Genomic DNA, 72,089 nt, shown 5'->3' on the forward strand with positions numbered 1-72,089 from the left:
ATTTTTATTCTGCAGTCTCAACTTTTGGGGATACTTTACACACGTGTACCTAGTAGATTACCAACCTGCAAATGCAGGTAAACAATAGTCGCGTGCCCTCACGTGACTTTTTTTAGTTAATAAAACCCAAAAAATTTCGCCCCAACACAATCTCCCTCTACCTGCCTAATTATGCGAAAACCCCCCAATATTTCGACTTTCTAATTGAACTCCAATGGCATCGCAACACTCATCTAGGTCCAGCAATTTAAGGGGGAGTGGAAGAGATGTCCAAGTGAAATGCTACCATAACATACTTGCAAAACAGGGAACCTGCAAGCATGGAGTGAATATGGGGAAGAAATTTTTTGGTTGTTCGAAGTGATATGTAAGTGTCTAATATTTGTCCTTGATTGAATTACGAAAATTTTCAATTTTTTGCTTTTGTTTAATGTTAAATTAAGTAAACTTAGGGTTTTTTAATTTGTTCTTCGCAAATTGAAATTCAGGCACATCTAATTGTGGGTTCTTCAAATGGGAGGAGGACAATGAAGGCCCATGCCCTAGATGTGAGTTTTTGCAGATGAAGTTAATGGAGCAATACACAATAATTGGTGAATATGAATTGCAGTTCAAAGGTGTGGAGTAAAAGTTGTAAAAGCTGAAATTGAAGAAAGAGAAGATGAAGGAAGCAATGCACAGTATGAGCAATGAAATGTTGAGATGCGTGGGGAAATTATGTTGTGATTGCTTTAGGCTTGTCGTGTGTTCTGTTTGCAATCCTTGCAATTTGGTTGTACTAAATTAGGCTAAATTAGGCTTAGTAATGAATTAAGGTTAGAAGTATGTATTGGTTGGTTGTTGTGGTGATGGAATTAATCCTAGTATGAACTTCATGTAACCTGAATCATGATCAATGTTATTGCTATGAATAGCTTATTTGCACATCTATTGTTCTTCAACTTCAGTTATTGGCACATAATTTTCACTCTAAAATACTGCCAAAACATGAATGTCATTACAACAATTGTGAGCAATGTTTAGAGCTTATACAAAACAGGGTGCTATTAATGGAAACAAGTTCCAAAATAACTCTAAAACAGTTATGTAAGTTCTATTGCCAAAAACAAATATCCAATGACACTTTGACCCTAAAATAGTTAGTTCATCCTAAAATAGGTTAAAATCCACGGAGTTAAGGATGATTGTTGTTGTTTGTTGAAGCCTGGATGCCTAGACCCAAAGCTGATTGTGAGCCCTGTGTTGCACCTCTCCTTGTACATTCAGGTCAGTTAGTTCATGGCAACAACATACAAAGTTTATAAAGTTTGATTAGGTGATGAACTTACATTAAAGTAAGTTGACCCATCAAAGTAGGTGTGAGCAAGACGAAAAAAGGAAAAAGAAAGAAGGTTGTGTTACTCACATATCCTCTGCCTCCCGTCCTGCCACCTCTCCCCCTCGTTCCTCTACCCCCTTCATCCCCCTCCTTAGAGCCACCACTCCCCCTAGTCCCTCTTCCAACTGTTGCTCCTCTTGAGCCCTACCACCAGCAATTGTTCTCTCATTTCTTCCTGTTCTAGATGGTTGGGCACTAACATTTGGTTCAGGTTGTGTGTTGGTGGGAGGTACAGATGTAGTCTATGATACCACGGGGTGGCATATGTTGAGGCTTGGTCAACTCTTGACCTTTTTATCAACATGGGCTGCAGCACTGTCCTTATTAGGACATCTTCTTTTCTTGTGGCCCTCCCCCTTGCAAACACTGCAATGCATCTCAACACCATGCTTTGTGAGCTTCGCATGCTTCTTTGGGTCCTCATGTGGGGCCTTAATTCTATTTTTCCTAAACCTTCATGGTCAAACCTTTATTGGGGGTAGTAGCAATGGGTAATCTACCTTAGTCTAGTGTCGCTCACCTACACAAGGTGGAAAGGAGTGTCTGTATGTTTTGAGGTATGTGTCTCTCTTGTACCAATCTAAGACATAGTCATCAGCATTGTCAGCATTGTAGTTGTACAGAAAGATACATGCCACTGCATGGCAACATGGAATGCTTGTAATATTCCACTTCCTACATACATGTGCAGCTCCTAGTCTCTAGATCAACTGACAGGGTGTCCAAGTAATGGCTTACATGAAAAACAGTTGGTGATGATGGGATTGGATTGCAAAGAGCAACATCTTCACTAGTGGAAAAAACTGCTTTTGCTACTTATCAAATGCTCCGGTTGACTAATCAACCCGAGCATTTGTGAATTTTTTAAATTAAATTTTCACAAATGCTCGGGTTGATCAATCAACCCGAGCATTTGATATCAAATGCTCCGGTGGTTTAGTCAACCCGAGCATTTGGACCCTCTCTATATCTAAACCTATTAAAGAATGGGAAGTTTTGTTACTGTAAACTTGCAACAATTACTTGGCGTATTATCTCCTCTTCTATCTGTCCCTCCTCTTCCTTTCTCTCTCCTCACTCCCACCATAACCCACCGTCACTCCCTCACCTCACTGGTCATCCACCATCACCAAGCAGGTAAAAACCTCCATTTAAAAAAAAAATCCCCCTTATCTTCCCCAATTTCTCTCTCCTAGGGTTTACTTTCACTTCAACTACCCTAATTTTCGCTCATCAACCTTAATTCTTCATAAATTACTCCCGAATTTCTCCTGCAATTCTTCATCACAAGCACTCATCAATGGCGATTTTTTCCCGGCCGAATATTCTCTCCGTTCACCGCCGACTGTCAGAAGAGCGATTATCTTCTTCAAGTTTCTCTCTCCTTCGCATTTCCGGCGCATAGGAAAACTCGATGGCAAGGTTTCTTTCTCCTACTTCTTGTTTCCATGTACCAATTGAAATCGATGTGAAATTCCTTGAAAAATGTCGTGATTTGACAATTAGGTTTTGTTATTCGATTGAAATTTTTTTGTTCAATTGAAATTAGGTTTTGTTATTTGCTTGAAATTTTTTGGTTCAATTGGAAAGTAATAACCTAATTGTGTTGATTAGGGATCTTGATTTAAATATATGAAAACTTCTCTCACTATTGATTCTCCATTACTACCTGCTAAGGTTCATTCTCTCTCTTCCGTTTCGTTTTTCATTTTAAAGTTATTATCTTTTTTATTACTTTTATATCAGTTTCGATATATTGATGCGTTGTCGATTGGTGTTATTAATGCTTAGTAGTTCTGTTTTTAGCTTCTGCATATATTGTCTCCTTTTTTTTTTTTTGAATATGAAATAAGAAGAATATGCTGAGTTGAAATCATGTATGTTTACACTTCATTAATATGTGTGTTTCAGTGATCGATATATTTTGGTGATTGCTTGTGTTTATGTTCTTATCGAAATATGTCAGTTTTGAAAAGAATTTATTGTTTGTTAGTGTCTGACCCTAATTAGTTGAAATATGCATATGATTTTAAGGTGTTGAACATATTTTTTATTTGTCTTCTCGACCTCATGGACATATTTTTGATTCAAAATCTTTCTTTCTCGCCTCGATTCGCCATACCGGCCACCGCGGAGAGTCAATGCTGTTTCCCTTTTCTGAATTTTTATCTTCCCAATTTCTTCTCTCATACCTCACTATACAAATTAGGCTACACTTCTCTCAAACCCTAATTCTTGCTTTCTCTCTCCTTGTTGTCAGGTCTGAAGGTAACACCGACTTTCTGTTAGTGCATTTTTTTTAGGTTTTGCGAATTGATTCTTCATTTATTTTATTTAATTGGCGAATATCAGTTTGCCATACTTGACTTTCTGTTAGTGCGTCTATTTTAGGTTTCATGAATTGATTCCTATAAACTTGTATGATTTGCGTGAAGAAATTAAGAGTGCTTGTGAGTACCGACCTTTTGAGAAGTGCGATTACAGTGCTAGATTATCGAGCGAGATTTCTTGCAAGAAGCTGGAGTACGTTATTTCTCAGCTCGATAAGATGAAGGAGACGATTGATCAATATCAGGAATCTGCATGACATGGATCAAAATGTAAGCTTCTCTATATTTTTTGTCCACTATGTCAGCTTTCCTGGCTATTTTGATTTGGACGTTGGATGATGTACTTGTGTTAGGTGATGTCATATGGGATTTGATTTTCTTTGCTGGTGTGAATGCTGTAGCGGTCCTCTACTGCATAAGTGTACTTCATTGATTTGTCATTTTAATGGGGGCAGTTGATGTAGGATGACTTTGTGCAGTTGAAGTGGGCCGTGGGCATATAATAACACCTGAATTCTCCAATTTGCGAATTTTTTTTGCTTAATTTTGTTTTTCAGTGCCCTCTTTAGAAAGACATTGCTGTTTCAGATTCCTTTTTGTTTTCCGTTTCAGTTTCATTTTTTAGATGGGCTAGATGTCTCAGTGAGCTCGTGAAATACGCTTCTGAGCTTTGCCCAAGATTTGTTCAGGAAGCAAAGTGAGCAACCTTGTTTTTCGACTGGCTAATCTGGGATACTCGATCTTAACTAATGGCTTCTGGATGATATACCATTTTAACTAGATTACAAATAATTAGACGTTTATATTATTGTTCATGTCAATATTACTTCCTCTGTTCCAGATTAGTTTGAACCTTTTTTATTTATCTGAAAATAGTTTGAGCACTTCTATTTTAGGAATGTATGGTCCCACTAGTTTTTCAATTTTTCTCACCTGCCCTTTTTCCCTCACCACACTTTCTCGTTGGAATAAAAAAATACCCCACTTTATCTTATAACATCGAACTTTTTAAGAAAAGCAATTCATAACCACTCAACAACTCATCTCCTAAAAATTTGTCATTTTGACGGGGGATTACTATTTAAAGTAATCTGGCTGTACTTGATAAGCTTCTATGTATGTGCTCATATGTCAGTTCTTTTCTCAATTGTAATGCATAATTTTAATTTCTGCGAATGGTTATCTTAATGCTTGAACACAAATGTAGTACTTAAAATGAGAGTGATATGCTATGACAGGTCTGAGGTTATTCGCTGTCTTGCATATATCACACCTATTGAGTTAGGTGGCAGGGCTAATCAGTCACAAGATGGAGATAACAAGTTGGATCAATGGCTCATGCAATGTTTGCTTGTTCATGTCCTCCTGACGCCAGGGAGGCTGCTTGTTTTGGGGCAACAAAAGAGCTTTTCAGACTTATTTTTCCGTCACTTAAATCTGGATCTGAATCTCAAGTGGTAAGTGTATAATCTATGAAGCTTCTGTTTAATTGGTCCCTAGTCACGAAAAAAATTATTTTGAATAAGCGTTGATATGAAGGTAAGCACAAAATACATTATGGAGGTCGAGGGATGAAGTTGATTGTGGCTTCAAGAATTAATTTTGGAGCCTCTTGATATACTATCTAAGTGATTGTGGCACTCTTTTGACGTTTCAGTCTTGAATACAATATTGTCAAGTAATTCTCGCATTTCATATGAGTTGTTACTTGTTAGTGCATTCACAGTCTTGAATGTATTATTTTGACCAAAAAACAGACTTATATTGAACAACATTCAACAGGATCATGTTTTTTCTTTTATGTGGGCGAGGAGATATAGTTGAAGTTTTGTTCATAACTGATTGAACTCCTGCTCGAACTTGAAGTTCGAATCTGCTAAGACATCTACATGTCGACAGCCGTGTCGGTGATGCTGCGCTTGGCTGGTTGCTAGTTTTATTATCAAAGATTTGTCGAACTCATATCTTGTAGTTTACAATTGTAATTTTTTTGTATTTATAAACAATCAGAAAGTGAACTATTATCTATATGTATTGGTTGTGCATTAATACTGAACAAAAAAAAAAGCAAAAAAATTTTTTTTTTTTTAATTATTTTTGGGCCCTTAAATGCTCCGGTTTTACCAGTAAACCGGAGCATTTGTGAATACAAATGCTTCGGTTTACTGGTAAAACCGGAGCATTTAAGGCCCCAAATGCTCCGATTGTTTTGAAAAACCGGAACATTTGTGACACAAATGCTCCAGTTACAAACCGGAGCATTTATAAATGTCTCAAATGCTCGTGTGACTTATGCTCCGCGCCAAAAACGGAGCATTTGGGGCCTAAAAGACCGGAGCATTTGAGGTTTTTTCTACTAGTGCTTCTTTAGCCTTCTCCAATTTGGCTTGAATCTTAGGGTAAATCTGTGATGTCCTCTTCTTCATGTCTTTTTTTTTTTAGGACAACCTCTGCATAAGGACTGTTCTATGTCTTCAAGCATGTAGATAAGATGTTTTGTCCTTGCATGGATAATATATCCATTGAATGTCTTAGCAAGATTGTTCATAATCACATACACACATGTTTCAGTCTTCATGTAAGCTCTACATAACACCTTTGGATCATAACTCCTACACCCTTGAACAACATCTGGTTTAAGCTTCCCCATTTCTTGTAGTGCTTCATTGTACTATGTGAGGTTGTATGACTTTACAGCCCTCCTAAACAACATCTTCAATCATTTCATCTCCTTTGAAGTATTTGTGCCAGTGAGAAAATATGTGCCTAGCACAATGCATGTGCTCAGCACTAGGCAATATTTTTGCTACTGCACCTAGAATTGACTATGCATGTTCGTTGTAAAAAATGGACCAAGTTAGTATGTGCCTAACGAACAAGATATGTAGGATTAAACACAAAGTTATATTGAAGCAAACCTAATGCTCATCCAATATAATAGCCAGCTGCTTTCCATCACCAAGTTTCAAACACCTTTGCGGCTCGGGGATCAACCAGATTGTTCTCCCCCTCAACCATAGCACAAGCTACTGGGTACATTTGATCATTTGCATCCCTTTCTACAACTGCCAGAAGTTTCCCTCCAAGGAAGGTTTTCAAGAAGCAAGCATCTTTGATCGACACCTTCATACATCCTTCAATCCATCCTCTTCTTATCCCATCAAAACAGATAAAAATCCTTTGAAAAACTGGCTTTGGTCCCCTTTGTATTGGATAATTATTCACCAAAACGAGCACATTATGTGGACTAGCATCCTTGAGTGTCCTTATGTAGCTTCCAACTTTGTTATAGTGCTCTTTCATTGAGCCATGAAGCATTTGGTGTGCATGATATATTTGACCTCATAAGCAAAGTCCACCTTTATCAACACCCTAAATGCTCTTCTCACAGTCTCTTGTATCTCCTTTGCTGGCCAGTGGGGTCTATTCTTGAAAATGTCCAGGAATTGTGAAGCCATCCACCTTAACTTCAACTATCTATTATTTAGCATATTCCTACACTCACAGTCTTCACCACAAAACAGGCTCTCCCGCTATCCCATTACCCATATAGCCTAAATGGACAGCTTGTCAAACATTTGACTTCCAGTTTGTTGTCTTTTCTTGTTGCTGATACATATTGATTAAGCATTCAAGAGCATTCAAAGTAAGAAACAAGAACAAAGAAAACAAGAACAATCGAATGTATCTAACCGGTTCAATTTGATTGAACAACCACCACTTTCAAACCCAATTACCACCAAACTAAGATCAAGTTATAACAATAAGCTTCAACTTGCATCCACTTTGAGTTTCAATCACTAATTCAACGATTAAGTGATAGAATTAAGCAAAGATTTGTAAATGGTCTAAACTGACCGATAGGAACAATAAGCACACAGCTTAAGGTTTTGAGTATAACTCTTTCAATTTTCATTCAAATGACTTAATTCCAAAAGGAATACAAAGCTAACTTATATATCTACCTTGTGTCCAAAAATCAGCTGATTTGGACCACAAGAGCTACGCCAACAAAGCTAATAAAATACAAGAAAGAAATATTACAAACTGTTCAGCACACTTTCTAAAAACTAGCTTAGTTCCCTATTGGAAGTTACAAAACACGAAAAATACCAATAGAATACTAAAGTAAACATATTAAACTATAACTCCTCAAAAGCTTGAGTCATTTGCAGCTCAAATGATTGCTGCCAAAACAGAGAAAAGAAGCTATGAAGGACGCAGGAGCTGGCAGCAGCTTTCCTTAGCATGAAGCATCCTCCTTTCACTTGTTAAGGCTTCTTTCACCCATGTGAACTTCACATGGCTTAGTACACTTCCCAACACTTCAATTCAGCTGGAGGGCAACCAAAAGCAGCAAAAATACCCCTTAGCTTGCTTAGAACCGGATTACAATGAAGCTAAACTAGCTTAACTCTTAAAACATGATTAACTTAACTTAAGTATGTAATTAGGCTACTAATCACTTACTAAACTTGATTACCAATACATAATGATGATTAAGGTGTCATTAAGTATTAACTAATCTTGCTTAAGTAGAGATTAACATAGGATTAGCCTAATCAAGGTGCTTAAGTAAGGTTTTAGAATAAACCGAGCTAGTTAGGCTAAGAAATTGAATCTCTTTCACCATGTTCTTCTTTTGATCATGTAGAAGAAGACCTTGATTGTTTAAGCTAGATGCTCCTGCATCATTCTCCTCAGGTTCGAAAAGGTCTTCTTGTAATTCAAAATCTTCAGCAAGGTATGGAGCTAAATCACCAACATTGAATGTAGCAGAGATGTTCTGCACTTTGAAAGGACCATCACTTCGTGGCATTAGCTTGTTCTTCTTTCTTGTAGGAAATCTTTTCTTCCTTAGATGTAACCACACTAGATGTTCCTGTTCACTTTGACTATACACAAGAATATCACCAAAATAAACAACAACAAAGATACCAATGAAGAGCCTGAGTACCTCGTGCATAAGTCTCATGAAAGTACTTGGAGCATTTGTCAAACCACATGGAAGATCAATAGGAAAGACATCACCAAACTCCTTCACTAGAGGCTTCACCATTTCGTGCACTTCATCAAAATTCTCATCATTTTCACCCATAACCTTCCCCTTTTCTATAGCTTGGTCAAGTTGTGGTTTAGAAAGGATTAAGGTTTTTTTGTTTTGTGTTTTAGGTGAGGTTGTTTTTGGCTTAAGATGATTCGGCCATGGGCTAGGGCTAAGTACAATTTTTTTCTTGTTATGCATGAAAGTGTAAGTATTAGTCCTACCATTATGTAAGGCTTCTTTATCAGATTGCCAAGGCCTACCTAAGAGTACATGACATGCATCCATAGGTAATACATCACATAAAACTTCATCTTTATAAGAATCACCAAAGAAAAGCTAATTAAAGCTTGTTTTGTTACCTCCACACAATTGCCATCATTAAGCCAATGAAGCTTATATGGTTTTGGATGTGAGAAAGTAGCATGATTGAGCTTGTCCACCATAGAAGATGAGGCAACATTGGTGCAGCTCCCTCCATCAATGATCATCGAACATATCTTCCCTCCAATCAAGCATTTGTTTTGAAAGATTTGATCCCTTTGAGAAGGAACCAATTCAGCTTCTTTGGCATGAAGAACTCTTCTTAAAACAAGACTTAAATGGTCTCCTTGAGTCACCTCTCCAACCTCCAAAGCTTCATCACTTTCGGCCTCCTCTTCATGTTCCTCTTCTTGGTTTTCCTCCTGTTCAAGTGATTCTTCAATGTTTTTAATGTCAATTAAAGTCATTACTCTTTTATTAGGACATTGAGCTTGATAATGACCATAACCATGACACTTAAAGCATTTTACATCTGATTTTATTGAGGTTTCATCCACTACTCTCTTCCCTTTATCAACCACTTTCGAACTATCACCTTTAGGAGTGTAAGGAGATGTGTATGGTGTGTTAACATTAGAAACTCCTTGAGGATAGGTAGTTCCCTTCACAAAAGGTTTCTTCTTCTTCTCCTTAATGTGTTTTTCAACTTTAAGAGCTAACTTAAAGAGTTCATCTAAGGTAGAATAAGGATGTAACTCCACCTTTCTCCTAATGTCTTTTTCTAAACCTCCTAGAAATCTAGACATTGTTTGCTCCTCTCTCTCTTGTACATCCAATTTCATTAACAACTTTTCAAACTCATGGATGTAATGTTCAACTCCTTTATGATCCTGAGACAAATCAGAAAGTTGGTTATATAAATCAAGTGTATAAGTGGAAGGTAAAAACTTCTCTTTCATTTTCTTCTTAAGTTTTAACCAACTCTTGATTTTAGGCTTATGTTTTCTACTCCTAGCTAAAATAACATTCTCCCACCAAAGGGATGCATACCCCTTTAGCTTAGCTACAGCAACCTTGAAAGCCTTTGAATCATCATACTCCTTAAGTTCAAAGATCCTCTCACACCTTGAAACCCACTCCAAATAAGCATCTGGATTAAGGTTTCCATCAAACTCAGGAACCTGTAACTTAATGTCTCTAAAATCATCTTTCTTTTGTGGTTTTCTCCTAGTTCTTGAAGATTCAGAAAGAACCTCCTCACTACTATCATAAGCTACTCCTTCATCCTCCACATTATCTCTCCTTAAAGGTCCTCTAAACCCCTCTCTAACAACAGTCATCAAATTGGCCATTTGTTCACTCAAAGTGGCTATTTGATTCTCCACTCCTACCAGGAACCAAATGATGCAGGAGCATCTAGCTTAAACAATCAAGGTCTTCTTCTACATGATCAAAAGAAGAACATGGTGAAAGAGATTCAATTTCTTAGCCTAACTAGCTCGGTTTATTCTAAAACCTTACTTAAGCACCTTGATTAGGCTAATCCTATGTTAATCTCTACTTAAGCAAGATTAGTTAATACTTAATGACACCTTAATCATCATTATGTATTGGTAATCAAGTTTAGTAAGTGATTAGTAGCCTAATTACATACTTAAGTTAAGTTAATCATGTTTTAAGAGTTAAGCTAGTTTAGCTTCATTGTAATCCGGTTCTAAGCAAGCTTAGGAAGGTATTTTGCTGCTTTTGGTTGCCACCTCCAGCTGAATTGAAGTGTTGGGGAAGTGTACTAAGCCATGTGAAGTTCACATGGGTGAAAGAAGCCTTAACAAGTGAAAGGAGGATGCTTCATGCTAAGGAAAGCTGCTGCCAGCTCCTGCGTCCTTCATAGCCTCTTTTCTTCTGTTTTGGGCAGCAATCATTTGAGCTGCAAATGACTCAAGCTTTTGAGGAGTTATAGTTTAATATGTTTACTTTAGTATTCTATTGGTATTTTTCGTGTTTTGTAACTTCCAATAGGGAACTAAGCTAGTTTTTAGAAAGTGTGCTGAACAGTTTGTAATATTTCTTTCTTGTATTTTATTAGCTTTGTTGGCGTAGCTCTTGTGGTCCAAATCAGCTGATTTTTGGACACAAGGTAGATATATAAGTTAGCTTTGTATTCCTTTTGGAATTAAGTCATTTGAATGAAAATTGAAAGAGTTATACTCAAAACCTTAAGCTGTGTGCTTATTGTTCCTATCGGTCAGTTTAGACCATTTACAAATCTTTGCTTAATTCTATCACTTATCGTTGAATTAGTGATTGAAACTCAAATGGATGCAAGTTAGAAGCTTATTGTTATAACTTGATCTTAGTTTTGGTGTAATTGGGTTGTGAAAGTGGTGGTTGTTCAATCAAATTGAACCGGTTAGATACATTCGATTGTTCTTGTTTTCTTTGTTCTTGTTTCTTACTTTGAATGCTCTTGAATGCTTAATCAATATGTATCAGTTGCTAGAAGTGAAGGTAAGGTTTTTTCCTTGAATCACAACATACTTTGCCACTGTTTTCACTACAAGAAAACACAGCTAATTGTAACGCTTTTTCGGTCAATTTTTCGCACCAAAAAGCGTCACAATTATGTTGAGTGACACTTTATAAAAGGGTCATTATTTTAGGCGACGATATATTGTGACACTTTTGGGCGACATTGTTTTAACCCATATGGACACTTGATACTGTACATATGCACAATTCGACGCTTTCCGTGGTCTCTATCGTAACCAATTATGACGCTTTTTGTTGTCACTATAAATTGTGACGCTTTTGGCCGACACAATTTTAACCTCATACTTTATATATTTAGACCTTCGACAGATCTCTTTCGCATTAGATTATGGTCATTTTTGTCTTCACATATTATGTACACCCTTTTCGCATATATACCTTATTTTTCCCGATATCGATGCTTGTGCCAAAATATATATTTACAACACCACAATAAATTTTGCTTCCCATATTCTGTAGCATCCATATAATATGCACACTTCTATATAATTAATGAAGCGAGTGGCCTTGAACCTGTTTATTCACTTTCATTGATCTAATTAATGTATAAATATCAGAAGTCTAATTACTAATACTAGTTGATCAACATAATAATATGTGCTTACAAAGTCTTTAATTTGTTCAAAAACATGTAGTTCGAAGTTCAAATTTTAGAAGTTAAGTATGTTGACCCTTGAGTTTTGAAGATGACCTAACCACAAAAGACACAGTATATTTTATTTATGTTGATTGCAAGGTAATTCATGCTCGAGCTAAGAGAATACTTGATTGAAGATTAAAGCGGAGAATTAATCAAGATCGAAGTAAAGATGTTCGAGAAATGAAGAATCAAGCATGGAATGAAGATTAGAATACATTAGGTATTTATTAATCTTCTTGTTAAGGTTGAGTAAAAGCTTTATTAAGTTCGTGGTGAATTCTCAAAGGAACTTGGTTCTGTTCCCATGAAAGGAACAGACCTGGCACTATAGGAACAAGACTTAGGAACAAGACTTAATAATTAGGGAACAAGACTTAAAACTAATTTAGGAACTTCTAAGTGACTAATATTGTGCGCTTAAGATAATTGTGTGCCCAATATAGTTGTTAGAATTTTTAGGGATAATTTGACTAAGATCCATAATTTTAGGAAGTTAGTTTAAGTTTGTTAGGAAAAGATTTTAAAAAGATTTTCTGATTTTAAAAAACTGATTTTCAAATCTTATCCTTTTAAAAATATATATTTTATCTTTTATATTTTATTTAAAAGATTTAATCTTCGAAAAATATATTATTTCCGGTTTTCAAAATGTTTCGGATTTTTTATTTATAAAAACTGTTTTCCGGTTTTATAAAAGATTTTGAAAAAGATATTTTTCCTAAAAACTAGCTAAAGGATTTTATTTATTTATTTCCTAAAATCTAGATTACACGCACGCCTAAGATTTACTGCTACACGTTTATGTAGTTAGTGGATTTAGTGGCTTAAGTTAATTATCCTCCAAGTATTAATTAAATTAAATAAGGTTAATTATTCTCCAAGTTTGCAAAACCACGTAATATGTTACTGCTTCTATGAAGTGAAGTAGTGGATTAGTGGATGCTTTACATGACATGGAATAATTAATTTAATTTAATTAATTAATTAAACATCATGGAGAACATGTGATAATGGTCTAAGTTAGTGGAAATCATGTCTTGTCTTAATGGCTATAAATAGGCGCCTAATTCTTTGAGTAAAAGTGTGTCTGACTTAGTTAATTTGTCCTAAGTTATCTAAAGTGTCAGTGCCTTTTCTTTAGAGAATTCATACTTACATTAATCGAGTTTTTATTACTCTTCCATTATTTTACAAAGTGTATGTTTGAGAAAAAGGGTTTGAGTGAACTCTTGTAAGTGTGAGAAAAGCTTTGAGTGAAGCAAGAGAAAGAGAAAGAGAAAGAGAAAGGAACTTCGAGTGAAGTTTGAGAGAAAACGTCAGTTGTTGGGAACTGTCGTTGGAACTTGAGTTGAGTGACTTAAGTTGAGAATCGAGAGAAAAGTAATAGGTTGTAATCAGAGTTGTTTTGGCCTATTATAGTGGAAAGTTGTTTAAAATCCCTTGTGGTCGAGGTTGTTTCTTCCTACTAGGCCTAGGAAGTTTTCCTCGTAAAATCTCTCGTGTTCCCATTGTTTGTTCCCAAGTTTACTTTTAATTCCGCAAAAAGTAGTGCTTATTCTCTCACTATAATTCACCCCCCCTCTTATAGTGCTCATATTATACAACAATTGGTATCAGAGCGGGAACTCTAATATTCAGGAAACCCTGTTGAGTTCAAGATCTTGAAAAATATGATATACTAGAGAGAAACTGGAAGAAGGGTACTCTACGCAAAGGCCACCAATGTTCAATGGTAAGTTTTACACTTACTGGAAGAACAGAATGGAGATCTTTATCAAAGCCGACAATTACCAGGTATGGAGAGTCATAGAGGTAGGTGATTTTGAAGTCACTACCACTAATGACAAAATGAGGTAATTCCTAAATCTATATCTGATTTTGATAAAGCTGATTTCGAAAAGATGGAAATTAATGCTCTTGCCATAAAATTGCTTCATTGTGGTCTTGGACCTAATGAACACAATCGTGTCATGGGATGTAAAACCGCAAAACAAATTTGGGATCTTCTTGAAGTCACTCATGAAGGTACGAGTGAAGTTAAGAGATCAAAAATAGATCTTTTGATGAACCAATATGAACTTTTTCAAATGAAATCAAAAGAGTCTATCCAAGACATGTTTACACGCTTTACTAATATAATTAATGAGCTAACATCTCTTGGTAAAGTGATTACATCTGAGGAACAGGTACGAAAGGTCCTAAGGAGCCTTCCTAGGGATCGTTGGATGGCTAAGGTAACTGCCTTACAGGAAACTAAGGACTTTACTAAGTTCAATTTGGAACAACTTGCTGGTTCCCTCATGACTCATGAGTTGCAATTGGACAATGAGAATGGAGACATGTCCAAGCAAAAGTCGATTGCCTTAAAAGCTGATGAAAGTGAAGGCTCAGAAACAGATGAAGAAGAATCTGCTCTCATGGTCCGAAAATTCAAAAGAATGTTTAGGAACATGAAGAAAGGTGATTACAAAGGTAGAATAAGAAATATTCTAACAAACTTGTTTTCATAAGTGTGGCAGTTTGAGCACTTCATCAGGATTGTCCCCAATGGGAACAAGAAAAAGGCAAAGGAAGGGAACAGAGCAGAGATAGGAACAAAGAATACAAAAACTCCTATACTCGATCTGACATGAGGAAAGCTATGGTTGCTGCATGGGGAGACTCTGACTCTGAGGAAGAAGATGATCCTCAATCAAATGAGGAGACTGCAAATTTCTGTCTTATGGCTATTGACAATTCCAAATCTGATGAAGAGATTGAATCTCTTGAGGCAAGTCTAGACACCATTAAAACTCGTCTTAATTCTTTAAGTAAAGAAAAATTATTTGAGTTTATTGTTGACGCTGTAAATGATTGCAAAGATGAGACCATTAAACTAAAACAATGTCAACATGCTTTAAGTGTAGCAAAGGAACATACCTCTTGGCTTAAAAGTGTTCGTATTGATATTGAGAAAAGATTTTTCGAATTGTTTGACAAAAATCTTAAATTAAAAGAGGATTTCGAAAATCTTAAAAATGAGAACTACTTGTTAAGTCTTGAGTTATCACAACTAAAAGATTTTGTTCCTGAAGTAAGTTCATTTGACATTAAGTCAGTTCCCTTGCAAAGTTTCAAATCTGAAATAAACGAATTAAAAAATCATATTTCATTTTTGGAAATTGAAAATAAGGAACTTGTAGGGGAACTGCACCAAATGAGAAATGAAAAGAAAATGCTACCTATTCCAAACTGGATTAAAACCTCAAACAAAACGAACTGAAGGTCTTGGTTTTAATCAAAAAAAAAAATTTGAAAAACCTAAAAAGAGAGTTGAATTGCCAAGTGATAAAGTTTGTACGTTTTGTGGAACACTGGTCATTTTAGGAAACTCTTGTCCTAAAAGACTGGTCGCATCAATGAGAACTTGGAAACAAGTAGAGTAATTTGGAAAAAGAAATCTATTGTTCCTGAAGGAAAGGAACCAAGAAAGATTGGGTTCCTAACTCTAACAATTAGTTTTCTTGCAGGTTGGAGTGAGGGGAACAACACATGGTACCTAGACAGTGGTTGTTCTAACCATATGACTGGAGATAAATCAAGATTTCTCACTCTCAGCCTACAATGGTGGAAGTGTGACTTTTGGTGACAACAAGAAAGGTAACATAGTTGCCATGGCAAAGTTGGTAAGTCATCGTCACATTCCATAGAAAATGTGTTTCTAGTTGATGATTAAAGCATAACTTGTTAAGTATTTCCCAATTCGTGATAGAGGGAACTGTGTGAAGTTTAATAGTGAAAATGTTTGATAGTCAACAATAGCACAAAGGATTCATTTTGGAAGGAACAAGGAAAGGGAACACTATGTTGTGGATCTCAACCTTGTTCCCAAAAAACAAATTCACATGCCTTAGTGTTATTGATGATGATTCATTCTTATGGCACAAGCGTCTAGGTCATGCTAGCTTTTCCTTGCTTGACAAACTGCGTTCTAAAGAACTAGTTTTAGGTTTACCCTCTACTAAGTTTCATTTAGATCATGTGTGTGATGCATGCGCAAAAGGCACTAGGGGAAAAAACATAAAGGGCTGCGCAGGAAGGGCTGCGCTTTTCGTAAAAGCGCAGCCCTACTAGTGAAGGGCTGCGCTTATTTAAAAAAGCGCAGCCCTACTAAGCAGAAAGGCTGTGCTTTTTTAAAAAAGTGCAGCCCTTCACTAGTAGGGCTGCGCTTTTTTAAATAAGCGCAGCCCTTCTGTAGGTAAGAAGGGCTGCGCTTTTAAAAAAGCGCAGCCCTTCCTGAAAAATTTGAAATTTCGGAATCGCGGGCTTTGAAATATTGAGCGGGATTCGTCAAATATATTATCCCTCATTCTCTCTCCTCTCTCACGTCCCTCATTATTCCTTTCCTCCTTCTCTCTCATCTCTCTTCTCTCTCATCCTCTCTTCTCTCTCAAAAACTCCCATAAACATTTGCGACAAAACCTTGAAATGATTTGCACTAAACATGGCGACGGAGTCCGATTGCCTATTGTGATACCTTTTCGGAAGTGGAACGAGCCAACGAGTTCGTTTAAGCCTCCAAATAGCCATTTTAAGTTTTTCCGAAATTTTTTTTTTCCTTTAAATTATGTATTTGGGTTTTGTTTTATGTATTTAAACATTATTAGGTTGTATTCTTCTATTTTTTCAGATCTATAATGTTCTGTATACTTCTCTTTGTTTATATATTTTGATTAATGTTCTTGTATACTTCTTTTGTTTTGATTAATGTTCTTGCTTGTATACTTCTCTTTGTTTTGATTAATATTCTAGTATACTTCTCTTTGTTTTGAATGTTATTCTTGTATACTTCTCTTTGTTTATTTTGATTAATGTTATTCTTGTATACTTCTCTTTGTTTATTTTGATTAATGTTCTTGTATACTTCTTGTATACTTATTGTATACTTCTCTTTGTATATTAGTTTTTGTTCCTTTTTTTCATTTTCGTTTCATTCTTTTTATTGTTTTGGGTTTAGTATTTTCGTTTCGTTTCTCTTCTCTTCTGTTTAATTTCAGAAAATGTGAGATTATGAGTAAAAAAATGACAAAAAAAAAATTTTTTTTTTATTTTTTTTTTGGTAGGAAGGGCTGCGCTAGTTAGGAAAAAGCGCAGCCTTCTAGCCCAGAAGGGCTGCGCTTTTTCCAAACTAGCGCAGCCCTTCTGGGCTAGAAGGGCTGCGCTTTTCCTAACTAGCGCAACCTTCTAGCTTAAGGGCTGCGCTTTTCTAGCGCAGCCCTACTTAAAAAGTGAAGGGCTGCTACTGAAAGGGCTGCTGTCAAAAAGCGCAGCCCTACATGCCTTTTTTAGCGCAGCCCTTCTTCATTTTTCCACTAGTGAGGTAAGCATGTTAGGTCCTCTTTCAAGTCCAAGAATGTGGTAAGTACCACAAGACCTTTAGAGTTAATACATATGGATTTATGTGGACCTATGAGGATACAAAGCCGGAGTGGAAAGAAATATGTGTTAGTAATTGTAGATGACTTCTCTAGATTTACTTGGGTTATTTTTCTTTCTAGCAAGGACGAGACTTATGATGAGTTCCTTGTCTTTGCAAAGAAAGTACAAAATTTGAGTGGTCATAAGTTACTTCACCTTAGATCCGACCATGGTAAAGAGTTTGAAAATTTTAAGTTCGATGACTTTAGCAGAGACAAGGATTAGATCACAATTTCTCAGCCCCTAGAACACCTCAACAAAATGGTTGTTGAAAGGAAGAATAGAACACTAGAAGAGATGGCTAGGACTATGCTGATAGCTAGTGGTCTTCCTAAAAACTTTTGGGCAGAAGCTGTGAATACTGCTTGTCACATTATAAATCGAGCCATGGTAAGACCTTTATTAAATAAAACACCCTATGAGCTGTATTTTGGTAAAAAGCCCAATATTACATATTTCAGAACATTTGGATGTAAATGTTTTGTTCATAATAATGGGAAACAAAATATTGGAAAATTTGATGCTAGAAGTGAAGAAGCTGTATTCTTAGGATATTCTTCTAGTAGCAAGGCTTATAGAGTGTATAATAAAAGGTCTATGTGTGTAGAAGAAAGTGTGCATGTTATTTTTGATGAAACAGATAAATTTGATGCAAGCACACAGGTTGAAGATGACTTCGAAATAGGATTGACAAAAGACTTAAGTCTTATTGATGAGACTTTGGAAGACGAAGTCATGGGAACAAAGCCAAGGGAACAACATCCTGTTCCTGTTCCCAATGAGGAAGAAGAGGAACTAAGTGATGATGCACTAGTGAATGAATCCACTATTGTTGAACCTGGTTCCCAAGTACAGGGAAATGAAGATGATCAAGGAAACCAAGTTTCCATCCAGGATTTCCAACCAAAGCCTTGGAAAACTCATCGTTCCCATCCTGTGGAACTAATAATCAGTGACATAAATAAGGGAACTCAAACGAGATCTCAATTGAAAAACTTTTGTGCTTTTCATGCTTTTCTTTCTATGTTGGAACCTAGGAATCATGAAGAAGCTCTCACTGATGCTGATTGGATCGTAGCAATGCAGGATGAACTTCATCAATTTGAAAGAAACAAAGTTTGGCACCTTGAACCTAAGCCTAAACATAACAAGGTTATTGGTTTAAAGTGGGTGTTTCGAAACAAATTAGATGAGTTCGGAACTATCATAAGAAACAAGGCCAGGTTAGTTGTGAAAGGATACAATCAACAGGAAGGCATTGATTATGAAGAAACTTTTGCTCCAGTTGCAAGACTGGAAGCAATTAGAATCTTCATAGCTTTTGCTGCCTTCATGGGTTTCAAATTGTATCAAATGGATGTAAAATGTGCTTTTCTAAATGGTTATCTTAATGAGGAGGTATTTGTAGAACAACCTCCAGGTTTTGAAAATAAAGAATTTCCTAATCATGTCTTTAAGCTTGACAAAGCTCTTTATGGGTTAAAGCAAGCTCCAAGAGCATGGTATGAAAGACTTTCTAAGTTCCTTCTTGAAAATGAGTTTAAAAGAGGAAAATTGGATCGAACCTTGTTTTTAAAATCAAAAGGAAAACATTTATTAGTTGTTCAAATATATGTTGATATTATATTTGGTGCCACTAATGAATCTTTGTGCAAGGACTTTGCTAATCTCATGAGTAAAGAATTTGAAATGAGTATGATGGGTGAGCTCAACTTCTTCTTGGGGTTGCAAATCAAGCAAACAGAAGAAGGAATCTACATCCATCAACAAAATACATAAAGGAACTATTGAAAAAGTATGGTTTGGAAGCATCCAAAGTAATCATACACCTATGGGAATCTCAACCAGATTGGATGAAGATTCTATAGGAATAAGTGTGGATCAAACCAAGTATCGAGGTATGATTGGCTCATTACTATATCTAACTGCAAGTCGTCCTGATATTGCTTTCAGTGTAGGTTATGTGCAAGGTTTCAAGCCAATCCAAAGGAATCTCATCTCACAGCTGTGAAGAGAATCCTAAGATACCTCAAGGGAACAGATGATTTAAGCCTATTCTATTCGAGGAGTGATACCTTTGAATTGAAAGGATTTGCGGATGCTGACTATGCAGGAGATCTGGTCAATAGAAAGAGTACATCAGGTATGGTTCAGTTCCTTAGTCATAGTTTAGTTTCTTGGAGCACCAAGAAGCAAAACACAGTTGCTTTATCTACAGCAGAGGCTGAATATGTTGCAGCAGCAGCATGTTGTTCCCAAATGCTATGGATAAAACAACAACTACGTGACTATGGAATCTACTTTGAATGTGTTCCCATCTATTGTGATAATACTAGTGCTATTAGTATTTCTAAAGATCCCGTACATCATTCAAGAGTCAAACACATCCATATTAGGCATCACTTTCTGAAAGATAATGTTGAAAAGGGTCTTATTAAAATGGAATTCTGTGAGACTGAACGTCAAATTGCAGACATTTTGACAAACCCTTAAATAGAGATAGGTTTGAGAAATTGAGACTTGAACTTGGCTTAATCAATTGAAATGATTGCTACATTATTCCCCTTTGTGTTAATTCTTTGGCATTATGTCTGGATGTGCTTTTGATGTTTTTATTTGCTTAAATACATCACAATCTTATATGATTATTTCATATGTATAAGTAAAAATGTCTGAAAACTGCTCACCAATGTCCAATAATATTCCCCTTATTGTTCATAGGACAATTCTATGCCTTAAGTGATGACAAAGGATTAAAAGAATTAATGGAGTTCCAAAGTAGCAAAATTTCATTGTTTCCATTCATTGTTCCCAAACGCTGTTCCCAATTCACAGCGTATTAGAGTTAGATTTTTTTCTTTTCAAAATTCGAAAAACCAAAAATATTCTGTTCAGATTTTATTTCCTAAAAATCTGATTTTTCCTTATATCTCTCAAGTTAGTTGAAGATATTTTTTAAATTAGATAGAAGATTTTTTCTTTTCATAAAACGTGTAAATACACGGTTTTATATTATTCTTTCCTTAAAACAAAACAAATTTTTTTCCTTCCTTCTCATAAAACCGAAAATATCTCCACAAACATGACTACCAAAAACACTTCTCACTCTCTCTCCTCCCACAAAGCCGAAAAACCCTCTCCTTCATCCTCTAAAATTGAATCACCAACACCCATGGATATTTCTCCCAATTCTTCATCAAGAATTCTAAGGAAAAGGAAAAATAAAGAAATCGGTTGAAATGGAGGTTGAAGAAGCTCATGCAACTAGTGAGGGGGAATCAGATGTTCCCGAGAGAGGAACAACTCGGTTGTTCGAAAAAATTCCACGGCAACTAGGTATGTGCATGGACTTTTTATTGATGTTTCTTGGTGCAAAAGAGTAAACTTTCGTCAATTCTTAATATGATTAAGTTTCAAGGTTGGGAAAATCTTTTTGTGAAATGTTATGGAAATAGTTTGATTCCTAAATTGATGGACGAATTTTGTGAAAACTTTTCCATGGATGAAGAAGGAAATTGTTCCACCTTGGTGAAAGGAACTCAAATAGATTTTAATGCAAAATTTTGGGTAAACTGCTTGGTGTTCCCGTGAGAGGAAATGATGTTTATTTCAAGAAACAACGTGGTTCATATCCATTTTCGGACATTTCGTTTGATCAATTGATTGTTAAGTATGGTGGTCAAAAGGGAAAAACATTTCTTGATCATAATCTTCTTTCCCTTATCACAAAATTTTGTTTCACATCCTCAAGAAAGCTTTATTGCCTCGTCTTTCCAAACGTGCTCAAGTTAGCATGTTGGATTTAATTTACATTCATTGTTTAGCCTCTCACAAACACATAAACTTTCCCTCTTTAATGATTCAACATTGAGTCATTGCATTGAAAATGGATTTGTTGTTGGATATGGAGCTTTAGTAACCGAAATTCTACTTAAGTTTAAAGTGAAAATTTCGGGAACTCAGTCCATTGGGTATCACGGGAAATATGTTGAATGTGCGTGCCTTGAATAACTTAAATGTTTGTGTTGTGAATGGAGAAGTATTAAGGGACGTGCTAATCTTGATGATGATGAGGAGATGATGATGTGGATGATGAAGTGGAAGAAGAAGAGAAGAAGAAAAAGAAGTTGAAGAGAAGAAAAATGAAAAGGCCAAAAAAGAAAAGGAAAAGAAAATTGAAAAAGAAAAAGAAGAAACTAAGAAGAAAGGGAAGAAGGTGGTTGATGAGGTGGTGAAACCGGTTGTGAAAAGCACTAGAGCTAGTCAAAGGGTTCAAAATTGAAAGTGCTTAATTTTCCTTTACTTGATGCCGAGAAATTGTGAGGAAGATGAAGTAAGGTGATTGATAGGGAAGATTATGAATCTAACCTACCTCCTTCTAGGGAACCGACTCCTGTTCCCATGGAAACCAATCCTCCTTTTCCTCCATCTCCACAAAAATCTGCCTCACCCTCTACCCTAGCACCACAAGATGATCCTATCCCTCCCTCTACCTCAAAACCCTCCTGTTCTGTTCCTAAAGCTAAGAAATCAGGTGGTGTTCCCATTCTAGAGGAACAACCTGCTGTTCCCAAACCTAAGGAACAAACCGCAACTAATCCTTCTCAAGCTCCCTCGTCTTCTCAAAATCCTACCATTGGTTCTACATATACTCTAGCTCATGCTAGAAGGTTGGTTTTTGTTTTCCTTGGTTATGGGTCATTCGGAAGCAATGATGGAGTTTGCTACGGAAGCTAAGGATTTAAATGGGTTGGTAAAAGGGGTTATGAGCAAAGTTGACAAAGCCTTGGATGGACAACAAAGTTATGGCTCGGCTTGGTGAACTTTCTTCCTCCATTCAAGCTATGAACTCTAGATTGTTGAAGTTGGAAGACATTGTGCTCAAGGGAAATGATACATTGGCCGAAAATCATCAAGAAGTGATGGCAAAGCTTCATGATGTGGTGGAAGAAGTAAACAACCTCCCTCTCCTAAATCATAAACTTTTCTCGTTTAGCTTGTTTTATTTTGTGTGGGAACATGAACTTTGTTTAATATTTGTCTTTTCTATCCTTCTCCTTTAATCATGCTACAATGGAACTTATTGATTTGCTAATTCTAAGTTTGATCTTTTTGCATGTGTGCGTCTAAATGAATGGCTAATATTCTTGGATTGCGGTTTTTGAGAGTTGAATGCTTTATTTGCTTATACTAACCAACTTATTTCTTACAAGTTTGGTGGTGTGATGTGTTTAGTGAATAAATTCATCTTTTTGAAATCGTGGACTATGTTTTTGAAGATGCCAAAGGGGGAAAGATAAGGCAAAATTAGAGTAAATTTTTTTTGTCATTATGTTCTCATATTTCGACTTTACAAAATAAAATAACGAGTCTATAATACTTAATTTAACTTGGTTACATACTTTGTTAAAATTATTTTTATATGACTTATGTGTATTATTTTTAGTATATGCCTTTTGTTGTCATCTTCAAAAAGGGGGAAATTGTTGACCCTTGAGTTTTGAAGATGACCTAACCACAAAAGACATAGTATATTTTATTTATGTTGTTGCAAGGTAATTCATGCTCGAGCTAAGAGAATACTTGATTGAAGATTAAAGCGGAGAATTAATCAAGATCGAAGTAAAGATGTTCGAGAAATGAAGAATCAAGCATGGAATGAAGATTAGAATACATTAGGGTATTTATTAATCTTCTTGTTAAGGTTGAGTAAAAGCTTTATTAAGTTCGTGGTGAATTCTCAAAGGAACTTGGTTCTGTTCCCATGAAAGGAACAGACCTGGCACTATAGGAACAAGGCTTAGGAACAAGACTTAATAATTAGGGAACAAGACTTAAAACTAATTTAGGAACTTCTAAGTGACTAATATTGTGCGCCTAAGATATTGTGTGCCCAATATAGTTGTTAGAGTTTTTAGGGATAATTTGACTAAGATCCATTATTTTAGGAAGTTAGTTTAAGTTTGTTAGGAAAAGATTTTAAAAAGATTTTCTGATTTTAAAATAACTGATTTTCAAATCTTATCTTTTTAAAATATATATTTTATTTAAAAGATTTAGTTTTCGAAAATATATTATTTACGGTTTTCAAAATTTTCGGATTTTTATTTATAAAAACTGTTTTCCGGTTTTATAAAAGATTTTGAAAAAGATATTTTTCCTAAAAACTAGCTAAAGATTTTTATTTATTTATTTCCTAAATTCTAGATTACACGCCTAAAGATTTACTGCTACACGTTTATGTAGTTAGTGGATTTAGTGGCTTAAGTTAATTATCCTCCAAGTATTTAATTAAATTAAATAAGATTAATTATTCTCCAAGTTTGCAAAAACCACGTAATATGTTACTGCTTCTATGAAGTGAAGTAGTGGATTAGTGGATGCTTTACATGACATGGAATAATTAATTTAATTTAATTAATTAATTAAACATCATGGAGAACATGTGATAATGGTCTAAGTTAGTGGAAATCATGTCTTGTCTTAATGTCTATAAATAGGCGCCTAATTCATTTGAAAAATTGTGTCTGACTTAGTTAATTTGTCTTAAGTTATCTAAAGTGTCAGTGCCTTTCCTTAAGAGAATTCATACTTACATTAATCGAGTTTTATTACTCTTCCATTATTTTACAAAGTGTATTTTTGAGAAAAAGGGTTTGAGTGAACTCTTGTAAGTGTGAGAAAGCTTTGAGTGAAGCAAGAGAAAGAGAAAGGAACTTCGAGTGAAGTTTGAGAGAAAACGTCAGTTGTTGGGAACTGTCGTTGGGAACTTGAGTTGAGTGACTTAAGTTGAGAATCGAGAGAAAAGTAATAGGTTGTAATCAGAGTTGTTTTGGCCTATTATAGTGGAAAGTTGTTTAAAATCCCTTGTGGTCGAGTTGTTTCTTCCTACTAGGCCTAGGAAGTTTTTCCTCGTAAAATCTCTCGTGTTCCCATGTTTACTTTTAATTCCGCAAAAAATAGTGCTTATTCTCTCACTATAATTCACCCCCCTCCTCTTATAGTGCTCATATTATACAACAAAGTATTTCTATGGACTTATTTTTCCTCAAAATAAACAATTTGGAGGAAATACCAAAAATCAACTACTTCCTAGACTTAAATTCTACTAAGTAATATTCTACTATATATGTGCTAGTAAGACCCCGAAATCTTGAACAAATGTCTATCTTGATTACCTTTTTGCTTTCTAAATATGCAAATAAAAATTAAATATTATATGTCAAATGTTTATATATATATATATATATATATATATATATATATATATATATATATATATATATATATATATATATATATATATATATATATAAAACCACAATTAATCTAAAAACTGAAAAACAAGCGATCTAAGCCGTCGGATTTAGAAGACAATATTAAATGGCCGGCCACAATCTAGCCATGTTGCATACCGAGAAATTTATTTTATCCCACCTGATTTTTTTCTCTCTTATTCCTCAGCTCTCAAACGTGATTTGTCTCTCCTAAAATTTTTGAAAAAACGATTCTCACGCTCTCAAGTCTCACCTTCAATCGATGTTAATCCTTCAATGATTCGAAATTTCGGTAAGAATTTGTTTAGTCTTTTCATTTTTCACATTTGCAAATCGAATTTCAACTCAATTTTGCTATAGTTGAGTTTATTCCCCAATTTTTCTAGGATTTTACGTTCAATTGCGATTTTCTTTCATGTTCATCTGCAAATTTTTGTGTGATTCTTCTTTATGGAATCTGATTCTTCCCGAATTTGTTGAAATTTGGATTATGTTAGGCTTAACTTAGGTTACTTGTTTTTTTAAGGAAAATGACGAGAAAATATGTTCTAAAATTTGCTGGAGAAAAGAAAAATGATGATGTTGAAGTACAACTTATAAATGCTTCTGAATTTGACGGTTAGTTGCTGTATTTTTTGTTCAATTTTTGATTTTTAAAATGTTAGGGTTTAGATTAGGAACTTTTTGCTTGTGTTTGCGAATTTACTGAAATTGTTAGGGTTTATATTATTTGTTATTATATGTTAGGTTTTGTGATTTTCTTTATTTTGTTGAAGTTGTTTTTAAGTCTAGTTATTATGTGTTGTTTTTTGTAGCTGAAATGGAGAATGTAGGGGAGAAAAATAAAAAGCATCCTTTCAAGAAATCGAAGGAAAAAGTTCAAGTTCAACCAAATGAAGGTAATGTATCTAACAACCTATTGTAGTAAAAACTTTTTAAAATGAGCAACAGCTTGTTAAAATGAGCAAAAACTTTCTAAAATGAGCAAACTTAATTATGGCTGAAATTGTTAGTCATATGGCTAGTAGCATCAGACATATGTAAAATGAGTAAATAATTTTTCAAATGAGCAAAAACTTACTAAAATTAGCAGAACAAACCTCAAAATGGACAAACAACTTGTAGCTGCTCACCTAAGAGAAACCTAAAAAAAAAACATAGTTGTAGCAATCCATTATAGTTTAGGACTTAGGTTGCTCTATCTCTATGAAACTATTAACATCTTGATATAAATTAAATTGAATATGATGAAAATTTGCCAAGAATTCTAATTTAGAGACTAGTAAAAACAACTTTGTTAGTGTAAAGTTCTAACCGAACCTAACAAGAGTTTTATCCTACATCAATTATCAATCCATAGTAGTGTATGACCACCTGCAGCTTGAAAAATATCCAAACAATAAGACTAACTACCAGATATCACCAACTATTCCTTATTGAAATATGTTGTGAAACTACATGTTCAAGTTACATAAACCAATATTAACCACGTCTTCTTTCAAATCTGAATTTTATGTATTGGTCGATTTTCTAGCAAAAGATGGAGATAAATAAATAAAAGAAACATTAATCAAGCCTTTAAATCAATATTGTGCGTGATGTTGGTAATTGGGATGAAGGAACCATCTGGCTTTTAGGTTGACCACCACTACTGTTTTTCCTTTGCTTCTTCTGTATTGTTCAATTCTTTGGTGGTCTTCCTCTCTTTGCAGGTGGTTTTGGCGGCTTTGGTGGTTTTGATATTTTGGTACTCTACTATGTGAAATTAATTTCAAAACTTAATAGGCATAACATATTGGCAGCAGCTTGTTATTTCCTCACTTTTTATTATGTGTGCATCTCTTTTTTTTATATATTTAGTTTTTTGGAAAATTGGATTTTTTAGATGATGAACCTAAGTATGATGATGATGAGAAAGCTAGTGACAAGATCTCTAGCGATTATGGAGATGATAGTGATCTTAATTATGAGCCTGATATCGGTGAACAACATGAACATATGGTTATTTCCACTGGTCAGATGAAGAACAAGGAGATCATTCAACAATCAAAATAGGTTCATAACAAGAAGATGTATGTTCCTATTAGAAATGAGAATAAGTTTATTGATATTCTAAAATAGTTCTAATATTCTATGTGTTTATCTCATGACGGTAGTGTAATGTGTATTATTGTTTTCGGAGTTCATGTAGATTGTAATTGATATTGCTCATTTTTACGTGTTTAGGAATTCTGAAAATATTGAGGAGGAGCAGTTAGTAATCAAGGAAGAAGGAGAGTTTGAAAAAGAGCCTTCGAAAGATGACAAGTGTAAAAAAGGCAGATTATAAGTCCTTGATGTCTCGTATGTCTCCTATTTCTCTAGTGAGGGTTATTTCAAGGTTCACAGAAGACCAAAAAAAGGACATCATTGACATTGGTTTTGGATCCTTGTTGGAGTTGAAGGTTACTTAAATTCCATTGCAATTAGGTTATTGGCTTGTTCACCACTTTGATGCTAATGAATGTAGTTTGTGTATTCCAGGTTGTAAGCCCATGAAGATAACTGAAGATTATGTGCATGAAGTTCTTGGATTGCCATTTGAGGGGGATGAGTTCGTTTTAGACAATGAGAAGCACTCAGATGTTGTTAAAGAATTCAAAAAGCAGTTTTGGATCCTTGTTGGAGTTGAAGGTTACTCAAATTCCATTGCAATTAGATTATTGGCCTATTCACCACTTTGATGCTAATGAATGTAGTTTGTGTATTCCAGGTTGTAAGCCCATGAAGATAACTGAAGATTATATGCATGAAGTTCTTGGATTGCCATTTGAGGGGGATGAGTTCGTTTTAGACAATAAGAAGCACTCGAATGTTGTTAAAAAATTCAAGAAGCAGTTTGACTTAGATAGTTTGTCTATTCCAATTGCTACGTTTTCAAAGAAGTTGGTGGAAAGTAAGCGTGGTGGAGTCATGTTTAAACAACTTTTTGTTGTTTTATGTGTTTCAATTCTCATGAATGGAAATCAGAACCAGAGTGTGAACTATCAAATTTTGAATTCTCTATGTGATGTTCATCAAATCAAGTCCTTGAACTGGTGCAAATTGATTGTTTCTAGCTTAGTTCAGGGTAAACGTTATTGGGATGAGAAGGAGAACAAATATTTTGCTGGACCTCTTTTAGTTTTATGGTAATAAAAACAATTTTATGGTATTCATGATTTTTTTGCTAATTTAAAGAACTTTTTTATACTAGTTATTGTATAATTTTACTATTTGCTTCCGTTTATAGTATATGTTTCATGTTTTTAATTTAAATTTATTCCATATTATAGTTCTTTACGTTGATCGGGTTGTGTTACAAGATGTTCGAGCTAAAAGGGAACTTACTATTGCTAAAGGATGGACTACAAGGATGTTAGTAACGCGAGAAGAACTAGAAATTGAGAAAGGGAGACTTACATTTGCTCATTTTAAGGTTTGTTATGCTCAATTTAAAAAGTTGTTGCTTATTTTATAGACATATTGTTCCTAATGAAATAATTGAAAAAAATGAGATTTGCTCATTGTTATTTGTTTGTACTCATTTTAAGAAGTTTTTCCTCTTTTTTTCGCATTTTTTCTACTTCATTTACCTCATTTGCTTATTCTAATTAGGTAACTTGGCTCATTTTATCAAGTTTTTACTCATTTTAAATTGTTTTTACTCATTTTACATATTCCCGGTGTTATTGAATTTAATACTAGCAATTGGAACACGAATGAGATTTATTCATTTTATGGTTCGTTTTGCTCATTTTATAAAGTGTTTACTCATTTTGCATACATATGATGTTAGTACCTCTAATTATAAGAACAATTTGACTTGTGTGGACCCGGTTCACGTTAACATTAGTGTGCACTAGGTAAAACAACATATCATTACTGAACAATCCACTATATTATGCGAAAACCCACTATATTATACAGAAATCCACTATATCATTCAGACCCACACTATATCATACAAAAACTCACTATACTATTCAGACACACTTACTATATCATTCAAACACACACACTATATCATACAGAAACTCACTATATCATTCAGACACACACTATATCATACATAAACTCACTTTAACACCCCCAAATTACTCGCTTTTAAATAAATTATTTAGTAAATAATATTTGAGTAATTTAGGAGTATTACTGCCACGTGACTAACACGCTTTCGGCAACCAACTACTAACTAACAAAATAACTTGCAGCGGAAGACTTTAACCAAAAATAATAATACTTCTTTATTAATAAAAGTAAATATTGTCTTAATACTCAAAATAAATGAAACACTCTAATCTAGGTGAAGATCCCCTTCCTAGTATGCTCCCATGCACATCCAAAATTCTCCTGCAAATCTACTTACCAAAAAGGTAAACAGGGCAAAGCCAAATAGAAAAAAGGAAATACGCGTCAGTATAAAATTGAGTACTGAATGTACTAGATAAGTAACACATTTGTTAGTTCATAACAATTTTTCTTTTCGAAAACGCTATCACCAATAATTCAAGAATAACTCTTTAAGAATAAACTATTTTCAAACACTTAATAATAATTCAAGAACAACATTTTAGAACAAACTCTTTCCAAACACTTGAATAATAATTCAAGAATAACCTTTTAAGAACAAACTCTTTTCAAACACTTGAATAATAATTTAAGAATAACCTTTTAAGAATAAACTCTTTCCAAACAACTTGGATTAAAAATAATCCTGAAAACAATTCCTCTTCTTATCACCCCTTCTATTTTGCTAAGTGTGCACACCCCCAAGCTAGTCATCCCATCATGGAGCTATATCAAGGGGTAACTATAATTGCCAACAAGTGAACTTTGAATCTCTTGATATTAATCAAGCGGAAATAATAATAATATGACTTGTAAGTCATGAACAAACCTCCTTTCCTCATAGATAACTTTTTGAACATTCAACGTTCATAGAAACCAATCAACCTTTTCTTGTAAAAGTAATTTAATTTTACAAAAAGGATAACAAAACTTCTATATAAAAATGATTGATAAAATCATTCCTTCTTTTCACTTCCAAGAGTGAATAATAAAATATTGTAACAATTTCAAACCAAATTTCTAAACCAATCCAACCATTAAATCAATAAACAACTTTATCACATAAAATCATATTTCAAAAGATCTAGTTACATAACGTACCTTGATCTTGCACAAACTAATACTAGTATCTTCACTTATTCTTATACTTGAGCTTTCTCATAACCAACCAATAAGCAATCTACCACATGAACTTAATCATGAATCTAAACATGAATGACCTATCATGAGCATAATATTTTTGAGTAAGAAATATGAAAATATTTTTCTTAAACTAAAGAAAATTGAAAATTGAATAAGAAATATAAAACTAGAATAGATAGGAAGAGAAAGAAGAACTTTGAAGTAAGAGAGTATGGATTCTTCAAAGTTTTTGTGTGGAAAAGATTGCTTAAGGTATGGGGTATTTATAGGAGTAGAATAGGTAGTACTTAATTTCAAAAATTAAATAGTTTGTAACCTTCACCATAAATTAGGAGATTAAACCATGATTTGTAACCTCCATCATAAATTTGGAAGTTATAGGAAAATAAAACTCCCTCCAATCACCATAAATCCCGTAGGAATACATGGCCCCTAAAAAATTTTTTTTTTTTTTGATTTTCTGAATTTTTTTTACTAGGATTTAATACCAAAAGCTTAACAAATCCAATTTTGGCGCCATATTCCCACCAAAATAATTTAAAACCAATAAAAATACTAAAAGACCCTTTGCTTAAAATATTTATTTTGGAAAATAAATATTTAATTATTTAAATAAATACTAAAAATATGGGGTATTACACTCACTATATCATCAAAAACACACTATATCATGCAGAAACTCACTATATCATTTAAACACACACTATATCAAGCATAAACTCACTATATCATTCAGACACTCATTATATCATGGAGAAACTATATCATTCCATATGTTAGAACAGGTGTCATGATATATACTACGCAACTTAGATCATCCGGTATGTTAAAATATTTTAATTAATTCCTCTATTATGTTGCATATAATTTCACATACTGTTTTTCATTACTAAAATATACTATATTGTATATAAGTTCACTATATCTCTGTAGAATTCACTATATAAAGTTAATATCTTACCAACCCGGTGTACACTAAGCTAGTGTGCACTGGGTCCATTTGAGTTTTTTTATTATGACAAATGAACAAAAATGAAATTTGCTCATTTTAAGAAGCTTTTGCTCATTTTAGAAAGTTTTTGCTCGTTTTATGAAGTTTTTGTACATCCGCTTATTTCATTTTAATTTGAGTAAATGTTTATAACGGTGGTTGTTTGATAAGGTTAATTCAAGCCCAGAGAAGATGGTTGAAACTAGTTCAATTCAAGAGGAAGAGTCGTATAACAGTGAATCTATTTTGAAGAAGGTACTTGTTCAAGTACCTTAAGTGTTATGTTGCATTTATTTTTTTTAAGTACCTATTTGATATTTTAGTATTATTAATTTTTTTTATACTTTTCTATTATTATCCTCGTTTTTTGTGCAGAAATGTATATTTGATCTTGCAGAGGCCGCAACAAAACTGGGCCATGCAATGCTTGACTTTCAAGCAAAGTCTCATATTGTGTCCATGATGTTCCAAACAATCAAGCCGTCAAGAGTTTGTTAAAAGGTACTACAGATTTACATGTTGAGTATAGTGATCATAGAAAGGAGGAAGTTAATTCTTTTTGCCAAGATGAAGAATATTGGAAAGATCCTAAAGTTTTATAAGCTGTTAATACTATTGTTGAAGCAATAGTAAAAAAAACAATGATGCAAGAAAAGAGCATAATGAAGGTCCTGCAGTGAATATAAATGAAATAACAAGAGAGATTGAAACAATATGTGAAGAAAGTGTTGAAGAAGATGAGTCAGAGCAAATTGAGAAATCTGAAAAAGGGAAACTCTACTATGATCTATGATTCCAATAAAGTAGGCAACCAAATGTTTGTGGTACTTTGAAGGTAGATAAGTCTTCTTGTGAGAAGCCAATAGTGCCTTATCAGAAGAGGAAAAGAATACCAAAGAAACCAGAAGAAGTCAAGAAAGATGTTCAGAATCAAATGCCGATGTCTACTTCAACATGTAAGGTTAACTTGGATATTATTGTTGAAGGCAGTTGCAATCGAGAAACTTTTATTGATTACGAAGCCAGAGCTTTTGCAAGAAAATTGACTAAACATCTTCAATAATATTCACTTAAAAGAAAGGGTGCAGTTGATGATGACAAATGTGTCTCACGTAAGAGGCAAAAACGAGATGTTCTCTTGACAAAAAACATCGTTCACCATTTAAGAACCGTTTGGTGTGCATTCAAACACCTCTTTTGGATGCTCACAAGGTCATCGTGAGTAGAGGTGATAATGAGGCTGGCAAGCTCGCGAGCAGCTCGGGCTCGGCTCGGTTAAAGCTCGGCTCGAGCTCGGGCTTGGCTCGCGACTTAAACAAGCCAAGCCGAGCTAGGCAAAGCTCGGCTCGTAAAGCTCGTGAACAACTCGATTATTATTTTATATTAAAAAAAATATTTTATATTAAAAAAATATTTTATATTAAAAAAATTATTTATATATATTAAAAATTATATTAAGTATTTATTTTAAAATATCAACTAAAGTATATAATAGAAAAAAGATAAAAAGAAAAGGTAAAAACAATTTAAAAGAAAAAGAAAACAAAAATAGAGAAGAGTAAGGAGTAAGTGGCGACTTGGCGAGTAACCCTAGTCTGCTACAGCCTACAATCATCTTTCTCACTCCCTCCTCTGCGGTGCGGTGCCATTGATAACCCTCGAAGGCTCGGCTACGAAGACTACGACGGCCGAACTAGTCCACCACTACTATGAGCGGCGGTGCAGGTAAAATTCTGTTGATTCATTTAGGTTTTCCCCCTATGTCCTAATACTTGGAGTTGCTGTTGTGACTTGTGAGCCTATGACATCATTGAGTTGATTTGGGTTAGTTTAAACTCAGATTTTGGATGAGTAAAAGAAAGAAACTTGATTTGGATTAGTATTAAACTCAGATTATTTTCTTATACCTGTTTGACTTTTTTTATTTGGGGTATTAAACTTGCAATGACATTAGCAGATTATTATGTATCTTTTCGCATGACTTGCAATGACTATGAAACTGGGAACTACCATTGCCCATAAAGTATACTTCATTATAATCTTCTAGCAGGAAACTAGGAATATTATAAGTTTATAACAATGTTGTACACAATTCTGTATTTCTGTTCATCAAAACCCAATGTAGGAATATTTGCATTTCTCACACTATCACCATGAACCTCATGCACTAAACGAATAATTCCTAGTTTCCTACTTCCTACAATCTTTTTTTTTTTTTTTGACGGGATACAATCATATTATCAACTCTAAATTATTTGTAAAACCTGAATATTACCTGGACAGAATCACATAACACTTAATAAGTTACCCATATCTACAAAATGCATCTGTTTTTTATGTGGTGGCTGTTTTTATGGATTTTTTTTTTAGAACGTATTTTTTTTTATGTGGACGACTTTCAGGTGGTTTCAATTTTTTTTGGTTAGTCTTAATTTTTTTTCAGTTAGTCTTCATTTTTTTTCAGTTAGTCTTCATTTTTTTCAGTTAGTCTTAATTTGTTTTCAGTTAGTCTTGATTTTTTTTTTCAGTTAGTCTAAATGAAAGTAAGTTACCTCTAAATGAAAGTAACTTAGGTCTAATTAAAAGTAACTTAGGTCTAAATGAAAGTAAGTTAGGTCTAAATGAAAGTAAGTTACCTCTAAATGAAAGTAACTTAGGTCTATATGAAAGTAACTTAGGTCTAACTGAAAGTAACTTAGGTCTAACTGAAAGTAACTTAGGTCTAAATGAAAGTAACTTGGGATTCTTAGTTTTATTATTCTTTCCTTTAACAACTAAGTAATATTAAAAAAAAAAACACTAACCTCTGCTTTCCTCTCACTTTATCCTTCTTCTTCATTCCTCTTAGCTGATTTCTTTCTTCTTTCTTAGATCACAAAAAAAGTATAACAAAATATACATTCAATGGCTCGATCTTTTTCTAACGCTAAGGTTTTCTTCTCCCTTGTTGTTGACAACATCTCCATGGCCTCTCAAAGGTAGTTATACTCGTGTTTTTTACCTCTAGAATGTTTTCAAGTGTTGTCCAGCGGCGCGGCGGCGGCGGCGACGGAGGAAGAAGATGAAGAAGGAGCAGCTGTACCGTTGTTGCGGGTTCGTCCGATGAAACATATTGGGTCAGACGGTCTAACCCAATACTTTCACTTTTTTTTTGTTATGTTATTGTTAGATATGTCTAGTAGTACACAACCAATGTCATCAACACCTCATGGCTCAACTACTTCTCCATTCATAGTAGAAGAGTTTTATGTCAATGACGATGATCGTGTGCCATATGTGAATTTGGAAAATGAGGAGAAAGAAAGTGAACCACCCCTTTCAAATGCAACTGGAAATGAGTCGGAGCCTCAAAATGAAAGTCAACCATCAAAGAGAAAGAGAGCAAAAGTATCCGAGGTTTGGAAAGACATGCTGGAACCGGTTAAAAATATGAAAACCAAGTGTAAGCATTATCATCAAGTGTTAAGTGCTTCAGGTACAACTACTCACTTAAAGCGACATCTTTAAAGTTGTTTGAGAAAAAAATGAATCAAATACAACAAAATATGCTTAATTTTTTGCCTTCGAATCTAATTGATGGTGATCCTAGTTTTAAGTTTGTTAGCGCTTTACATGATGGAAAGTTTGATATGATGGTAATGAGGGAAGGGATAGCACATTGGATTTTGCTGCATGAACATGCTTTTTTCATTGTTGAAGAAGAAGGGTTTAATTTAATGTTAAAAAGGGGAATTCCACAATGGACTAGTGTGTCACGTCACACTATAAGAACTGATTCTTTTAAAATCTATGAGGCGGAAAAAAAGAAATTGAAGGATTTGCTAAAAGGTGTGGAGAAAATTTCTCTAATTACTAATTTATGGCGTTCCAAACCTCAAAAAAATTGAGTATATGATTCTTATGGCTCACTTGGTTGATAAAAATTGGAAGTTCCAAAAGCGAGTTCTCAACTTTGTCCACATTCCTCCTCCTCGAAAAGGCAAGGACATAGCCAATTGCATTTTTAAATGTCTAAAGGAGTGGGACATTGAGAACAAAGTAAGTTATAGTCTTTTTTCTTCAAATTTATTTAAATTATGTATGACTAACTTTTTATAATTAATATTATATACATATATATATATATATATATATATATATATATATATATTCTTTTTGTAGGTTTTCACGGTTTCGGTATATAATGCTTCGGTAAATGATTCTTGCATAAGTATTATGAAAGATACTTTCTCACTAACAAAAAGGTTGATTTGTGGTGGAAAATTGTTCCACGTCCGTTGTTGTGCACACATTTTGAACATTATGGTTCAACATGGCCTTAAACAAGTTAAAACCATTGTTAAAAATGTGCATGACACCGTTGATTATCTTAATGGAAGTGAACACTATTTAAAGAAGTTTGCCGAGATTGTCCAACAATTCAACTTGAAAGAAAGAAGATTGATTCTTGAATGCAAGACAAGATGGAATTCAACTTTTGATATGTTAGCTTGTGCTCTCAAGTTTAAAGAGGTATTTTCTAGACTTGCTTTAGAAGATAATGATTATGTTTTTTGTCCAAGTGTTGATGATTAGGATAAAATTGAGAAATTGGTTGAGATCTTGATTATTTCGGGATCGAAGTACCCAACTTCTAATTTGTTTCTTGGGGAGGTTTATAGAGTCAAAAGGATGTTGGATAGTAAGTGTGATTCTAGTGATGTCTTTGTCAAAGAAAATGGTGAAAAACATGAAAGAAAGGTTTGATAAGTATTGGGGTGAATGTAATTTGTTGATGTCTATAGCTATTGTGTTGGACCCTCAAATTAAATTCCAAAGTCTTGAAATAGTTTTCCCAACAATGTTTTCGGTCGATGTTGCTAGGGAGAACATTCATAAAGTTAAATCAACTTTGTATGAGCTTTATGATGAATATGTTCATTTGTATTCTTCTTCAACTACTCGTCAATGTTGATATGGAAATGGTAGTCATTATATAGAATTCTAGTTCTGTTAGGATTCTATGTAAATTAGGAGTCTTATTTCAGTTTTATTTTAATTAAGTGTTTAAGTTGATAAAGGAATCCTATTATACGTAGGAGTCTAATTCCTTATCAAAGTCTTATTTTATTAATAATAGGCGTGTGAAGTATGTTAAATATAGGATAATTATTTATCTTGATCCTTAAGATAAAGATAAATAAGTTTATTTGTTTTACTAGTTCAAGTAGGTTTAGGAAAATCTTGTACTATATAAGGGGATTTTCGGCCATAATGATATTTTAGATTGAGTTTGAGTTATTTCTTGTTTCAGGAGAGAATCCACCATTGTTTCAGGAGTGAATCCAAAAACCCTAGTTGAACTGTGAGTCGAAATACGCCTGAGTTCTTCATATCCAGTTACTAATTAAATAAAAACAAACAAAATACAAACTTTCATAAACAAAAGCCACTAAACTACATAAAAGTGCCCTAACTAAGTGAATCTTCCATAAAGAATCACATCAAGTGGTGTGGCTGCTACTACTTCACCCCAATATCCAACGCTACTACCTCGCGCATCACAGCGCGCCCTTCTGCCGCACATCCCTCGCCTAGCCTTCGTCTACTGTCCGCATCACTCGCTTCCTCCCTCGCCCAGCATCCCGCCTACATAGCGCACGTCTGCTTCACTGCTTCCTCGCACATCATCGCGAGCACTCGCCCACGACCACGAACCATGGGCGATCCTCCGCTCGACGTGCTCTCGGCCATCAACGACAAGCTTGAAACCCTCATGGCTCAACACGCGGCCTGCACAAAAGTAACCCACCTCGAGCGTGACAATACTTTTTCACGCCCGCCCCCATATCACCCTCGGCGTGACAAAGACCTTCGCTTAGCCGAGTTACCTGCTTTTGATGGAGACTTGGATCCCGAAGCATATTTGGAGTGGGAACAAAGGATTGAACGACACTTTGAGCACCGAAACCTTAGTGATGGGTCTCGCTTCTCCTGTGCTATTCTTAAACTCACAAAGTATGCCTCCCTTTGGTATGAGTCTACCCGAACTAGGCGTGCAAGAGAAGAAAAGCCTCCTATTGATTGTTGGTCCTCCCTAAAGACCAAGATGCGCAAAAGATTTGTGCCTCGCACCTACCGACAAGAGCTATTTGTGCGCCTCACTGCTTTACGTCAAGCTACTATGAGTGTCGAGCTCTACATCAAAGAATTTGAACGATTACATATGGCATGCGATATTAAAGAAGCAGATGAACAAGAAAATGCTCGCTTTCTTGTTGGTCTCAATAGATCCATTGCCAATCTTCTTGAATTGCAACGATGATGTGTGTATTTTAGCTACTAAGATTGAACGGCAACTCCGTGAAAATCGCACACGAACTCCATGGGATGCTACTATGCCTGCGGCCACACCTTCGGCCACGCCTTCCCAACCCACGCCTGAAGTGCCGAGTGAATCTCCAACCCCTCAAACAACCACGCCCACTCCGACTACATCTCCAACTTCTAGTGCCACTATTCGAAGTAAGAAAACTCAATGTTTTCGTTGCCAAGGACTCGGCCATATTGTAAAGCACTGCCCTAACACAACTGTAACCACACGCGAAGAATTAGTCCTCTATTTGGCCGAAGAAGCGCACCATCCTTCTACTTCTATGGATGAGGATGATTTTTGGACGAATCAACCTATATGTGAACCAGAACAAGAGCATCCTTCATTACTCATTCGTCGCTCTTTGTTATCTTCTAACTATGATGATTCTGTGGATGAGCAACGTACCAACTTATTCCATTCAAACTGCATCATCAAGGGTAAAGTTTGTCTTTTATCATAGATAGTGGTTCATGTACTAACGTTTGTGATGTTGTCTATGGCTGAAGCTTAAATCTGCAAAGCGCAAGCATCCAAATCCTTATAAACAGCTGGTTGAATGATGATGGCATTTGGGTACGTAAACAAGCTTTAGTTGGTTTTCGTGTTGGTGAATACATGGATCAACTTTGGTGTGATGCTTTACCTATGACTGCATGTTCATTATTATTAGGAAGACCATGGCAAAGTGATAGACATGTGATGCATAATGGAAAACTAATGCATATCAGTTTTAATGGGGGATAAAAGAATGATTTTGCAATCCTTACCACCTAATCTAGGCGCCCCAAGGAGAAGGAAAAGGATAACCAAGACAAAGCTCATGTATGCATAAGTTCATGTCATCATGAATTTAAAACTGCACAAAACAAAAAGGAAGGAGACAACAACTTCTACAATTGCGCCAAGGTTCTAAGATGGACTTAGGAGACAAAGTATGGTTGTCACTTTCTGCTCAAAACTTCATGTGAATCATAAGATAGAGCCTATGGATGAAGGACCATTTGAAATTGTGGAAAAAGTTAGGCTATGAAACATTCAAAGTGCTGCTAGGAAATGGCATATGTGCAACATTTCCTTCATGTGATTTGGTTCCATGCTTCCCAGACTAAAACTTGTGGACAAGTTTTTTTCTAGAGGGGGAGTTTTGATATGGAAATGGTAGTCATTATATAGAATTCTAGTTCTGTTAGGATTCTATGTAAATTAGGGTTTAATTTCAAGTTTATTTTAATTAAGTGTTTAAGTTGATAAAGGAATCCTATTATATTAGGAGTCTAATTCCTTATCAAAGCGTTTTTATTTAATAATAGGCGTGTGAAGTATGTTAAATATAGGATAATTATTTATCTTGATCCTTAGATAAAGATAAATAAGTTTATTTGTTTTACTAGTTCAAGTAGGTTTAGGAAAATCTTGTACTATATAAGGGATTTTCGGCCATAATGATATTTTAGATTGAGTTTGAGTTATTTCTTGTTTCAGGAGAGAATCCACCATTGTTTCAGGAGTGAATCCAAAAACCCTAGTTAAACTGTGAGTCGAAATACGCCTGAGTTCTTCATATCTAGTTACTAATTAAATAAAAAGAAACAAAAATACAAACTTTCATAAACAAAAGCCACTAAACTACATAAAAGAGCCCTAACTAAGTGAATCTTCCATAAAGAATCACATCAAATGTGGAAGTACAACTAGTGCTAGTGATGGTGTTGGTGTTGGTGTTAGTATTGGTGGTGGGAAGAGGAAAACAGGAATGTTTGAGCTAATACAAGTTGCAAGGTCTCAAGACATACCCGGGGTTCGAAAATCAAAAATTGAGTCATATCTTGAGCAACGGTGCTTTGTTGCGGAGTCTGAGGATCATGGTGCTTCGTTTGACATCTTGGGATGGTGGAAAGATAAAACTAGCGAATTTCCTATTTTATCTAGATTGGCAGCTGATATTTTAGCCGTTCCCATTACTACCGTAGCATCTGAGGCTACATTTAGTGCCGGTAGTCGAGTGATTGACCCTCATAGGTCTTCCTTGAGTCCTAAAACCGTACAAATGTTAAGTTGCACCGGAGATTGGTGTAGATCACTTCATGGGGTGAAGAGAAAAAATAAGGTAAATCTTTCATTAACTTGGTATATTTGCTATAGCGCATTAATTTTCATTTCATTTATAGTATATATTAACTAACTTTATTATATATATTTCAGGACAAGGCAGAACAACCTAAGGAAATTATTATTCCTATCGAATAGGTAATCATATGATGTTATGTTTTTTTAAAAAAAAATTCAATCATTTTTTTAGAACTTGACTAATCTTTTTTTTAACTTATGATTGTATGGTGTACCAGAAGTAGCATGGAGCGGGCATTGGAGGCTTTGGAGCGTATGGCAACTTATGAGAATGACATATTGTATTTGTGTTTGTTGTTATATTATCGTTGTTGAACTTTTGTATTGTTGTGAAACTTTTGTATTGTTTGTAATATGCGAAACTTTTGTATTTTTTTTATTGGAATCGTCAATGATGATAGATTCATTGAACTCACTTTATACATATTTTTTGCAAAATAAATTTCTCAAACGAGCTAGAGTCCATCGATAGCCGAGCCTAAACGAGCTCACGAGCCGAGCTCGAGACCCAAATTTTCATCACGAGCTCGAGCCGAGCTCGGCTCTTCCAAGCTCGGAGAGCTCACGAGCCGAGCCTGGGAAATTTTAAACGAGCTCGAGCCGAGCCCAGTGCTATTCGGGCTCGGCTCGCTCGATAAGCACCCATATGTCTTTGCTTGTGGTTTAGAAAGGTAATCCTTTTCCTTATCTTATTTTTATATGATTTTTTTTCTTACTTTTCTTTTTTACCATTGTTTGAACACTATGTTGGCATCTTGTTTTCGACTTGATTTTTATGATATTAGGGGGATATGAACACAAGATATTGGGTGTCATTTTCTCTTATTGGGTCTTGTGCAAATTAATGTTCATGAGTTGGATATCTTTATGTTCTTTTTTCTAATATTGCTTTCATTTTTTTTTCAGATTCAATTCAGTCAACCAATGTTTTCATTTGAGGTAATTGGTATGAAGATACTTTTGTTGCAGTCTGATCTTCAAACACTCAAAAAAGACATATCTGTCTCAACTTCTGTGATTAATGTGTGGTCAATGATCCTCAATTTTAAGGAACGGTTCAAATCGAAATCATCTCCACAACGATTCTTATTGACTACTCTTTCGTGTGTAAGTATTAGTAATTAAGTTCATGTTTTACATTTTTCATACGGGTATACGTTGATGTTGTATCTAACTAGTCATGAACTTTTGTGTTAGTAGTTAAATAATGAAATCTAAGGTACTAAAGTTTGATAAAACTTTAGTATTTTCTGCTCATTTATTACAAAGTGATGCAACTGTCAGCAAATTTAGACAATGTGTAAAAATCAGACTTTTAGCCCAATTTGATAAGTTTTTGCTCATTTTAAGGAATTTTTGATCATTTTTTTTTTGAGGACTTTTGCTCAAATTAAAAACATTGCTATTTTTTTTAATAATTTAAGGAAGGTGTTTTCTAGTTGTTAACTTTATTTTTCTAAAAGTTATTTTATACTATCATGTCATAAGAGAACTCATAAGTGTTACATTTAAAACACACTTATTTCATGTAGGAGTTAACTTAATTTTTGTGTGGTTGATGCACTTTACTACGATATGATTCAAATGTACAATAAAGAGAGTGCAAAATTGAGGATGAAGAAGTTTATTGATGTTGCAACTAGCTTGACGGCTTTTCCAGTGACTTGAAGGATGTGGAATTGTTCATTTTCCCAATACACCAAAATGGACACTATTTCATGATTTGCTTTAATATGACAACTGGTGTTATGCAATTGATGGATTATGATGAAAGGTCACCAAATTACAACAATGTACTTAAACACTTGGTGCATTATTCAATTTCATATTTTTTTATAATCAAATCATTAATTTTTTTTTACAAACTTTTCATTATTTATATATGCAGAGAAGTGTATTTCCTGGTTTGATGCAATTTTGTGGTACTGTTCAAGGTCTCGTCTTTGCCCAAGACATTGCAAGCTTTAGGAGTGATGTGAATCAAATTCAATCTTAGCTTTGAAGTGTTTATGTGTAATTATAAGAAGTTTTTGGTCTAGTATTGTGAATTATAGTGATGTGAATCAAATTCAATCCCAGCTTTGAAGTGTTTAGGTGTAATTATAAGAAGTTTTTGGTCTAGTACTGTGAATTCCATTTTGTGAATGATTATGAGTTCCATTAACTTGGAGATATGAGTTTTTTAACTCATTTTTTTTGCTAAATATAAGTACATTTCTATACTATTTTATCTCATGTTTTTAGTGTAAATGTTTATGCTTATATTGTGTACGTTTTTGCTCATATTATACATGTTTTTGATCATTTTAGATATACCTCGTGCATATGAGCATAAATGAAATTTGCTCATTTTAAGGTTTGTTTTGCTCATTTTATTAACTTTTTACTCATTTTCATAATTATTTGCTCATTTTTCGTGTATATGATGCTGGTGACTCTAATTCTAACAATCTAAGCAAAAACGAAATTTGCTCATTCTTTTAAGGTTCTTTTGCTCATTTTAACAAATTCTTAATCATCTCAAAATTATTTGCTCATTTTTCATGTATCTAATGCTACTGACTAGCAATATGAGCAATAATGAAATTTACTCATTTTAAGGTTTGTTATTCTCATTCAAAGAAGTTTTTGCTCCTTTTAAGAAGTGTTTGCTTATTTTAAGAAATTTTTGCTCATTTTTCATATACTGATGTTACTGCAAGTAGTTATAGCAAATGAGAAGAAATGAAATTTTCTCATTTTAAGCTTTGTTCGATCACGAAATTTTGTAGTAAATTACAAAACGAAAGTCAATATGAATCTTATATATTGTATTGCTAATGTAAAACAATAAAGTAGAAATATCAATAATCCTTGTTATCTATCTCTTTCTTCTCTTCAAGTATTCTCTTTAGCTGATCAATTCTTACTACATGCATAAAATCAAATAAGGTTTTAATATTTGCTATTTCAGAATTAGCATATTGATAATTGGTATTGATTCTACTTCTATTCTTAACTTACCTCATGCGATGTTTCTCCTTTTTAGAGGGCATTTATGACTATCATAAGTTGAGAGTTGACCACACGATCTACAAAGTCTCTCCTTTTTGTTGCTCGCTTTAATGGCTCTCTCTTGATCACTTTTTTTTTCTTTTTCATGTACCACTTCCTTTGTTTGAAGACTTGTTTGGAGGGAGTATATCACCTGATACTATATTAGAACCAACAAACAACTCAATATGTTTGTCTTTAGCCTGTTGCTCATCATTTTCTTGTTCAGATTTCATCTCCTTTTCAAAAGCACATAGCCTTTACAATAATGACTCGAGATGGTTAGTATTACTTTCAACAAGGCTTATACATGAGAAGAATTTAGACCAAATATTCCCAACAACTCTTTTCTTTCGATTATTTTCTATACTATCCAAGTCCTCCCAAAAGTTGAAGATGAGCTTTTTTTAAGCATCTTTAGTCCACCTAGAAATATGTACTCCTTTGGAATTTCAACCAAAAAAATTTCTTTTATCACAAAAAGTATGTGCCGACATAATATTCCCATGGATTTGAACATCTCATCAAAACAAAAACAATCTTGAGAACCAGGAATGTAACTTATATGGTATGTTTTCTTCCTTATTTTATCTGCAACTTGAAGCTCCTCAACACCTTCCTCTATTTGTACTTTGTAATCTCCACAACTGAACATTGCATTTTGAAACTCCCTTTGGAACTTATAGAGCATGTAGGGTGTGTACATAAGAGATGCGTGCTTCTCTAAAGGAAGAGGGGTAATGAGACGGAGCATTGAATTCTTAGAATCAGAGTTAAGTTTATCATGGGCATGTCTTTGCGCATCCATGGCAGATTCTATGCGAAATGATAACTCAACTAGAAGCAGATTTGCATTTGTAAACAAAGTGAAAAAGTTGTTCTCAGACTCTAAAATCTACGTGGATCTCAAAATACCACCCATGAAAAGATTTCGAAAGTAAGAAGGGATCTACATATGTCTTATGCTAAACATATCAGTAAACCATGAATAATTCTCTAAGCCAAATTCACACATCATAGAATGCCAACCTTTGTCAAATTTATCCGGCTCGAGGTATCTATCCTAAACAACTGCATTCAATTTCTCAAGAAACTTTGTTGTTTGGCACATATCTAGACCTACTTTTACATGCACTTTTCATGATACGCCACATACAAAGTCTATGAATTGTCTTATCAAAAACTTTTACAATTGCTTGTTTCATGGTCGCGTCTTGATCAGTAATAAGACAAGTAGGTTGGCAATTACACATAGCCTTTAAAAAACATTCAAAGAGAAAGATTTTATATCTTCCTTTGCAAGTAGACCCATACCAAAAGTGACACATTTTCCATGATGATCAACTCCCGTAAATGGGGGTAGAACCATACAATATTTGTTGGTAACAGATGTTGTATCAAATGAAACCATATCGCCAAAAAGAGAGTAGTTTTTCCTACTAATGGCGTCCGCCCAAAATACTCTAGTCGAATGCCAAGCTTCATCTAAACAATAGTCGAAGAAAAACCCTACACCACCATTGCTTGCCTTTTGTTTGAAATTATTTATAAACATATCAGCATCAACATCTCGTATGTAGGCTTTGACGTCCCGATTAAAGTTCTTAAAATCAACCAATGACGCTCCTACATTCTCATATCCACCTACACGCTCTTTTATCAATCTAGATGATTTGTTTGGTCCAACATTTAATATTGAATTATCAAATATGAATTTCTTGTGAAAAAGAGTCATGTTTCGAGAACTTTTAAGAAAATGCATGCTTTTAGGCCAGAGTGGCGAATAGATGGTTATGAGATTCGTGAAAAAGACATACCATGATTTTTCCATCACTATGCTTTCTCCAACCTATTCTTGCTTGACAACTACCACGATTTATACTTCTTTTTCGAGAATTAGAGCATGTTGTAGCTTTATTTTTTGCTTTACACTCACCATCTTTTTTAAATCCTTGTTTATTATAATACAAGTATTTCAAGTAAATATTACCTTTCTTATCTTTTATTTTCAGTAGCCAATCTTTCGATAAAACCACAAAAGCGAGCATAAGCTATATAAAACTCAATACCATCAGCTATAGAATCAAAAGGCATACCCACAGTTGGTTTCACTTCGGGGGGGGGGGCAGCAAGAAATCCATTCTTTTGTACCTCTTGGTGTGTAGCATGGACGAGGAGTGAATGTCGAATTTGTTGTCTGAGCATTAGAAATCTCAATAGCAACAATTTGTGTTGTATCAACACAAGGAGTTTGAGTTTGAGTTGTAGTTGCAATTGCAATGGGAGTTGTATTGATACATGGAGTTGGAGTTGGAGTTGGAGTTGGAGTTGGAGAAAATTCTTTGTCTTCCATTTTCCTGTATCACTACTCCCAAAAAAACCTTCCTGTTCATAGGAGTGCAAATTAAAATAATCAGTAAACATATAAACTTTTCATTGTTTATATAATAAAATATGAAATTTGCTCATTTTAAAGTTTATTTTTCTCACTTTAAGAATTTTTTTAGTTATTTTAAAAATTATTTGCTCAGTTTTTATGTACCTAATGCTACCGACTCTAATACTAGCAGACTGAGCAAAAATAAAATTTAATCATTTTAAGTTTGTTCTACTCATTTTGAAAATTGTTTGCCCATTTTACATATAACTGATGCTACTGGACATAAGACTAACAATTTCAACTATAATGATATTTTCTCATTTTAGCATATGGTCTGCTCATTTTAAGAAGTTTTTGCTCATTTTAAAGTTTCTTTTGCTCATTTTAAGAATTTTTTTTACTCATTTCAAAATTATTTGCTCATTTTTCATGTAGTTGATGCTACTAAATCTAATACTAGCAATATGAGGAAAAATGAAATTTGCTCATTTTAAGGTTTATTTTACTCATATAAACTTTTCATTGTTTGTATAATAAAAAATGAAATTTGCTCATTTTAAAATTTTTTTTACTCATTTTAAAAATTATTTTCTCAATTTTTATATACTTGATGCTACTTACTCTAATACTAGCAAACTGAGCAAAAATAAAATTTGCTCATTTGGAGTTTGTTCTGCTCATGTTAAAAATTGTTTGCTCATTATTTTACATATAACTGATGCTACCGGACATAGGACTAATAATTTTAGCTATAATGATATTTGCTCATTTTAGCGTCTTTTCTGCTCATTTTAAGAAAAGTTTGCTCATTTTAAGAATGTTTTTAGTCATTTTAAAATTATTTGCTCATTTTTTATGTAGCTGATGCTACTAACTCTAATACTAGCAATATGAGCAAAAATGAAATTTTCTCATTTTAAGGTTTATTTTACTCATATTAAGAAGTTTTTGTTCATTTTTATTGTTTTAAACTCATTTTACATATACATTATGCTACTGAGCTTAATGCTAGTAATTGAGCAAATATGAAATTTGCTCATTTTAATGTCGTTTTGCTTATTTTGAGAACTTTTTGCTTATTTTAATTCTCATTCAACATATACCAGAAGTTGTTGACCCTAATGTTAGCAATTGAACGAATATGTAATTTGTTCATTTTAATTTTTTTTGCTCATTTGACATATAATCTAATACTATCGGTTGAGAAGATATAAAATTGTTCACCAAAAAAAATGAAATTTGCTTATTTTAAGATACGTTTTACTCATTTTGAGATTTTTTTTCTCATGTCCTAATTTTAAGCATATTCACAATGACTATTCTGTTTCACAACGAAAAATAATGAATATGTATTTATACAGTACATCGTCTAAAACTTCAGTATTTTTCTTCATTGAAAACATGCATTAGGGATGTTTAAAGATCGACATTCATGGATACACATGAATTACCTTCAAGTTCCTCTTAATCTGAATCCATTGAAACAAACTTGAAGCAGTACTTAAACCAAACCTAAATCACGAGCAAATGAAAATTAGGGATTCGGAAATCGAAATTCGAATCTAACAAATTAATTAACGTCATATGAAATTTGATTAGAAAGTTTAAAGATTGACATTCATGGGTTTTGAAAGGAATTTTTTTGGTGTTATAGAGAGAGAAAGAGAGGATCAGAGATACCTGGTACATAACCTTGCAATTTCACGATATGGGTTAGTAAGGTTGTGCGAAATCTAATGGTTTAGATAAGATTGATGTTTTCAACGGATGGGATTATAAGTTTTCAGCCTTATATATATATATATATATATATATATATATATATATATATATATATATATATATATATATATATATATAATATATATATATATATATATATATAGGGGAAAGATTACATGAGAATGTTCCTTACATGAGAAATGAGAATGAATCTCAACCACACGATTGAATTAGAGTTACAACAATTGTTCATTACAGTTATACCCCCAAAAAATTTAGAGCCCAAAAAAAAAATTTTGAATTTTTTATCCTAATATTCATTTTTTGGAGTTACATCACTTTTTCATTAGAGTTACATCACTTATTCATAAGAGTTATATCACGTAAAATTCATTCTCATTTCTCATATAAGTATGCATTCTCATATGAACTCACTTATATATATATATATATATATATATATATAATATATATATATATATATATATATATATATATATATATATATATATATATATATAATATATATATATTATATATAATATATATATATATATATATATATATATATATTATAAAAAATATTAAAAGTATTTAAATTGATGATAACGGGAAGTTAGTGAAAAGTAAGGGGTTCAATAAAATTCTTTATGTTTGAAGCAACGACAACTTCCTCAATCTATAGCAAAGTGAAATTTTTTAACTCAGTTTGTCTTAGACTACCTTATATATATGGTTGCTTTGAAGAACCATTTGACATCTAATACTTTATTATAAACGAGAACCATCAATCTAATATTTTTACTTAATGAAGCCACCATATGGTTCACCTTTGCCAATTTCAAATTGGATGTGCTTTTTCTGATTAACCACCTATATATAATTACATGCATGAGAAGACATCAAATTTAAACATATCGTACGTATTAAATTAGCTTTTCGAACATAATAATCCACCAAAAATAGCCAAAAAAAATGTAATCAGTTGTGGTGAGGATGCCATCATTCGTGCATGGGATCTTGTAATAAGTCAAGAGATAATGTCAACCAAGGACCATGAATATGGTCAAAACGATGCAATTACGTCACTTTGTTTCTCTGCAGATAAATCACATTTCCTCACCGATTCTCTAGATAAATCAGCTAAGCTAGATAATTTACAATAGCACATATTATCACACATTTTGAATCCATTAAAAGAAGCTAACAAAAAGCCAACGCCAATAACAAGAAAATTCACGTAGAAAAAGAGTTTTAGTTTAGTATAAAACTTAGAATTAACCAAGTTGATTGCTGACTCTGCACCATCTAAAAGTTTGGATGAAACATTTTCATTGCGTACTTCCTTCAAAACTTGTAAAAAGTGAGATGCAAACGTCTAAATATTTGGGTCGTAGTTTCATCAAACTTCTTCACTATGATTTGATTTTTGTGTTCAAGGTCTTCATTTTGCTTCTTTACGACTGATAATGCAACTTTTAAATTTTGTACTTCCACAACATTGTTACTAGCATAGTTGTATCCTTCCTTCCTTGACAAATCTTCCACTCCAAAAATGTCACCTTGCTTCACTCCAAAGCCATAATTTAGCGGGGGTTTAGTAACTTCACCCTTATACATAAGCCCATTAAAAACATTATTTTGGATGTCCACCCTATAGACTTGGAAGAAGAAGAATTGGCAAGGTTTTCTTGAACTTTAAGGTTTGCATCCTCTTGGTAACATAATCAGAAGAGCATAAGGCTCAAGAGATAAATGATCGAGTACTTTTAATTACAATTTATACCAAAAATTGATGAGATAAAGTGCCCTCTTTGAACCTTCCATCTTTTTTAGCATACACTGATTGATAGAACTCTAATTCACTGAACTCTCCTTTTTCCTCTGTAGAAAATCCCTTAGTTATCTTATTCAAATTTCGTTATTTAAGTAGATAACATGTTAGTTTTCCTTTTTCTATTTATATTTTATTATGTTTCCCTATTAGCATTAGGAGTGCTGTAGTATATAAGGATTGTTGTTTTTATTTAGTCTTAGGCGGATATATGAGAGAGAATTACTGGTATTCCGCTTTACATGGTATCGGAACAAGGGTTTGAAAAACCCTAGGAGAGAGAAAATGGTTGTTGGACGAGTAATTTTAATTTTTGGATGATTCCTAATGATCAAGGCTCAACTAATCTTACCCGCTCTTCCTCTTTGGGCAGGATTCGTCCAAGGCTTGAACTCTCCTTATTCCAAGAACTATTTTTTCTTGGACGCTCGCTTTTCCTAACTTGTCTTCTCTTTTTTTCAGAAAAATTCCCCAACGTCAAAAGCGTTGGCGGAGAAAGCGGCCACCAAGAAGAGGCTGGCTTCTGTGGGTGAGGCTCCTCCCCGAAAAAAAATCCAAAGGCTTCATAGCCAAGAAAAAGAAGGTCGATCGTCTCACTTTGCCAAAAGTTGAACTTCCTCCTAAGGTGGAGGAAACAGCCATAATTCCCTTTGTGGTGGAGACTGGCTCGGCGCCTTCGACAACCTCCAAACAACCGGATGCGGTTGTTCTCCTGGAAGACACTGAGGGGACTGAAGAACAGATCCCTCAGCCGGACACGGCTAAGGACGGCTTGGCTTTCTCCGGGCCGGTAGCAAGGCTGGTATCACAAATGCCTTCTGCTTACATATCTGCCTCGTTGTCTTCTGGTGAGTCCTACTATTCCAATATAGTTAAGACTCTGCGCGTTTGTGGGCGTCCGTTGATTCCGTCCAACAAACTTGCAGTCGTCATTCTTGTCAGAAATACCGACGATTCTACCCTTTCAAATAAAGGCAAAGGAGCAGCTGAAGAAGTTCCTACAGCTTCCCCCATTCTTTCGGACGATGACTCCTCGGCTGCTTTTGCCAGGATGTCCTCAGCCGAGCGTGAGAAGCTAAAATAGGAGTTGTTCAAGTGCTTCCCTGAGTCTTACATCAAAGGCTTGAGGGGTGCTTCCTCTGGGCATGTTGGCTACATGTCTCAACTCGCTGCTGAGGTATGACATTTAGTTCCTTGCCGTTCTTCTTTCATACATGTGAAATAACTGGTCTCTTTTATGATCGTCTTTGACATTTTGATCTTTCTTTTCTTTTTTAGCTTTTTGCTCGCATCATAATAACAGAAGACCGGGCAAGGTTGCTCAAAAAAGAAAATAAGCAACTTATCCGAGATGCAACAACGACTGGGGATAAGGCTATGCACGACATGGCTGAGCAGGAAATTCTACAACGCCAGTCGAGGAAGGCCTGGGAGAGGCGTTCAGCCGAATTGGAGTCGGCCAACAAAACTTATCTCATTCGGCTAACTAAGCTCCTGGACAAGAAAGATGCTTTGAAGTTGGCCCTGATGGATCAAGATGAGAGGAATCACTGCCCTTATGACAGCGGTTCAGCTCAGGAGGGGAATTGCCTTCCAAGGGTAAAGAACCATCAGATAAGGAGGAGGCAGCTAAAGCCTTTTAGTTTGCCAAAGGGGTCTGAATGAGGTTATTGATACCTCTAAGTCCTGGGCTGTGAAGGCATTCAAAATGCTGGCCGAGGCTGACGACGTTCCTCTATACAAATGTCGTTTAGAATTTCAAGAAAGCCTTTATAGAGCCACAATGGCCGGCAAAGAGCTTCCAGTTTTTCAAGAGTCTTCGGACGATGAAGAAGAGGAGGAAGCGGCCGACCCAGAGACTCAGGCTGACGACACCAAACTCCCTCCTGAATAGAATGCTTAGCCTTGGGTCCCATTGTTGTTGTATTTTGGCCGGAGGCCTTTCTTGTACTTAGTTTAGTTTTTCTCTTTTTTGTATTCTAGTCTGTAATCACTTTTGAATTTTTATAATAGAACTACTTTTTCCAATCATTGTTTTCTGCTTGCAAATTTTCCTTATAAAGTATCACATTGCCTCATCCAGCATAGCGTAATAATGGACGAATTAGATCCAGGATTCACTTGAACACCCAAGTGCCAAAGTTATTCGTCCTTGATCGAAGAGACGGTTAACCTATAACAAAAATCCAGACGTTCCCAATCTTGGATGAATTAGACCAAAAATTTAATTTGCCACCCAAGTGCCATAGTTACTCGTCCTTGATCCAGGAATCTATTTCTAGACGGTTCCATTCCTGGACAGTCCTACTTTGCTAAATTTGTACAAGTGTTGGTGTTGCTCGTTTGCGGTCTAAGGTTATAAATTGACATTTATCCATGACAACTTGCTTTTCATTTGTACAACTACTATGTATTGGCTCTCTCTCCCCCCCCCCCCTTCTTGGATGAAGTGAATTTGGTAAATTCTCTTTGTTCCGAGAAGGAGAACGACTATGTTTAATAGTGACACGCTTAGCAAGGTAAAGCATTTTTACGATATTTGTAATCCGTCCTGCTTTCCTTTGTAATAACTTATTCCTTTACTAAGGTGGTTATTAATTGAGTGGCCTTTTGACGTAAAGTAAGATTCCTTTACTAAGGTTTCTTAATCCTGGCCGTCTTCTTTTAGGATATTGATGTTTACTCTTTTGGAGTTTTATCAATTAAGGGCATTCGTCATGTTTCAAACCTTGTAGATCTTTAACATGTTTGGCCGATCCCCTAATATAAGCTTTTTTTGTTAAAGAAGTTGTCCTTATGTTATCCCTTGCTTGTGGACGTCCACATTTCTGTACTTTATTACTTACTATTTCGTTTTAGACCTTCGTTTTGGTCGGTTGTAAGATGCCCCTAATTAAATGCTAAGACATAACAAGTAAAGAGACAGGCATGAAGCGAAAGTAGAATTGTATTATATGAATTTTGCTTGGCCGAGAGCCAAGATACATGTATACATATCTACTTTTTCATACATGTATACATATCTACTTTTTCATTTGTGTGTTGTGGCACTTTTGGTAGAGAGCAACAAGCTTCTACTTTAATTACATCATACATTGTATTTTTTCAAGGTATCTGAGTTCCAAGTCCGAGAAATTGGCCGGCCATACATGGCTTCAAGACGAAAGGTGCCACTCTGAACTTCCTGGATGATCTTGTAAGGTCCTTCCCAGTTTGGCGTGAGTTTGCCCATTTCTTTAGCTCGGCCGATCGCTTCCATTTTCCTTAGAAAAAGATCCCCCACCTCTAGCGGTCGTCTGGACACTCTTTTGTTAAAGTCTCGCGCCATTTAGAGCTTATACAATTGCATTCTTAATAAAGCATTGCCCCTGACTTCTGGCTCCTGATCCAAGGCCGTGTGAAGGGCAGCCCAGTTGGCTTCCTCTGAATATAACATGACTCTCAAAGCGGGCTCTTCTATTTCAATGGGCAGGATGGCTTCAGAACCATAGACGAGCATGAATGGGCTCTCCCTAGTTGAGTTCTTGGTCCCAGTTCTGATAGACCAGAGAACCAACTGCAGTTCCTCAACCCACTAGCCTTTCGCATTATCCAGCTTCTTTTTTCTACCACTTGAGAGAATCTTGTTAAATGCCTCCACTTTCCCGTTTGTCTAAGGATGAGCAACCGACCGTAAAGTGGGCTTTGATATCTTACTCGGCCAACCAATCCTTAAGCTTAGGCATCTCAAAATGTGGTCCATTGTCAAAGACAATAGATTGTGGCATGCCAAATTTTGTTATGATGTTCTTCCAGATAAAGCCTTTTACATCATTAGTGGTGATCCCTCTCATCGCCTCAGCTTCAATCCATTTAGTGAAGTAGTCCACTACTACTAACACAAACTTCTTCTGGCCGGCCACCACATAAAATGGCCCCAAAATGTCCATCCCCCATTTGGCGAAGGGAAGTGGGAACAAAATTGGGGTCAGGTAGTTGGACGGCTTTTGATGTATTTGCCATGCCGCTGACAGATGTCGCATTTCTTGGCATAGACTAGGGTGTCTTCCTTTAATGTGGGCCAAGAATACCCAGTCCTTAATGCCTTCTCTCCCGATACTCTTCCCCTAATGTGATAGGCACATGCTCCTTCGTGCAATTTTTTTAAAATGTCCAACTCGTCCTCCCTGGTGATACACTTAAAAAGTGGACGATTGAACGCTTTTTTGTACAAGGTTTCATCCCAGAGCTCAAACCACTTGTCCCTTGCCTTCACATACTTGGCTTCCAGCGGGTTGGGTGGCAGACGTCCTCTGTCTTCTTGAATTAAATGATGGGATCCATCCAGACGTTTCCTCGGCTTAGAAACAAGACTTGCTCTAGATCAATGCTTTTTATTGGCTTTACTTCCCAAAACACAATTCGTGGCACATTTCCTTCGGCCAAGCTGGCCAATTTTGAAAGAGCATCGGCCTGATGGTTCTCAGATCTCGGAACCTGTCAAGTATAAACCACTTCAAAGTTTTGATTTCTTCTTGAATTAACTGCATATATTTACTCATGGAGGCTTCCTTGCACTCAAAATCTCCGTTTCCTTGACTAGCGACCAGCACGAAATTTGTCTTGGCCTCAATCTCCAAAGCCCGAACTGCCTTGCACATTCTAATGCCCGCTAGAAGTGCTTCATATTCGGCTTCATTATTTGATGCCTGAAATTTGAATATGAGAGCCTACTCAAACTTGTCCCCTTCTGGCGATTGGAAAAATATCCCAACTTCGCAACCATTAATAGTGGAAGATCCATCGACCATAAACGTTTAATGCCTTCTTCCCCCAGCTAGATCTTGCACGGGTTCAACCGTAGACCGAGTAAGCTCTACGATGAAATCATCCAAGGCTTGCCCTTTAATCGCTTTTCTGGGTTCAAACGCTAAATCAAACATGTTGAGCTCCACTTTCCATTTGAGCATTCGTCCAGAAGCATCCATCTTATGCAAAACTTGCTTTAAGGGCTGGTCGGCATAGATAAGTATGCTATGAGCCAGAAAATATGGCCTCAATTTCCTGCTGGCCATGAGGAGCGCTAGGCCGAACATCTCTACCAATGAGTATCTGCATTCCGCATCCTTCAATACATGGCTTACAAAGTAGACGGGGACCTGCACTGATTCTCTTTCAGCCAGGAGGACTGCGCTTACTGCTTGAGGTGAGACAACCAAATATACAAATAGTTTCTGCCCCTCGACCGGACTGACCAAGCAAGGCAACTGCCGCAGAAGCTCCTTTACTTGCTGGAGAGCTTGCTCTGCCTCTTCCGTCCACTCAAACTTTGTCTTCTTCTTGATAGTTGAGAAGAAATGGCGACATTTGTCCCCAGATTTAGAGAGAAATCGTCCGAGGGCTGCCAAACACCCTATCAGACGTTGAACTTCCTTGACTCTGGACAGCGATGTCATACTTAGAATTTCTTGAATCTTGTCAGGGTTTGTTTCAATCTCTCTCTGGTCGACCAGGAATCCCAAGAACTTTCCTGCCACCACTCCGAAAACGCACTTCTGAGGATTTAACTTCAACTTGTATTTTTGGAGAAAGGTTTCTCGAAGGTCATCAATATGACTCGTATCCTCCCGGCTCTTTATGATCATGTCATTAATATAAGCTTCCACATTACCCCTCAGTTGAGGCTGAAAAATAGTGTTTATTAGCTGTTGGAAGGTAGCTGGTGCATTGCGAAGGCCGAATGGCATCCTTAAAGGCCCTTCTCAATAATGAATGATGTCTTATCTTGATCTTCCGACCACATCGGGTTGATGGAAACCCGAGTAAGCGTCCATAAAACTTAATAGAGCATGCCCAGCCTTGGAATCGACTAACCGATCTATTTTTGGCAAAGGAAAATTGTCCTTAGGACAAGCCTCATTTAGATTAGTATAGTCTACGCACATCCTCTAGGTACCATTCGGCTTAGGCACCATAACCACGTTCGCAATCCATTCCGGGTAATAGGTCTCTCAGATGAATTTGGATTTTAACAACTTTTGGACCTCTTGATCAACAGCTTTATTTCTGGCTGGACCCAAGTGTCTTTTCTTGTGATGAATGGGTTTTCTATTTGGATATATGTTTAGCTTGTGAACGGCAACTTCGAGACCAATTCTCGACATTTCTTCTACGGTATGCAAAAACATCTTTAAATTCTTTCAATAGCTTGACCAACTCGTTCTTTATCTTTGGATCTATAACATACCCAACTTTTAGCGTCCTCTCCAGACGTCCTTCATCCAAGCAAATCTCCATTGGCACTTCTACCGGCTTTGGCCGCTCTAGTCCAATTACTATTATGGCCATCACTTTTTCTGACGAAGCTTTTTCTTCTTTGATGGTCATGCACTTCCTCTTCTTGCTCAGCAAGAGAATGGATGGTTTTCTCATTTGAGGGACTTTCATCTGAGATCTATCCACCACAGTCTTCAGATCATCTATCTGGCCTTTCACAATCTCGGCCGCCTCATTATCTACTGCCTTTGGTTGTTCTGATTTTTCTCCCTTCCATGATGAAGGTTTTAAAGTAGTGAGGTAGCATTCTCTTGCTGCTTGCTGATCTCCATATAGGGATCTAATTTTTCCCGCATCACACTCAAATTTCATTAGCATCAAATGAGTAACAATCACTGCTTTGATGTGATTCAAGGTGGGTCGTCCAAGAATGACATTGTAGGCCGTCAAATCTCGTACCACCAAGAACTTAACAAACAACGTTTTGGATGCTTCCTTGTCCCCTACCCTGACAGGCAAGGTAACTGTTCTTATAAGCCATGATGGATTACTCCTCCTCCAAACCCAATTATGGGGTGATGAACTGGAACCAAATCATTCTCATTGAACTTCAACCTAGATAAACAGTATGCGCTTATGATGTCCGAAGAACTCCCAGTATCAATCAAAATCCTTCTTACTCTCAAATTAGCAATCTTCATCTCCACAACCAAGGGATCTTTATGAGGGGTTATCAATTTTCCTTGATCCAGCTCACTAATTACTACCTTAGGAAATGGGTCAGACTCCGCTTGATTGGTAAGTAGGGGTGTAAGTTCGGTTTTCGATTTGGTTTTGGGGTAAAACCAAACCGAAATAAATTCGGTTTTCACATTTCAAGTCCAAATCCAAACCAAAATTCGGCCTGAACCAAACCAAACCAAACCAAACCGAAATTCCAAAATCAAAACCAAACTGAACCGAAAAAATCGATTAAAATTATATAACGAAAATTCTTGATAATTCAAATGACGAAAATAACAAAAAAATGATGTTCATAATCGTTTGTACCATTCAAATAACAAAAAAAAATGAAAAACAAACCTTCAAGGACTGAGAAGAGAGGAACAGGGAAGCAAGCAAAACATCAGCAAAGCCAAGCAGAGCAACATCAGCGATGCAAAGCAGAGAATTCTTCGAGGGACTTCTCCAATCTTCAACGTTCTTCAATTCGACGCATCGAGCAAAGTAAAGTTGTGTTCCATTTATTCCGGCAACATAGGACATCAACGAGACAACGAGTGAGGATTGAGTCATTGAAGAAAGAGAAAAACAAAGGAGATGCAGACAATTGGGAAGGAGGAGAACGAGAAACGATTGGGAGTCAAGGAGGGAGGAGAGAGACGGCTGTTAGAGTGATAGAGTTTAAGGGTTTGTTTAGTAAGTTAGAGAAAAAAGGTTGGGTTTTACTTATCACTGGACCGGGGTTCTTAAGGCCCAAATAAGATAGTCTATAACTTATTAAAGTTCGATTTGGTTTGGTTTTTTCGGTTTCTCAAAAGAGAAACCGAACCAAATCGAAAGCCAAAAAAAATTATATTTTATCAGTCCAAACCAAACTGAATTTTCAAAAAAAAAAACCCAAATTATTAATTCAATTTGGTTTGGTTCGGTTTTCGGTTTTTAACCAAATAACTAACACCCCAATTGGTAAGCATGATCTGGTCGAGTTCCCTTAGGTAATTTTTATGTCCTCGATTGGTTGGACCTCCAGCTGTAAAACCACCAGATATGACAAGTACCACATCTTCGTCAGTACTTTCACTTTCTTTTCCCTTATTTTGACGGTCATCTCTTTTCTAAAACTTTCTTCCCCCTTGGGGTAGGTATGAATTCATCTTCCCTTTGCAGGCCAAATCTTCCATAGCTCTCTTTAGATGCTTGCATTCATTTGTTTCATAGCCACAATCTTTATGAAAGTGGCAACATTTGCTTTTATCCCTATTCCTATAGGGAATTTTCATTTCAGCTGGTGCCTTTAATTCATGTTGATCTTTTATCTCCATAAGAATGGAGTATTGATCTTTATTGAATTCTATAGGTTCCGCCGATGTTGCTAGTTCACTTCTTTTACTTCTCCTGGATGAGGTCATCATCAAAGTTAATGCCCAAGTTTCAGCTTTCTTGGGATTATTCTTCTTTGGTTGAACTGCTTCTTCAGTGTTTTTTGCTTCTGGATGTTTCGCCTCTGCACACATACTTCTGTTGCGTGAATGAACGCTTTAGCCTCCCGGAGGGCTTCAGTTAGAGTGGTGATCTTTTTCTTTACTAGATCAAACTTAAAACTTCCTGGCCTCAGACCCCTAATAAAGGCATCAAAGGCCACTCCTGCATTCAGATCCCGAATCTGCAATGCCTCTAGATTAAATCTCTTAACAAAACTTCTTAAAGCCTCCTTTGGTCCTTGGATAACCTTCCCTAAATGCATGCTAGTTTTCTACTCATGTCGATTTGCTACAAAATGGCTAGTGAACAGAATACTAAGCTCCATGAAATTATTCACTGAGTTAGGAGGAAGATTATTGAACCACTTTTGCACTATCCCTTTCAAAGTAGCTGAAAAATTCTTACACCAAGTAGCATCATCGACTGCCTGAACATACATTTGATGCTTGTACGCCGATAGGTGATCGTTTGGATTGGTAGTTCTGTCAAAGGGTTCTATCATGGGTAGCTTAACCTTTGGGAACGGAGGAGACTCCATGATTCTGGCCGGGAACGGAGTCGGCCAGTTAATCTTGAGTGCCCCTGACGGTCCCTTGATGAGTATGTGCTCCCGATGATATTCCCTTAACACAAGATTAGAAGAGGTGTTAGCTAGACCTGGACGCCTATACACCATAGGTTGCAATACAGTTTTTTCTTGCCTTGGCTGGACAACAGATGGTCCATGACTCCTTCCTGCAGTTCTGGATGGTAACCTTAATGGAGAATCTCTCATGTAGGGTGTGGAGCTTGACGTTGAGCGCTGTAGAGCTGCTGCCTTTTTTGCCTCTAGATACTCCCTAGCATCCTTCTTCATTTTATGACCACTAGGAGGTAAATTGTCCCCTGGCCGGACCACCAACTTCCAGTCCATTTTTCTCCGCTGCTCACTAGCCGTCGGTTGCTTTCCTTACACCCGTCTAGACACCTCTTGCCGAGGAGGCCTGCTTAGCCCTGGCTGGCCTTCTTGGGACTATCCCTTAGGTGGAGTTACAATAGCTGGACCTGGATTGACCTGGAAAAATAGCATGTTACTCTTAATTTGTTCCTCAAATACAGCAGCCATCCTAGTCTAAAAATCATTCAAAATATTTTCCAGATGGGCAGTTGTCACCGGACGCTCAAGATTTTCCTGAATGACAGGCTCCCTGCTTCGTCCAGAGAGGTTGACAGCAGCAGGGGGCCTATCTCTTCCTCTTGGTGGCCTTTCATCGTCCACCGTATCTTCCACTCAAATCTCAAAACTCTTGTTCCTAGCAACGTTGGATGAGTGACAATCAGTCATTGTTGCGTCTCCCCACAGAGAGCACCAATACGTAGTGCTAAACTCGTAAAACAGTACTACTATCCCCAATAGTTGGTTCTTTAATAGGAGGCTTGTGCAACAACACCTGGGCCCAAACCCGAGCCTGAGCTCCGCTTCCGGACCTGCAAAAAGGGACCCACCCTGGAGGTTTGGGTGGTATTTCTCCCCTCTGAAGCTTAACTCAGGTATTAGGAATAGAATGGAAACTTTTAGAGAGAGAAAGAGAAGGGAAAAAAGAGAGAGAAAGAATTTATGGCAGAATAACAGTACACCGCTCTGAAAAACGTACCTTTCTCCTGATTTCAAGGACTATTTATAGTGTCGGAAGTAATTGTTGTATCCTGATGTCACCCTAATTTGGGAGCACCTGATTGGCTAAGCAATAGTTTTATGACATGTGGCTAGCATTGATTAGAGGGTACACATCATCCACTTTTCATTAATGCCTTTTACAGGTGTTGGGCTTAAGTACAAATTAGGCTAAAAAGGTGGCCTAAAACAACTCTTCTATGTAGAAGAGTGTACTTTAGGCCATACACCTTTTTGGACCCTTTACTTTCTGCAGGAGCAAAGAGACACGTGTAGGAGCAGGATGGAGCCACGTGTCTTTTTAATATAGTTGTTAATCTTTAGGCTACAACAGTTAGTACCTTAAGATAAATTTTAATCACATTAGAATTTATCCCTTATAAGTCTCTAAAACATTAATCTAACAAATTTAATCAATTATTAAATTTAAAGAACAATACTTAAGCACTTTTAGGCATCACATATATTTTAATCACATTAAAATATAAACTTCGTATGATATATAAACACATATACTAGCCTGAAAGATTTAATTAACATACTAAAACTAACAACCTAATATAAATAAATATCATGAAAGTAAACATCCATCATAATTTTAATTCATTTAAGTAATAGCAAAGGATACCAAGCTTAATAGCTACTTAATATGCATTAAGGGATAAACGGTTTAAACGTTTTAATCCGTTGACAAAAAAAATGAACCGTTGGAGCCAAGCCAGAGCACCGCTCACGGCCTGCAAGCAACGTCGCGACCCGCGAGCAGGGCTTTACCTCCCCTTTTTTTTTGGATCTCGATTCAAGTAATTTTAATCGATAATCGTATGATTTTCTTTATACATTAAACATTTTTACCCATAAATAAATCATACTTGGCCTCACATTCAAGAATTCATGCCACGAAATTATACATAATCATATTAAGAATAAAGATTCAAAGCATGCATTTCATATATATATATATATATATATATATATATATATATATATATATATATATATATATATATATATATAATATATATATATATATATATATATATATATATATAATTATATATATATATATATATATATATATATATATACATGTATTGAAAAACATGATTTTAGTCATGCAAATAACATCCTCATGCTAATACCCTCCCTAAATGAATTAAAAAATGAAGGAAAACATGCATCAATATGATCACATTAATCTATGCAATAGGCTAACTAATACCACTGTAGGACTTTAGATGCTTAATGCGGAAAACGAGTATCACATACTCAAACATCTAACCCAAGATCTTTGCATAAATTAACATGAATCTAATAAGAGTATATATAGAATAATACCTCTTGATGCGTGAATTTCTCTTACACCACAGCCTCCTAGTGGAGATCCTTTAGAACGTCAAACGTCATTCCTCTAATGTAGTTCCACGAACAATCCTTGGATCACCACGTATGCTAGTACGGTAGAGAGTAAATTCTCTTGCTTTTTAGGTGTATGGCACTCGAATAGGGAGAGGAAGAGTAGGGAGAAAAATCTGATTTTTCTCTCTAGGAAATGTAATGTCACTAGTGGAAAAATGAAGAAGGGCTGCGCTAAAAAAGGCATGTAGGGCTGCGCTTTTTGACAGCAGCTCTTTCAGTAGCAGCCCTTCACTTTTTAAGTAGGGCTGCGCTAGAAAAGCGCAGCCCTTAAGCTAGAAGGGCTGCGCTAGTTAGGAAAAAGCGCAGCCCTTCTAGCCCAGAAGGGTTGCGCTAGTTAGGAAAAAGCGCAGCCCTTCTGAGCTAGAAGGGCTGCACTTTTTCCTAACTAGCGCAGCCCTTGCTACCAAAAAAGAAATTAAAAAAAAAAAAATTTTGACATTTTTTTACTCATAATCTCACATTTTCTGAAATTAAACAGAAGAGAAGAGAACCGAAACGAAAATACTAAACCCAAAACAATAAAAAGAATGAAACGAAAATGAAAAAAAAGGAACAAAAACTAATATACAAAGAGAAGTATACAAGAAGTATACAATAACATTAATCAAAACAAAGATGAAAATACAAGAAATTATATACAAAGAGAAGTATACAAGAACATTAATCAAAATAAACAAAGAGAAGTATACAAGAACATTAATCAAAATAAACAAAGAGAAGTATACAAGAACATTAATTCAAACAAAGAGAAGTATACAAGAACATTAATCAAAATATATAAACAAAGAGAAGTATACAAGAACATTATAGATCTGAAAATACAAGAACTACCTCCAAACATTAACCTAATAATGTTTAAATACATAAAACAAAACCCTAATACATAATTTAAGGGAAAAAAAATTTCGGAAAAACTTAAAATGGCTATTTGGAGGCTTAAACGAACTCGGATGGCTTAAAAAGCCTAAACATCACAGCATAGCAGTGTGTTTGACTCGTTGGCCCGTTACGCTTCCGAAAAGGTATCACAATAGGCAATCGGACTCCGTCGCCATGTTTAGTGCAAATCATTTCAAGGTTTTTGTCGCAAATGTTTATGGGAGTTTTTGACAGAGAAGAGAGGATGAGAGAGAGAGAGGATGAGAGAGAAGAGAGGATGAGAGAGAAGGAGGAAAGGAATAATGAGGGACGTGAGAGAGGAGAGAGAATGAGGGATAATATATTTGACGAATCCCCGCTCAATATTTCAAAACCCGCGATTCCGAAATTTCAAATTTTTTCAGGAAGGGCTGCGCTTTTTTAAAAAAGCGCAGCCCTACTAAGCAGAAGGGCTGCGCTTTTTTAAAAAGCGCAGCCCTACATAGCAGAAGGGTTGCGCTTTTTAAAAAAGGGCAGCCCTTCACTTAGTAGGGCTGCGCTTTTTTAAAAGGCGCAGCCCTTCTTACCTACAGAAGGGCTGCGCTTTTACGAAAAGCGCAGCCCTTCCTGCGCAGCCCTTTCTGTTTTTTCCCCTAGTGTGTAAGTATTCTCACTTTGTAATAACCCCCATATTACTATATAAGGTGGTTACAAAGGAGGTGTTTCATGAGGCTTTATTTGCCCCATAATGTCATATACATTATGAGCCTAATAAACTCATGAGTTATATTTCACTCCATAACCGTCCAACCCATTTCACAAATAGATTTGGGTAATATCCAAGGGTTGTCACATTGTGTGACCTCATAGGACCCAAAATATATTAGTAGTTGGCCCTATTTATACTAGTCCAACAAACAACAATTAGCTTCGAGCAAAACGTTGCGGTCACCTAATATTATTGAATATATTATCTCTATAATTTGTCCATATATATTTAGTTTGTTACATTTGATCAAGGACAAAATCCTTCATTATACATGCATATTATAGGAATATAGAATGTGACACAATCATGCTTGAACAATATGTTATGGTAACAACATAGAAAGCTAAAAAAAACTAAGTGAAGCTCATATTTCAAAGTAAATTACACTTTGTTTTAACCTATAAATCTAAAGATAATAAAGATCTATATATTGGGAAAATTGTCTTTAAGTGTAAATTACTTATATTGAGCAATTTCCTACAGCTTTTTTCTACTTTTCTTACAGATCGTAATTAAGCTAATAATAAGAGGCAACTTTGCAAACACTTAACATACATATAACAATCCCCTAAAAAAAACCATACATACATACAACGATATGCAAAATTTTTGAATTAAAATGATAGGAAAAGTATAACTATAAAAATGAAAGACTATTTCTTCATGCCCAGGGACACTATAATCGCCTAATATAAGTTGTTCACACTAAGGGCTTGTTCTGGGATCCTTAAAGCTTCCCATATTTGTAAGGGACTTTAAGTTATATTATTAAAAAATAAAAAAGATTTTTTTTCTATTCACCTTATTTTTGTTTATTTTCAAAAAAAAACAATAAGAAACTAAGAAAAATTATCCAAAATTAAGAAACATTCGAAAAATTCAGAGAACATAATACAATCAAGACAAGTACACAGTAATTTTGACAAGTTCAAAAAAAAATTAAGACAAATAAGAAAATAACAAAAAACAAAAGAATAAAATAAAATAAGTTCAAAAATATAAGGTGAAGAAAAACATGTCTTGTGTTAAATTTCGAGATATAAAAAAAATACATACCACAAAATAATATCTCAACACGATGATAGCCCTCAAGTGAGAGTGAATGACTTTGAAACACCCACCTTGCGCAAAGAAAACTCAAAGTAAAACTTTTAAGTTATAACTTAGAACATAATTTCACATGAATTAAAGACATAGAGATGCTAACAACAACGACTTTGTTCCTTATTGTTTTTTCTACTTGTAAATTCTGAAACTATTTAGAATTACATAAAATCTTCTAAAAGATTTTTCATATAAAAGAAAAAACACAGTCATGTGTGGTTTTATTACATTGGTATCATATCTCAATAAGTAATTTAATAATATCTAGTTGTTATAGTTTTTTACTGATACATAATTGCATAGTAAAATCAAAGATGTGCATTGTCAAATATGCAAGTTAAATTAGGAACATCGATAAGAAACAAATGACGTATAAATAATGTGCTGAAGTAAACTACACGTAATGGAGTTGAGTTCAACTAAACCTAAGGTTGTTGAATTAAATTGAATAGAAGTGAACTATGCAAAAATTAAACTCAAAATAAAGAACATGATTTTAGGGTAATTAAATTAAAAACTTTTCTAGCCCTTTTTAGTTTCCTTTGGGGTATTAAGGACAACGTTTTTGTGACATTTATCTCTTTGCGCTAAATAAAAACTTTTATTAAAAGATCTTGGGAGACTTTGTTAGATCCATGCCAATAATATTCTTACAAAGAAAGAGGAGGAGGAAATTTCGTGACCACCCTTTACAATAATTATAACCTCAACTTTAAAAAAAAAAAAACAATTACAACTTCTTCAAATTTTGGGTTTTTTTTTGGGGGGAAAAAGTAGACTAAAGAACAGGAATTACAGCTTCTTCAATTTTGGGGATCTTTAAAAAAATAGTGAACTAAAGAACTAGACGACTGTTTTTCTTTTACATTCGGCCAGTTCTCAAAACACGTAAGTTTTTATATGCTTTCGCATGCGCATGCGCATGCGCATGTGCATATAACGCTAGTAGAATATATTAGATTTGTGAAACTCGCCGAATTGGAATGATTTCTATGGTCATATTTATATTGAAATAAAGTTGGTCACGTAAGAGACTACCTAATTTTAATTTAAATTAGGCAACGACCCATTAAGATAAGAGAACGGACCACCTTTCTAAATATGGTGGTTAGTTTAATCTATTTAGTGACTAATTTGATCCATTCAGTGATCACATTTTCTAATCCATTTAGTGACTGATTTAATCCATTTGGTAAGAATGTCAGGTCTTTTTATAAAAATTGTTCGCTGTAGTTCGCGATTCAAGGGGAAATAAAGGAGGGAGAAGAGAAGGGACGACAAGGTTGGTGTGAGAAGTCCAAAGATAATATTATATTAGAGTAAAATAGAATAGGATTTTTACGAGAATGTAGACTTGGATATGTACCATCTTTTTTAATTGTCTGTAACCTTTATTATATATGGAAACTGTTGAGCACTTTGTCCACCCTTTTCGATTAACATACCCCTAACTAAAAAAAGAAAACTTCAAAACCTATCACTTTATTATTTTTTTTTAAAGGTGAAAACTAATCTAACAAAATGTAAATTAGTTACCACTCATCCTGCAACTTCGTACACATAGCGTGCATATAAAGCTAGTAGTGAAACTACAAAGCATTAGTCCTAATTGTATGAAAGATAATGAGATAAAAACACTATTTTACACTAAGTGATTGGTTGGTATACCTCAAAATTTAATTCGCATTCCGTTTCTTAGAAAGTTATTTCCCTTATGTATTACTAAGAAATGATCTTAATACGTTTGGTTGACATCAAGAAATTTGTACTTCCCATGAATTGATATGGGAATTCTGAATGACCAGGGAGAGGGTTAGCGAATAATTTTCCAATGAATTTTTAAATTAACGCCCCCATTTTCCCCACCTTTTTTTAAAAAAGTAAGAAGAAAAAAGGTTAGGAAATCCTCCACATGAGAGGAGCCCCACGTTATCAGTTACAAGGATATTATGGAGAGTAGAAGAAGTACAATCTACTTAGAGAAATGGCTATCTACTAAATGACCAACATTAGCTATCCAATCTGCCGCCTTATTTGTTTCCAGGAAGACGTGACGTATATCCCATGATTGAAAATCTTTTAGAAGGTAATGGATGTCTCGAATAATGTTGGAGATCTGTCGGGGGTGACCAGATGCCTTTGACTGCGTTGATGATCATAAGATTGTCACCCTCAATGAAAATGTGGTGAATGTGATTTTTGAGGGTAAGGAGAATACCCTGATGAAGAGCTGTAGCTTCGGCAATAAAGACCGAGGAGGAGCCGAGATTAATTGTTGAGGCGGTGAGGAGGTCTCCAGCTGAATCCCGGGTAATAATGTCGGTTGTGACAGAGTTGCTACGAACCTAGTCGTCGAAGTTGCATTTGAAAGATTGTGGAGGGGGAGGCTTCCATGCGACGAGGATGTGTTGGTGTGATGATGGGTGGTGGTGGAATGATTTGGATGGGATGGAGAGAAGGGAGACCCATTGGAGAAACAGTTGTCGATTGTTTCTCTTAGGGTCCATTCTTTGTGGAGGAATTTTGCTTTGTGAAGGATTCTATGAACATTGAGGGTAACATTATTGAAAATGACATCGTTTCTTTCTTTCCAAATGTTCCAAATAATGAAAATAAATTTTATAATTTTAGGCTTATTCAACCTAAGAGTGGAGAGCCTGGTGAGCAAGCCGGTGTCATTAATAAAGTAGGGAAGCCAATCTCTAAGTTCTTGTAGTTCCCAAAAGGGTTTAAGACATGGACATGAAAGAAAAAGGTGGTCGAGAGATTCTTTTGCTATATTGCAGAAGCTAAAGTAATTAATCGGAATGATGTTTAAATTTCGTTGCGCAAGAATTTGGCGAACTACGAGGCTGTTATGACAAATTTGCAATAGGAAGATTTGAAGTTTTGGTGGAACTTGTAGCGTCCAGGTCCAACGAAATTCCCATTTGAGTTGTTGAATAGGGACCTTATGGGCTAGCTAATTGGCGGACTTGACTGTAAACTCGCCTGAAGAGGAAAACCCCTAGATGGGCTCGTCAAGGAGAGGATTTATTGGAAGTGGGATTCCTTTAATAAACTTGACTATACGATCAGGTAAAAGGGCAGACAATTTTTGAAGATCCCAACTTATGTTGGGAAGGATGAAATTGCTTAGGCGCAAAGAGACATCGACTTGATCAAGGGGTATGTTAAGCATGAGGATAAGGTTGTCGTGAGAGCACCAATAATTGTGCAGCCAGAAGAGGATTTGAGTACCATCTCCAATTTTCCATCGGATGCCCTTGCGTAGGATGCTTTGTTGTTATACGATTTTCCTCCAAATAGGAGAATCTTACGGTTTAGGTGAGCAATTGAAAAAAGATTGTCTGTTTAAATACTTTCCTTTGATTAGCTTAACCCAGATATTGTTGGGGGTGTGTTAGAATTTTCCAACCCAGTTTTGCAATATATGCTGGGTTCATTGGCAGGGTTTTGCGTAGACCAAGACCCCCTTGTGATTTGGGAGTGCAAATTTTATCCCAAGCAATTAGTGGGACACTATTTTTGTCCTTATTTTGGCGCCAAAAAAATTTCCTGTAGATGGAGTCTATTGATTTTGCGAGATCAAAGTGGATAAGAGTCGAGGTACACGTATATGAAGGTAGGGTTTCTTGATTTGACTGTATTAGAGTCAGTCTGCCACCTTTGGAGAGGAATCCTGACTCCCATAAGTTGATACGTTGTTCAGTTTCCCGAATAATGGAGGTGAGGTCCGCTTTGGTGGGATGGATCGAGCTAAAGAAAATTCCCAAGTAGCCTCCTAATGAAGAATCAGGTAGCATATTGAAATGGCTGACAAGAATTTCTTTTCTTGCTAGTTGGACTTGCTTGGAAAAAATGATTGAGGATTTGTGAAAGTTTACAAGTTGGCCCAAGAGGGTGCAAAACTTATCCAGCTCGGATTTCAAATTTTTACATGTAGTGGTGGTTGCTTTGCAGAACACTAGGCTGTCATCGGCAAACATAAGGCACGGAATGGTCGCGGTTCTCGGGTGAATTTTGAAACCTATGCCCGACCCTTGTCGTTGTGTTTGAAGTGCTAATCTCCTGGTTAATACTTCCATGCAGATGACGAACAAGTATATGGTAAGAAGGGATCACCTTGTCGAAGGCCCCTTGATGGCTGAAACCATTGCGTAGTGGTACGGTTCAGCTTGATTGAGTACGAGACATTAGTGACACAATCCTTGATCCAAAGGATCCAAGGGGGAGGAAAACCGAACTTGGTGAGAACTTCCCAAAGGAAGTCCCATTCAATTCGATCCTAGGCCTTTTCCATGTCCAATTTTAGGACGCACCAGCTGGTTTTATTTTGGGATTTGTGGAAGGTATTGAGCGCCTCCTGTGCAATTAGTAAGTTGTCATGTATAGAGCGATCCTAGGTGAAGGTGTTTTGAAAAGGGCTTATTTCTCATTGTAGAATAGGGCGCAAGCGGTTAGTAAGGATTTTTGATATGCCTATGTAGATTGTATTGATGAGGCTAATAGGTCAATAGTGATCTAGTGTTTCAGGTACCGGTTTTTTGGGAATGAGCGTGAGGAGAGTGTGGTTTAGGGAAGGAGGTAATTTGTGTAAGTGCAAGTGACACTCAAGAGGGGGGGTGAATTGAGTGTTTGTCCGAATGTTGTAAATTTTTCGATTATAGAAAGAACAATAAAGGAACAGTTCTCTAGCAGCGGAAATAAAAGCAATGAATAAACAACACAAGGATTTAATGAGGTTCGACTTCTAATAAGTCTACGTCCTCCACTCACTCACTCTTTTATTAATCAACTCAGAATAACAAAAGAATTACACTCAATCACTTATGCACCTATGCACAAAATGATTCCCCAACTTCCTCCTATGGAAGTTCGACCCAACCACCAACTATGATGGTCCAAATGAAATTGATCCCCGATCATCTTCCCCGGCAAACTGAACTCACAGAATGCTCAAATACAACAAGTTTTTCTCTAAAAAACAAACAGCCTAAATACGCTTAGAATGAGAGTAGTTTTAGTCCTTATTGTGATATTAAAGTTTATGCTAGGTTTAAGAACTTGAGAGAGAGAATGTTTTTGCTTAGAGTATACTGAAAATATGCGTGCAAAAGCCATCTTGTTTGTGTGCTGGCAAAACTCCTTAAATAAGCCTTTGGTAAGTAAATGTTACATGATATTATGAGAGTATATTTTCCTCGGAAGTATGGAAATTATTCCAAGGAAAATATACTCACTAATTTTATTTTATAATAAATAAAATCAGTATAATATCATATAACACACTTACCATACTTAAGAAATCTTGCTCACACAACAAACCATGCATCCGTGTATTTTGAAAATCAATTTTGCGCGGAAAGAAAACTTTCCTAAAATACGAATGCATGGAATAAACTCTAGAGGACTGGTTCAGATCTGTTCCCAGACTGTTCCAATCAACCAAGTTTACTTGTAGTTGTGTATGACAAGTAACTGAGGTTTCTTGTCATCCACAACTAACTCATCTCTCTAGTTTCAAACCTTTATAGTGCATCAACACCTTTACACCACTTACATTGCATCTAAGACCTAAAAGTGCTACAACATGATCTTGGTCTTCATGCAATTCTTCAAGACTTGGCTTCACAAGCTTCGTCTTTTTATCCATTGAACTTGTACTTTGGCACCTACACATGCAAACAGAAACATGCATGCAATATAATAGTTCAATGTGGTTTGTCATCACTCAAAACTCAAAACAGGGAACTCAACAATTTGCCATGGTGAAAGAAACTTTAAATGGCGATGACGACGTCTTTTTCTATGATTGGCTACTAGGCGTGGAAGAATTTTGCTCCGTACCCATCCGAGCCTGGGGCTTTATTAGGGTTAATATCAAACAGTGTGTTCTTTATCTCATCTGGAGAAACCAGTGCTAGTAAGAGTTGAGAATCTGATTGCGAAACAAATGGAGTGAGAAAACTCAGGTCTAGCGTTCTTTGATTAGTGATAGTGGTTGAAGCGTTCTTGGAAGGACTTTGAGAGTATATTGTTAAGATCTTGCTGGGAATCGACCCATTGGCCGACCTCATTTTTCAAGCGGAAAATGGTGGAGTGGGTTGTAATTGTTTTCATTTTGTTATGAAAGTATCTAGAGTTGCGATCTCCTTGGGTGAGCCAAGTTTTGCGTGTCGTATTGCCCCAAGCTTTTTGGTTGAAAAGGAGTAATTTTTCCCTTTGAAGAATTAGGGTATTGATATGTTTTACCCATATTTCATCAAAAGGTCGTTGCCATAATTTGTTTTGGAGTTCTTGTAGTTTTTCATCGTTTCATTGTAGCTTATTAGTTGTGTGCCTATACTCTGTTTTGGCCCGCGATTTGAGAGCAGTCTTGATGCGGAGCAATTTTTGTTGAATACGATAGAACCGTGATCCGGCAATATTGGTATTCCAATATTTCTTGACAATAGAGTGTGACACGTTGTCCAAAACCCAAAAAATTTGAAATCTAAAGGGGGGCGGTTTGGTCGGCGGTGTTTGATTCGTCGAGAAAAGTATGGGAGCGTGATCTGGTACGGTAAAAGTGCCATATAACAACGTACTTTGATCGAAGTCGTTATAGAAGGCCATATTTGAGATTGTTCTATCTAATCATTCATATATTGGTTTGCCGTGGGAAAAACCTTTCCAAGAATAGGCCATCTGATGGCAGGGTATATCAATTGCGGAATGCGTGTGAAGGATGTGAGGCAAATGTTTTAGTTGATTATTTGTAATAGGTGCTCCCCCAAGTTTGTCTTGGTTAAGAAGCATTTCATTGAAGTCGTCAATTAGAAGCCATGGATGAGGGATGTGTAGTAGAAATTGATTGAGCTACGTTCAAAAAACATCTTTTTCAGAGGGTTGGGCGAGGCAGTAGGTCCCTATAATGGAGTATAACTTGTTTGTGGGCTTGTATAGAATTTCTAAAGAAGCAAGTCGATCTTCAATAACTTGACTTTGTACTGAAATATCCAACATACCCAAATACCACTTGGTATCAACCAAATCAAGACAATCACTTAAATTTCTATTGTCTACATAATTTCTTATACTAAAAAAACTCAAATGGACCCGGTGCACACTAATTTAGTGTGCACCGGGTTGGTAAGATATTAACTTCATATAGTGAATTCTACAGAGGATATAGTGAACTTATATACAATATAGTTTATTTCATTAACGGAAAACATAATGTGAAATTATATGCAATATAATAGAGGAATTAATTAAAATATTTTAACATACAGGAAGATTTAAGTTGCGTAATATATATTATGACACGTGTTCTAACATATGGAATGATTTAGTTTCTCCATGATATAATGAGTGTCTGAATGATATATAGTGAGTTTCTGCTTGATATAGTGTGTGTTTGAATGATATAATGAGTTTCTGCATGATATAGTGTGTTTCTGAATGATATAGTGAGTTTCAGTATGATATAATGTATGTCTGAATGATATAGTGAGTTTCTGTATGATATAGTGTGTGTGTTTGAATGATATAGTGAGTGTGTCTGAATAATATAGTGAGTTACTGCATGATATAGTGTGGGTCTGAATGATATAGTGGATTTTTGCATAATATAGTGGGTTTTCGCATAATATAGTGGATTGTCCGGTAATGATATGTTGTTTTGCCTGGTGCACACTAAGGGGGCGTTTGGTTAGGGGGTTACAAGAAAGGGAAAGGGAATTAGTTGATTCCATTTAAAACTTGTTTGGATTGGGGGTTTTGTTTCCCCTTTTTGCCCCTCCATTACCCCTAAATCCCTCTATTTTGATTCCCCACTACCCCCTCCACTTAGAAAAGGGGGAATAGAAAACCGTTGACCATCACCTTTGACCACAACCACTTTGCCACGTGAACCACCACCCTAGAACCCCTCCACCGGAAACCACTACCCCACCACCTAAAACCACCACCCCACCACCGCTCCACACCCGAAACCACCACCCCACCTCCGCTCCACACCCGAAACCACCACCCCACCTCCGCTCCACACCCGAAACCACCATTTAAAACCAACACCCACCACCGATCCACACCCAAAACCACCACCTAAAACCACCACCACCAACCCGAAACCACCACCCCACCATTACCAATCCACACTCAAAACCACCAAAGGCACCGCTGGAAACAAACACACCTTTACCCGAAAAACCACCACATCCACACGAAAACCACCACCATCCATGGAAAACTCCTCTCCCTTGACGAAAAACTCTAGATCTACAAGAGAGGAGAAAAGAGAAAAGATTATTTACTGCAAAAATCAGTGGTCGCGAAGGGAAGGAGAAGGGGTGACGGAGGACGAGGGGAAGGGGCGGCGCGCCGGCGACAGGGAAGGGTAAGTGCGATGGCGGCGGCGGGGAGGGAAAGGTGGAAGACGGGAAAAGTTGGTAGTTTTACATGGGTGGTGGTAGTTTTAGGGGAAAAGTTGTGGTGGTAGAAAATACTAGGGTTTCCTTTGATAATATCTAAACAAATAACTTTGAAAATCAAAGGGTAAACTTTTCCATTCTCCTTGTAACCCTTTCTCGAATCCTTGAACCGGGTCCACACAAGTCAAATTGTTCTTATACCTAAACAACCACCATATATAGTATATTCGAATTAAAAGGAAAAAATATAACTGTCATGGAAAACTAAAAAGTAATTCATTTCATCTCCTTCCACCAAAACCCTAGTTTAGTTTTCTCCGGAATCTCTCTCACTCTCACTCTGTTTCTCCCTCTCTCCTCTGCGAGTGCAGCCACCATGACGGTGGACATTGATGCAATGGCTGCTGAAGTTGGCGTCGATCTTACGCAACTCGATTTGGACTCTATTCGTCTCCCTCCCGGCGAAGATTTCGGCATCCCAAGGTAAATATTTTGTGCTTTTAAAATTGTGGTAAAATTTCTTCTATTATTAGTTCATGAATTCGATATTGCTTGTATAACTATAATCAGTACATTTTTATTTTTCTGAGTAGTGATGATGAAGCTCTTAGAGAAGAGGAGAACTCGGATTTCGACCAAGGTTATGGAAACATAATTGTGGTGGATCATTTGCCACAAGTTCCGAAAGAGAAGTTTGATAAGCTAGGAAGTGTTATTCGCAAGATTTATAGCCAAATTGGTGTCATTAAAGAAGATGGTTTTTTGATGCCTGTTGATCCTGCTACTGAAAAGAG

At 35.7% G+C, this 72,089-nt stretch overlaps 2 protein-coding genes and 1 long non-coding RNA gene across 3 annotated transcripts in view; all 3 read left to right on the top strand.

Annotated features, from left to right (window-relative positions):
* The first annotated feature begins 2,260 nt into the window (after positions 1-2,260).
* On the top strand, positions 2,261-6,165 carry LOC125497473 (uncharacterized). Its single transcript, XR_007274260.2, has 3 exons — positions 2,261-2,800; positions 3,770-5,165; positions 5,491-6,165. It is a non-coding gene; the product is annotated as an uncharacterized LOC125497473 (long non-coding RNA).
* A 26,004-nt stretch (positions 6,166-32,169) lies between these two features.
* Positions 32,170-35,225, top strand: LOC125497281 (uncharacterized). The gene is made up of 2 exons (XM_048643888.2): positions 32,170-32,888; positions 34,171-35,225. The coding sequence occupies exons 1-2, from the start codon at positions 32,873-32,875 to the stop codon at positions 34,668-34,670; spliced, it is 516 nt and encodes a 171-aa protein (XP_048499845.1). The 5' UTR covers positions 32,170-32,872; the 3' UTR covers positions 34,671-35,225.
* Positions 35,226-71,542: 36,317 nt separating this feature from the next.
* Positions 71,543-72,089, top strand: part of LOC104908012 (eukaryotic translation initiation factor 3 subunit B) — a 4,840-nt gene continuing 4,293 nt past the window's right edge. Inside the window, exons 1-2 of the mRNA XM_010697055.4 lie at positions 71,543-71,778; positions 71,889-72,089. The exon at positions 71,889-72,089 is cut by the window's right edge and continues 37 nt beyond it. Coding sequence (XP_010695357.1) covers positions 71,672-71,778; positions 71,889-72,089 — 308 coding nt within the window. The 5' untranslated portion in view covers positions 71,543-71,671. The remainder of the gene's footprint in view (positions 71,779-71,888) is intronic.

The sequence above is a fragment of the Beta vulgaris genome, chromosome 5, assembly GCF_026745355.1.
Source record: "Beta vulgaris subsp. vulgaris cultivar EL10 chromosome 5, EL10.2, whole genome shotgun sequence".
NCBI classification, from domain to species: Eukaryota; Viridiplantae; Streptophyta; class Magnoliopsida; order Caryophyllales; family Amaranthaceae; genus Beta; species Beta vulgaris.